Genomic DNA, 66,058 nt, shown 5'->3' on the forward strand with positions numbered 1-66,058 from the left:
TGTGTGTGTGTGTGTGTGTGTGTGTGTGTGTGTGTGTGTGTGTGTGTGCGCGAGTGCGCGTGCGTGTGTGTGTGTGCGTGTGCGTGTGCATGTGCGTGTGCGTGTGCGTGTGCGTGTGCGTGTGCATGTGCGTGTGCATGTGCATACAGGCATTACTATACAGAGGTCCACTATTAATAATACATTAGAGGTCCAAACACGGCGAAGTAGCCTTTTAGCAAAGGTCTTTTTTCTCAAGTGAGGTCCAAAATGCCAGACCCCACAATTAGTCTGTGAGCCAGTAGGGACGGGCCGTACATCTGCTCATAGTGATTTTTTTGCATGGTTTACATACTGTAAATAGAGTTGGAAAATATGTGATAGCATTGGACCTATGTGTGCTGCCATGCATTTTATAACAATAGGCTATACCGCAAATTAGACTGGGTCAATATGACAAATAAAGTATTGCAAATTTGTAATACTATAACTTGAGTATACACACACACACACACACACACACACACACACACACACACGCGTGCGTGTGTGTGTGTGTGTGTGTGTTGTTAAAACAATATTATATTCTAACAATTATATTGAAAGTGCAGGGAGAGCAACAATGCGATGCGATACCATCTGGGGGGAATAATTCTCATAGTGATTTTTTTGGAGGGTATACACCTGTCCCCAGAGCTAGAAAATAAGTCATAGCATTGCAGCGGTGGCAGTTTTCTGTGTGTTATCACTCCATTCATAACCCCATGCCAAAACACACTTTTCCAAATGATACAGAACTGCGTGAAGCATTCCACTCTTATTATTGACCTTCTCTCTTTGAAAAAGGGTGGACATATAGCTCAGACTATATGCTTTTTCAGAAAGAATCTCTTGAAATGTCATCTATTGATGGCAGTGACAACATAGTGACTATACATTACACAAGATGTAATTCTGTTTTCATGAAAGATGTTACACAACGGTTTCCTCTGTAAATAACCTAAATATGTAATGCCATGTTTACATACACAGATTATAAGGAAATGTGTTATAATCTAATATAATATATAATGTATTCAATAAACTAAGGACATGATATTCCCAGAGATAACACATTATATTAAATGGGGGTCAGGTCAGTGGCCTAATGCATATCAAACTGGGGGTCCTTGAAATAAAAAAAGGTAGAGCATCACTGCTTAAAAGACAGCATTTAAAATATAAGTTGTCTTTAGCGTAAAATCTACGAAGACTGTATAGAGTAGGCTACACAGACGAAAATGCAATAAAACCCAAATTCAATGCAAATTCACGCCTGTAAACGCTATGACAGTGCCAATGCAGCAGTCTTTTCATCAGATGAATAGCTTGTCACTTTGGGTTAATTAAATAAAAACAAGCTAATTACTAACCAGCTTGCTTAAACAGAAGTGGCTACCAAAGTGGTCGAGGATTCATCAAGTAAATTAAGTTACTATACAGTATTACTGTATACACGACGGCTGCTAAAAACAACTGTAATCACATCAACAGTGACTAGCTGGGCAAATAACTGCAGGGTTTATGAGGGAGTGGAGAGACCAGGGTTAAGTATAGTAAACTAAAGGTAACAATATAATGGAAACTTGAACAAGTAGGCTCTGCCGCAGCCTACTCCACTGGTTCTCAAACGTTTGAATTCTATGGACCCCCAGTTACATTAGGCCGCTGACCCCCATTACTGGACCTGCAAGGGTCCATTTGATTCCATTTGTACACTTTTGGACCTATAGACCTGTGAGGGTCCATTTGGTTCCTAACTATGAATAATTTAGTTGACCTATGCCATCGCTACTCTGTCGCAGCTGTAAGACAGCGGACAAATTGTTTTGAGCATCAAATCCATCCGTACAATATATAATTACAATAATCCCCCACAACTGTAACTGACTGTCATGTTACGTACTTGTAATGAGTATCTCTGACACCCCCCCATGAATCTTAAAATAAAATAAAATAAACTTTAATATTTTTTATATTTTCACCTATAATAATATAATATAATATAACATGCCCACAATTGTGTTGAGATGAGGTTAATGTTTCATCAGTGACGACAAATACGCACTACGACTTTAAATTTGATTTATTGAATACGTGAATGCCAAGATACGGCACAGAAATGAATTAATCAGAATGTTCACACATTTAAAACTATCAAAACATTCCACCTATAGTGAAGAAAAGCTAGAGTTTCCTACAACACAAAAAAATATGCTTTTCATTAAATACATTGTCAGTATCAACAGAATAAATCAATAGCCAGCTGCTGAGGAAAAACTCTGTTGTCATTACAGCGTCTGGCTATGGTCTGACAGAACTGTGATTCCCACAATTCAGTTTAAAAAACAAAAACAAGAAAACATGGAAGTACCACTCCAAAACGAATGCTTAAAGGAGGAGTTCACCCAAAAAATTACTTATTTTCTAGCAATTACACACCCCATGAAGCCTTGATTTCATGGATTTATTTTTGTTTTTGTGGCATTCCTAAGACAATAATTTGCTGACCGGGTGTATTTCCAGTAGGAGACACAAATAATCTACTTTGTGTCTCCTACCGGATACATTAGCCGGTAGGAGACGGGAATCAAATTATTAGCTTAGGAATGCGACAAAAACAAAAAAGAATCCATGGATTTAAGGCTTCATACGGTGTGCAATTGATAGAAAATAAGTAATTTTTTGGGTGAACTCCTCCTTTAAAGGTCCTAGTGCAGAAGATATTTTTGGAACACAACAACAACGCTGTCAGAAACAGTATGTAGTCACTTTAAAATGAATAAATAAGCACATTCCTGTAAGTTTCTGGTGCCTGCAACATTTTGGTGCGAGTGTTGGGGGCAGACATCCTGCATCAGTTTTGTGTGCGCTTTTTTTGGCAGTAAAAGTAACAATACCACAATGTAGAAATACTCTGTTTCTGTTCCTGAGTAAAAGTACAAAAATATTGGCATCAAAATATATTCAAAGTACCAAAAGAAAACATGCTCTTAATGCAAAAATGTGTAATTTCTCAAGTTTTTTTCAAAAGTTTTCAAAATGTGTCAAACTCTTTCGAATATAGCCGACAAGCGCACAAAGTACCTTGACCTGTTGTGAGCTTGTACATTGGCTATATTCAAACAGACGATGTATACATTAATTGGTTAATGTATGCTTTGTAATAACAATCTAAATCTACAGAGTAACTTGTAATTAAAGTTTTCAAATAATTGTGGAGGATTAAAACGTACAATATTTGCCTCTGAGATGTAGTGGAGTATAGAAGTAAAAATTATTGCAAAATTTAAACACTCAATAAGGTAAAGGTAAAGTAAAAGTACCTAAAACATTTACTTAAGCACAGTACTTGAGTAAATGTACTCCACCACTGCTTCTGTTCACTCAGGGTTCGTATGGAGGCGGGCCCGAGACCACGTCCTCTGCAGTTTCGTCCAATAGGGGCACATCACTTTCAGCCACTGACGAAGAACTAGCCAATGGATTGCTGCCGCTCTTAATCCCCACCAGCTAAGAGGTCAAAGGTCAAATCATTTAATTCTCTGACAGATGACATCCAGGATCTTAGAATTTCCCATAATATTACAGAAATACTCTACAGCAAGTCAGATACGTATACAATGGAATCAATGGATGGTTATAGCTTTAGCTGCTGAACAATACCCTTACTATCAACAGGATGTGTCTGACCATTATTGCAATGCTTATGAATATGTAGCGAGCAGAATGCTTGTTTACAAACTTGTCTCAGCAGCCATTGACATGAGAATTGAGTGACTGGCAATAATGGTCAACAACACTGGTGAACCGCACCAATATATCATCGTCTTTTAGCAATGAAGTCATTGAATTAAATTGAACTGAAATCAATCAAAGTTAAGTTAAAGGACAATTTCACTCATGTTCAACCTATCTTCGTTTAATTGGTTCTCTATTATAAGATGGCACCATTTCTGTCTACTCGGTTTTATTTTATTTATTTATTTATTTATTTACCAGGGACAGTGCACATTAATCAACATGTCAGTTTATCACATCCATGTAAATGAGCCAGAGTTAGCCAGAGTTGGCAAATGTTCATCTGTAGTCCCGCTGTGGACAGTTCAGAAACCTGCCTACCAGTGACATAATTGGTAGGAAGGTTTTGTAAATGTCAACCTTTTTATTTTTGTATTAATACAAGCGCAATGTCTTCTATTTCTGTGATCTTGCATTAATAAAATAGATAAATAAATTAAAACAATGAAATCTTGTTTGAAATGACCAAACCTGCATACCGATGATGTCACTGGTATGCAGGTTTCTAAACTGTGCACAGCCCTCCTCTGAGACACAGACCAAATAGACAGAAATTGTACCATTTATAATGAGCATTAGGGATATAGGTTGAAAATTGAATAAAATTGCATCAAATCAAATTGATGTGTGAATCTTACATGTGGTGAATCTTGTTTGGTGTGGAGTGCTTTCCCAGAGAAGACACACACAGTGATGGAGACACACACCTCCAACACACACAACAGCAGTAACACACCTCTCACCACGGACCAAACCACCTGATGACCACACACACACACACACACACACACACACACACACACACACACACACACACACACACACACACACACACACACACACACACACACACACACACACACACACAGAGAGAGAGAGAGAGAGAGAGAGAGAGAGAGAGAGAGAGAGAGAGTGAGACAGATACATAGACATACATTTTATATTTGACCAACATTACAAACAAGTAATGATTCTACTTTGGTAAATATTTGGTGGGAGTACCACATGATGTTTAAAGTACATCAGCACTCGTGTGGCACAGGTGTTCTTTACTAAATAAATTTCTGTGTGTTTTGAAACTCTTACAGAAACTTGAAATTTGCTCGAGATAGACAATCCAATACAGAGAACATGATTTAGTTCCTTTGTCGAAGAGATTTGATGTAGAGGGAAATAGAGCCCTGCTTGGGGACCCCAGTCAACTAAGTATTTAGGGTTTAAGTGGTTAAATATAGAAGTCAGAATAAAAAAAAGTGAAATCTCAATCAAATATTTCTTCTTTTACTTTAGATTATCTTCTGAACCTTAAATTGAGCCACCACACTATGGCCCCGCATTGACATCTGCCACAGTACTGAGAACCATACTCTCGGGCTCATAGGCGCGGTGCCATATATCGCTTATGCCTAATCGTATTAGGCTTTTCCCCCCCCCCCCCGATCGACAAGCTCACAACGCGTCGATGTAGATTGGCCATTTTCACTATTTAAAAATGTTTTTCAACACAATAAAAAAATGCTAATGAGATTAGGCATAAGTGATACGAAGCCGCGCAAGATAGGCTCCTAGATAATCCCTGCGGGGGAAATTCAGTCGCCAATATTAGCAGTTGAGATACAGCTTACAGGACAAGAAGAAGTACTGACAGGTACAGCAGGCTAAAAATACATCACATTCAACGTAACACTGTCAATAAATATCAGAAATATACAATTTACACACACATATACACCCACGAAGGTGCTTGCCTAGCGCAGGTCAAAGGAAATACAAATGAAACACACAGTAAGATAGTGTCCATACTGTTATAGTACTGAACTGTTGTTTTCCGAGCAATTAGTCTAATGTGTGCCTCAATATACATCTTCATAATCATAGCTAGTGGCAAAACAGACTGTCTAGGCTGTCGGTTGCCCCCTACCGCCCCCTGCTCAACCTTCCCTCGATCTCCAAATGAAGGGGGTTTGAGTGGTTGTCCATGATAGCATCTAGCTTCCTTGCTATACGACGTACCTTCATCCCCTTCTCGACCATGTACATGTCACGAAGATCCGCCACTGTAATGCCAGTAGACAGCAGGTAGCTGAGATAAGCCACCCCAGACACTGCAGCCAGCACACTGACAGCATGCGCAGCCAACACACCTATAACGATAATCTGGAACAATGGCAGAAGAAACATTTAGGGCTCTATTTTCGTTCGAAGATCCTATACCCACTATTTAGTGATTTAGCATCGCGCAAGGGGCGTTCCCGTGCAAAAGTTGCTATCTTCGGACACCAGCCTTATCCCTTAAAGATGGGGTGCCATGATATTTTTCAACCCTAAAACCTGATCATAAGGTATTATTATTATGTAAGGATTTTTTTCAACAAAAAAAAGTGTACAGAAATTGTGTTTTTATGTGGACACGCCTCCAGTTCATTAAGTATACCTGGTTCTCACCTTAGCACCTCCTCCACCACCTTAGCACCACCCACCTGTCCTAGTCCCTCCCCCTCCTCATGCCCACACCTGTTGTGTTATGATAATGAGGGGGAGGGTATGGCTTTGTGATGTCACTAAAGCGCTGTTTCTCTATTGGCACGTTTGACCCTCAAGGTTTCAGCCTCCAGGAAGAAACTCCAAATAGTCAGAGAAGACATAAAACACCATAAAAACACCACCGGGGGGCTTTATGAAGTTCTATCAACCTCATAGACACATGAAAAACATAAAAAGTGCAAAAACATGGCACCAGCTCTTTAAACACCGTACATTATCGGTGTGGTTTGGGCGTTACAATAATAAAACCAATCACCGTGCCAGATGCCATTGCCTTTAAGAGAAGACTGCGCAAGCCATTAATCCCAAATGCAATCTTACACTCTCTCCCTCTCTGCCCATGGAAGAAAGACGTTGCCTTGGAATAAAATCATATTTGATACACAGAATTATCACTCACACATTGCTGGTTATAGAGAACTTTAAATTACAGCAATCTGCTTGTGTTCTGGATTAATTAAACAAAATGGTCTGGTGTGGTTACAGCAAACGCAGATCAAACAACATTGTATTAGTCTTTGATAGGCTTAACTGGCAACTGCTGATAAAAACACAATTTATTGACACACATTATTAACAGTCACACTTTCGTGGATTACTTGAATATTGTAATGAAAATCACATTCACAATCACTTAAGTCCGAAGTGAACTCTGCTGCCGCATTGGGACGCCGACAACGTTGGACACCATACACCCGACGTTTGCGTCATAGGCTCTAGCCTTTCATTGCCTTTGATTGCCTCCCGGGGCAGATAGAGCCCCGGCTGACGAAGTTTTTTTCTGGCTTGTAGATCTTCCATTTCCGGCAGAAAACGGGCAATAGAGAATTTTTTTAATTCTTCAAAGTCAAATCTACATAGTATAAATTCTGCCCAATGATATCTGTTCAAAAAGATCCTGCCCACAATGGGAGGGGTTTACCGCCCACAATCAGCTCCACAATCAGCTCCGCCCCAATCTCTAGTCTGCAGTGAGAGGTACTTGCCTGAGATAGGAAACTCAATATATATATATTTTTTGTTTACAAATGGGGCGCAATTTAAATGGAAAATAAACAGGCTTTCCAACAGTATAAAAGTTATTGACAAGAAGCATTGTTGCAAACACAAATTTACAAACTCTTTCTGCTATGTTATGACAAGAGGTGAAGAGGAGAACTCACCACATCAGGACTGGTTCCATTCTGAGTTGCCACAGCCAAAGAGCCAGACACTACGAACTAGGGAATAGACCACACCAAGACAAAACAACACATCATTCTGGCTACTGAAGATGCCGAACAAAGCAAAAACTAAAATACAATACCTAGTGTATAAGATAAGATATTAACAATCACCTAGGCATCTAGGTAGCATTTATAGTAACTCTACACTATTAAGCATTAGTTAAGTATTAGTTAAGTATTAGTAAATACTTAATTGTCTCCGCCAGGCCGAAAGGCATGGCGAGAGAGTATGTTTTACCCCCTGTCCGTCCGTGTGTGTGTGTCCGTGTGTCCGTGTGTCCTGTCCGTGTGTTAGCAGCTAATCTCCGGCACCGTTGGCCCGGTCGCTGCGAAACTGTGCACACACACTCCCTGGATGCCAATTCAGAACCTTTTCACATGGGCCTGTTATAGCGCCACCTGGAGGCCGATTTGTGCAAAACCCATTTTTTTTATATTACTCCTACATTTTATCCAAACGTCATGCAAATCGGTACACGGTATCTCTATATAGTCATGTGATCAACACAGATCTGTCCGATTTCCCATATTACATCCTCATTGGCTAAGGTTGGCTTCCAAAATGTACAGGATTGGTCCGTTTTGGACAAAATGCCTCAAATCCTGAACGCAGCTTGCGATTTCCGTGAAATTTCACAAACACATTCCCACTAGGCCAAGGAAGAAACGCCACTTGACATTTTTCAAATCAGCCTCATGGTGGCGCTATAAAAGGCTGATTTGTGTTTGTAACTATAACTGCACCGATTTGCGTGAAACTTTGCACGCACAATAGAGGCCAAGGAAAAACATCTGCCCTGCATTTTTCACATTTGCCCTTTATAGCGCCACCAGGAGGCCGACTTATGTAAAAAGATATTTAGCCTTCAGATTTTATCCAAATTTCACACAAACCGGTACACATGATCTCTATAGCCATGTGATCAAGATGGAACTGTTTGATTTTTCATATTTCATCCTGATCGGCTAACATTGACATCTAAAGTTTGCAGAAGTGGCCCGTTTTGAACAAAATGCCACAAATCATGAACGCAGCATCCGATTGAGGTGACACTTTGCACGTACATTCGCACTACGTTGAAGAACAAATGCCACCATTTAATATTGCCCTATTATAGCGCCACCAGGAGGCCGATTATTTCAACACTTTTCTTTTTTGTATTACTCCTACAAATGTTGTCCAATCATCATGCAAATCGGTACCCATTATCTCTATAGTCAAGTGATCAAGATGGTTCTGTCCGATTTTTCATATTCCATCCTGATTGGCAAATTCCGAACATTGTTGGCCCACAATAACCTACCTGACCTGGCGGAGACCTGTGCTCCGAGGAGCACTTTTTCTAGTTCATCATGAATTCATCATTTGTATAGCATTATTCATACATTACTAAGCATTAGTAAACACAGTTAATAAACATTGTATTCCCAATTAGTAACCTAATCTTTAATGTGCTTAATGATTGTATTGACATTTTAAAGGTATCATGACATTCATGTTTACACCACATTCAGAGTCTTTGTCCTGGTCCTTCAAACGTGTACAAAAAGTTTTAACTGAAAATTCCACTCCAGTGATTCACTGTAGGTGTTTTTGTCTCACATTTCTAAAGCCTTTTCAACTGCAATGAAAAAAGAAATCTTTGCCTGCGGGTGTCGCTGGTGAGGGATTTTGCCTGTCAATCATCGCCTCTGCTCCGCCCCCCCCAAAGGAAAGGATAGGGGAGGGGAGGGGCGAGGAGGAGAGTGGGCGGGATTAATCGACTGTGACCTCACTGTCGAAGGGCCAAGCTCAGATTACTTTTCAGCCTAATTATTCAGAAAACCCCAGACCACAGAAAATCCACTGAATGTTCAAAGTTCAGATTTTTTGGGTGTAATTGAGGTCATAAAACCCCCAAAAAAACATAAAAAATAAAAAAAGTGAAAATGAATGTCATCGAACCTTTAAATGCTTCATAAGGCATAGAATAGATAGTCCTGACTTTAGATGAGCTCACACAAAATACTTAACTAACAACTAGTAACAACCTTAATACATTTGAGTTTGAGTATAAATAAGTGTTTATAAAAGGTGAATAAACACACTCTAACCATGTCTAAATCCTAAATGTGCAAATATGTACATGTACGCACTTATCATACTCAAACTCGTGCTACCGGCATCTATAAAGGAGAGAATAAAATATATGGGTCATTGAATGTTCAACAGCCATAAACTTACTATGAGTCCCATAAAAAGAGCAGCGTGGACGTACAGCTCAGGAGACAGGAGGGCAGACATACTGAATGTCATAAACAAACAGCCGATGGAAATCTGTGTAATCTGATACAAAACAACACACACACACACACACACACACACACACACACACACACACACACACACACACACACACACACACACACACACACACACACACACACACACACACACATACACACACACAAACATCTGATGTAATCTTAACATTTATATCGAATTCTTCCTATGGCACCTGCTTTTCAAAAGCAACCACATTGCTCATTATATAGAAAAACTCTGTTACAAGTAAAAGTCCAGATGTGTTCTTTTTACGCAAAAGTACAAAAGTATTGGCATCAAAATGTACTTACAGTACCAAAAGTAAGAGTACCGGTACTAAAATGTTTGAAAATAGCAGATCTACAAGCTCACAACGTGTCGCGATGCGACGCGCTGTGAGCTTGTAGATCGGCTATTTTCAAATAGCCTATGTATAAAATAGGGCTAAAGTGGTTAATGTATGTTTCATAATATCATAATGTATACCTTAAAGGTAACAAGTAACTAAAGTTTTCAAATAATTGTAGTGGAGTAAGTATTATATTTGCCTCTAATGATGTAGTGGAGTAGAAGTAAACGTGCAGAAAATGGGAAATACTCCAGTAAAGTAAAAATTCCTCAAAAGTGTACGTAAGTACAACAGTACTTGAGTAAATGTACTTAGTTACTTTACACCACTGCCTCTTAGTGTTTCATGATCTCACCCCAAGCGACTGTGGGTTTCCTCCCAGCAACATCACTGTCATTTCGGACATTTGGTCTTGGAAAGAAGGTTGAGCAGTCTGGACGATGGGGGTGACATTCTGCACAACTACCGTAGTTTTATCAGTCTGGATGATGGAGGTGACATTCTGTACAGGTAGGGTGATTTTGTCACTCGGGACTTGAGGGAACACCTGGGTGACCACTAGCAGTCCATTAGAGGTGGTGATGGAGGTGGACATCTTGCTGTTGCTCAATGCTCTGTATAGGGGGACACTGTTTACAGCTCATTTAAAAAATATTTAAAAAAAGAATCAATAAAAAAAAACAAGACAAAAACAAAGACAAGATTCATCATGTATTTGGGCTATTATGAAATGTTTGAATTTAATGACAATATGAATGTAACTGCAGACACTTTATTGTATATTCAATACACACGTACATTCAATCTGCAGTGTATCTTTTTGTATAAAGGTTTTCTAACAGGTGGCTTATATTGATTGCAATTTTAGAACTGTTTATATTAATTGAAGAACTGTTTAACACTTTCTCCATTGACCATCGACAATGATCAAGTGGTAGGTGTTTTGCTGTTGTTTAAGGATAACAAACCCATTGAAAACCCATGAAACATTGTTCAATTATTTAATATTTAACCACTTGAACCAGCATGTCATAACAACATTTGGTGAAAATAGCCAATTTACAATCAGATTTGTGAATCTGCTGTTTTTATTTAAGTATTTGGTGTAGAGGGAACAAAGTAGGAGACCAATCATAGACCCCATGGGGTACTCTTTAAGTGGTTAATATGAAGGTGTTAGACAAGCAACAGTTCAACGAAAAATAAATCTGCACACTGGTAGTATAAAGCTCCGCTATTCTTTGTTGCAAAAGATCTTCAACAGAAATATGAAAAGAGGGTCCGCTTGTTTGGTGCATTGTTGATGTCATCAATACGTAAAATTTAAATCTTGTCCATGAAGTAAGTAAAAAAATATGCAATTCATAGTAATATCATATCATACAATGTAACATGTGTAAATGTCATTAAAAGAGCTTACCTCAGTTTCCAACGTGTAGTTTGTCAGTTAATCAGCTTGGTGTTGACAGAACAGTGGTGGCAGTGGTGGGATCCCACACCAGTTTAGGTAAAGGGATACATTCAATGAGTCACAGACACGAGAGGTTTTGTGGCGCAAACATTTACTGAAGGAAGTGACGGTACAATAATCACCGGCACCTGGATCTCCAGGTACCCAAGTAACCATGACAACATTACCATGACAACCACACGCCCACCTGGTGTAGTGTAGCCCTCCTGTCTGTTTACAATATGACTGATAACAACCCTGTCTCATTTACGGGAACACCTCCTCCTTTGTGTATGTTTAGCTCTAGTTATAGACAGACAGACAGATAGACAGACAGACAGACAGACCTTTTGTGACCCTGAGGGAAATTCAAGTGCATGTCCTAGCAGCACTGTAGTAAGGATGAAACAAAGACACAGGTAAGGATAGAGAACAAGTACAGAACTAGAAAAAAGTGCTCCTCAGAGCACAGGCCTCCGCCAGGTCAGGTACGTTATTGTGGCCTCCTGGTGGCGCTATAATAGGCCAATGTGAAAAGGGTGCCATTTATTCTTAGGCCTTTCACGACAATCGGACGCTGCATTCATGATTTGAGGCATTTTGTTCCAAAAATGTGTTTTGCTAATTTAGACCTGCTGGTGGCGCTATAACAGGCCAAAGTGAAAAGGGTGGCATTCCTTCCTCGGCATAGTGGGAATGTGCGTGTGAAATTTCGATCATTTGAGGCATTTTGTTCAAAACGGACCAATCCTGCAAACTTGGAAGCCAACCTTAGCGAATCAGGATGGAATATGGGAAATCGGACAGATCCGTGTTGATCACATGACTATAGAGATACTGTGTACCGATTTGCGTGATGTTTGTATAAAATCTGTAGGAGTAATATAAAAAAAAATGTTTTGCACAAATCAGCCTCCTGGTGACGCTATAACAGGCCAATCTGAAAGATTCGGGCCAGAGGTTCTGAATTGGCATCCAGGGAGTGTGTGTGCACAGTTTCGCAGCGACCGGGCCAACAGTGCCGGAGATTAGCTGGTTGCGGACGGACAGGACACACGGACGGACACACGGACGGACACACGGACGGATGGACAGGGGGTAAAACATACTCTCTCGCCATGTATTTCGGCCTGGCTAAGACAATAAGCGGGACAACTACTAAAAAAAAGTTCTTAAAAAAAACTATAAAATACATTATAAATATGACTTAACATCTGGTCCTGTGTCTGGGTTGGTCAGGTGTGCATAGTGTAATAAGCAACCAGTAGATACAATATTCTCCCTTTGCAACACATTTCCAATACTAGCAGTTCTTAACTATTACGCTCTTTGACACAAATTAAGCAGGAGTTGAAACGCAGCTGTTGAACAATGTTGGGCCATACCAAGTTTGTTAATCAAAATATTAGTGCAAAGTATGGTCAAATGTATGGTCATTACACATTTGCATGTGTAACATAAAAAGGTTTAATTCCGTTGCTGTCGTGCGAAAAACCTCATGTCCAAAACTGTTACTGTAAATGTGAGCCTACAAAAATAGCTGATCTACAAACTCAAAACTTGCGTTTTGAGCTTGTAGATCGGCTATTTTTGCTACTTTTGTGTGACACTGGATCCCTAGTCTGGGAGGCTTCGGCTCAAAGCCTGGACAGCAGGGGCGCGGCCACTGATTTCTGATTCAAATCAACAGCCAATGAAGAAAAGGGGGCGGGATCCACATGCAGTGGGTCTTACATGTAAATAGGAGCGACGGGAAGCAATTTCCCCTTGAGAAATTGCGGCCGCCATTGTTGTGTACTGCTGTTTGCCTCTCGTCGGACTTTTTAGACGAGTAGACCGGTAAGAGGCGTGTCCGCTCAGATTCTGAGCGTAAGTTACATCCCGCCCACAAATACCAGGGCTTTGGCCCAGAAGTTCCTCGCCGCTCCCGTTTGTATGCGAGGCGAAAAACTTCTGGGAACTCAGATTACTGGATCCCTGAATGGGCCAGTCAGGCCCAGGCCCATGCAGGGGCCAAAAGGTAGGGGGGGCTCTACAGTGTTGGGGGTAACGAGTCATTACTGTAATATATTACCAAATTGCTGTAACGGGTAATATAATGCGTTACCGAAATGCCAATCAGTAACACATTAGAATTACTTGTCACGTCCTGGGTCTGTCCCCAGCCCCTCCCTGCTCCTCTTTGGTCTCTGATTGCCTAGAGTGGACTCAGCTGCGGGCAGCAGCCGTGCCTAGTAGGCTAACGACGAGCCTCATACTATTTAACACTGTCTGTGACTTAGCTCTGTGTAAACAGATGCCGAGTCAGTGGTTCTCAAAGTGTGGTCTGGGGACCCCCAGGGATCCTTGAGGGAGTTCCAGGGGGTCCACAGTAACAACAGTTTAACCATGATTGCCTGTTTTGAGCTTGTAGATCGGCTACTTTCGAAACTTTTTGATATATCTTGAAACATTTTGAAAAATGCACAAATCTCCTCTTATGCTGGTCCCTGGCAGAAAATATTTTCAGATGAGGGTGTGCACTCTGCAGCCAAATTGCAAGCATTTGGCTGCAGAGCCTCATCTGAAAATATTTGACATGAAAATGTTTCAGAACCACTGCTTTAGTTGTTAACGGTACTGAAAATCCAACCCAAACTGACCCAGTTGAGTTGAAGCCCAAGGCTTCAAAAATCTAAGAAATTCGATACGTTTCATATACTAAAGAAGTCGTGAAAATAGCTCACAACGTGTTGTGAGCTTGTAGATTGCCTATTTTCACTATATCCCCTGGATCCCGGGCAGAAATCAAAGCTAAAAAGTGTGGGAACCACTGTATTAACACATCATGGGTGGCATGTGAAAGCAGGAGTGGGAGTCAACCGGGCCCCCACGAATCCATCACTACATCGGGGTGGCATCAAAGGTGAAGAGTGAAGACCTACCACGTCAGCAATGGACCTTGCTGAAACACTTACTGTACATAGTACTGGTGTTGGCCACTTCAAATCATCTATGAAGAAGTGGGGCTTGGCGTGCGAGTGCGACGAGTCTGAGCAGAGTGACGGATTTAGGATCACCACCTGCCCCCTTTACAGACCAGTAGCGGCTTGTGGATTTTTCCCCAGGTAGTGCTACACCAAAAATCAAGCCAACAATAAAATAATAATGTACTATATTATCACTATTTTGATAGGCCCTGCCATAGTAGTTGTTATTCATTTGTGAAAGCCAGACATAATTAATGGCATGAATGGCAACAATTTAGATTAAGTACTACACCTTGTTGTACCTTTTTGGTTAATAATAAAAAACTGCTGTGTTTTATATGCATATCCATTCACTGCAATAACAACAGACAAAAAATGTTTTTTACAATCTATATTGTGTTTACAATCTACTTAAGCATTTTGGTATGAAAGCCAGCATTCTTAATCCTGTATCATACAAACCAAACCGTGTGTAAATCATTTGAGAACTCTGCCAGTTGTGGTGCTTTTCATGCCTCATTAAGCTTTGTTACTTCGACGCACGAGAGTATCGCGTGTCGAAAATCGCTGATCTACAAATGCAGACAACAAACAAGTCACCTCCGCGACGCGTTGTGAGCTTGATTAATGAAGAGTGAACTATACGCATGTGCGAACTAACATTGCGAGTCAATGGTAAAGATTTTTGCGCACACAGCATTAAGTTTAGGCAGAGTAGAACGTTTTTTATCTACATTTTATGGTAGATTATACATTTCACTAGTCATCAACTATATACTGTACTATTTACCTTGTTGGTTTGATTTATTTGATTTATAGGACATGTTAGTTATTTCCGAGAGAAACATTATGAGATAGTTGTTGTGCCGGTGAGGTAAGAAACCCTGGGGGGCTTATGTGAGAACCGTTTACATTACATATAATAAGAGTTATTTAATATTAAAAGCAAAGACAAACAGAAAAAACTAAAACTAAAAAAAATATATAAAAAGTATATACATATACCTATGATAAAGGGTATAGGACAACTGATAAAAATAAAAGTACAAGACTGAGCAGAAGAGACAAAACAAAAAATATTGAAACAAAGCAAAACAATTATGCTGTTACATATTCATGTGAATATAAGGATTAAATCATTTGGAAGCTGGTCTAGTTTTCCATTTGGGTATTTAACTTGCTTATTATTAGGCTTCTTTTATAGGTATTTTGATCATTTAAAACATATAGAATCTATTTTAAAGCAATATTTATTCAAGGAAGATCTAGGTTTAGGAGAGGTGGTGTGGTGCACTAGCGCCCTTTATTGTGGGGCCGCCACTGATACAGACCACCTTCAGAAGCTGGCCTTTTGAAGCAGCTACACTGGACGAGGGCATGGCTACACAATGTTGAGCTGGCCATCTGACGATACACGAAAGAAGAAAAAGCTCATACAGCAGTATCTCATATTGAATATGTGAATTGCAAGATAACGCACAGAATTTGTGTAAGGAGCAGTAAGTGATATTGCTTTGTTAAAATTTTGATTGGCAGCCCACCTGAAAATTTTGTTTCTGTTAAAGAGCTGGAGAGGTCAGGAGTCTCCTGTAATGAGGACATTCCTTTAATCTCATTTTCACTATAACTTTAATCAGTGTTTTTCGACATTTAAACTATTAAAACCTTCCACCTATACTGAAGAAAAGCTAGTTTTCTGCAACCCAAACATTATGCTTTTCATGAAAAACATCATCAGTAACAGAACAGAACAAAATAATAATTTATATTCCCCCGAAAGCTATCTCTTGATGACTGCTGACTGTAGGACATTGTATACAGAGTAGTTTAAGTTCACATAGTGTTATGAATCTTAGAAGAGTTTTGGGACATAAAGTAGATGTTTTATTTAAGTAATAGTAGCAATACCAACATGTATAATTGCTCTGTTACAAGTAAAAGGCCTTTATTAAAAATGTTACTTGAGTACAAAAGTATTGTGATCAAAATATACTCAAAGTACCAAAATTAAAAGTACTCATAAAACAGAATACAGTCTCATTTCAAAAGATTTTATTTTTTCTTATTTTTCAAAAGTTTTTTTCAAAATGTATCAACATCTTTTGTAAATAGCTGCTGTACAGGGTCACAACGCATCGCATAGCCATGCATGAGCTTGTAGATTCAAATAGACAAAGTATAAAATAGGGTTTAATTGGTTAATGTATGTCTTGTAATAACAATATAAATATACAAAGTAACTTGTAACCAAAGTTTTCAAATAATTGTAGCGCAGTAGAAAGTACAATATTTGCCTATGAGATGTAGCAGAGTAGAAGTACAAAGTGTTGAAAAATGCAAATGCTAGTAAAGTAGACGTAAGGAAATACTCATATAAAATTGTACTTATTTACTTTCCACCACTACTTCAGGAGAGCTCAGATGATAAAGTATACAGGGGTTTAAGTGGTTACAGTTGCAAACAGCTAAAAAATTGTCAGGTTTCCAAATGTCAAGATCTGATGGTTTTTTCCTTCCGATCTCAAAAGGTTGTCTTCTTTTGTCTTCGCCAAAAATAGCAGGTCTACAAGCTCACAATGCGTCGCGGTGCGGCGCATTGTGAGCGTGTAGATCGGCTATTTTTGGCGAAGACATTTTTCTGTAATGAGAGAAAAAAGCGGTCCAAGTACAGTTGTTGCTCAGATCCGCTTCAACTAAGAATAATAGAGGGTTTACGTGGTTAAATGAAATGTAACAGCCATACACTTACAGTGATTCCTGTGAACAGAGGAGCCTGGACATACAGGCCTGGAGACAGGAGGGCAGTCATACTGGATATCATAAACAACAGGCCAATAAAAAGCTGCACAATCCGATTAAAAACGCACACGCACACGCACACGCACACACACACACACACACACACACACACACACACACACACACACACACACACACACACACACACACACACACACACACACGATACAAATCATTAACATTTAGAACAGGGCATCATCAAAACTAACTATAAAATTAAACTCCAAAATGCATTTTTGTCTCAAATGCTATTTCAAGCGACGCCGCCATACAACGTCGTTTAAATCTTAAATGGTTACGTTTACGCTCAGACTCAAGAGGACTTTAGCCCTGATTTGACTGGTCATCAGAGACAACCTTTTGAGATCGGAAGGAAAAAAAACATCAGATCTTGACATTTGGAAACGTGACAATTTTTGAGCTGTTTGCAACTGTAACCACTGAAACCCCTGTATACTTTATTATCTGAGCTCCCCCTGGGATCTATACTTGCTCCACTACTTTTTCCCTCTACCCAAAATCTAATTGAAAATTGCAGATCTACAAGGCTGGCTGGTTGCGAAAAGGTCAACAGTGCCCTGGCTGGTGGCTCACCTGGTAGAGCGCTTGATGTTTGATGAAGTTTGATGACCGGCAGAGTTTCTGGTAGGAGACACAAAGAGTCTCCTTTGTCTCTCCTACCGGAACCGCTGCCTACCGGTTCGCTGGTCACCAAATTATTGGCTTAGGAATACGACAAAAACAAAAAAATATCCATGAATTCAAGTCTCCATGGGGTGACTAATCGATAGAACAAAAGTTATTTTTTGGGTGCACTATCCCTTTAAAGCCTCTATTGTTACAGTTTTTCACGATTGTTAACACGTTTCTCAAAACAATGACGGCTTTCTCAAAACTGCACACACAAAACTGAAAACCTCACACACAACATATGCTAAACCCTACACTCCCTTTGCAAGATGACTCTTTGCCATCAAATCTCTTAACTGTTCACAAAATGGAACTTGTGTTTTAATTTGGTACACACAGCCATATTTTCAAATGACACACACATACCATTCATTAAAGTACACACAACTAAGCATGTGCTGCACACTACCAAGCATTTACAGCACACTGCAGGGCAAAATTGAAAACACAATCATATAAATGGAACACACTATATGAATGACAATGACTCTGGAGAATGAGCCATTTCTCCTTTTGTAAAATGACTCAGTGTAGCAGGCCTACTTTTTTCATAGTCAAACATAAAACAAAACACAAATATGCAGCCAAAAAAGTTTTATTTCTCTACATGATTTAGGCATCATGCCTCCGGTTCATGTCTGGCCAGAGGGCCTCATCCACATCACAGGCAATGTTCTCCCTGTCCAAGCAGCGTTGGAAGAAACGCCTCGAGTGGCGCATGAAGCCCTGACAGGCCTCAACAGGCCTCAACAGTCACAAGGGCTGCAGGGAAAAACTCGTGTCGAAAACAAATCGTGATTCTCATGTCGGACGATTCAGAATCGATTCTCATTTTCAAAAAAGGATTTTCCCAGGATTTTTGTATAATGACATTTTTGAGAAGTGGGATGAATCGATTATGAATCAGAAAAAAAAATTTAATCGAGAATCGTTTGTTTTGAAAAAATCGGAAAAAATCTGAATCGTGACCCCAAGAATTGGAATCGAATCGTGAGATAGCAGAAGATTCACAGCCCTAACAGTGACGTCGCCACAAGCCTCCTCCATGGCCTGGAGCAGTGGGACCCGGCTCTGTGGGTTCCGTTCACCTTCCACCTCCAAGCTGAAAAGAACTCCTCAATGGGGATTCAGGAAAGGAGAATAAGGTGGAAGGTACGGAACGGAAAAATGGGGGAAAGTGGGTGGTCCTGAAACCACTCACGCACTGGAGCAACCCGGTGGTGCAAATTGCTCACCAGACCTGAATGTTTAGAGATTTGAATATTTGTGTGTTGTAGGTTGATGCTTTGAGATTTTACGTGTGTGCAACAACTGAACATTGTGTGTAGTGTTTGGACAACAAGGTGATAATGTAATTGACATCAGAGTGTAAAGAAGGAAAGTCAGAGTCTAATGCAGATAAGGGAGTGTGAAGTAGTGCCAAATTGGGTCGAGCGATTACCGTAGGACATGAAGTGAAGGGTGTGCAAATTGTGCCGAATTTTGTGCTTTTTGTGTGTTAACAATTGTGGAAAAACTGTAACAGTTCTCCAGTGGAATATGTTTTGTTGTTGTTGTTTAAGGATGTAATACAATATTTTATATTAATATAATACAATGTCATTATTAAAACAGCTTACCTCAGTTTCCAACGTCTAGAGTTGGTCAGTTAAACAGGTGTGTGTTGACCTTGTTGACAGAACAGTGTAATAACCAGTATAAGCTGATAACAACCCTGTCTCGTTTACGGGAACACTTCCTCCTCTGTGTATGTTTAACTCTGTAGTTGCTGCATGGAGGTGGTGGTGGTGCAAAGGATCAAATCAAATCAAACAAAATCACCTTGTTAAAGAACAACTTTGTTTTTTCACAACCAAGGTTTATGTTTTAGCTTGTAATTAAAGTAAAGACAAATTTAGCCACCTACCCGAATGCCCCCCGCCCACTGTAAAAAGAAAAGATCGCGAAAATTTCAAAAACTATAGAAAGCAGTAAATGAAAAAAAAAACACTCATCTTTTATTTACTTTAATTACAAGCTAAAACATGAACCATTTTTTTTTCTTACATTTTTATCCCGCGATTTTTGTAACCCATTTTTTTCACCCGGTGCTAATTTCCTAAGTGATCCTGGGCGCTACACCAGCCCTACACCAGCACTACACCAGTCCCCCACAGTAGGGAGGCCAGGGCCGAGCTCATGCTTCCTTAAAACATGAACCTTGGTTGTAAAAAAAACAAAGTTGTCCTTTAAGACAGTCAAACACCTAGTCAGACTGTACTAAGTGGTCAGGGAAGAGAGAGGGGTGTGACTGGATCTTTTTTTTCTTAGTTTGGCTTTTTGATTTGAATGTTTTAGTTCTTTATGCATTTATTTTAACCTGTATTAGGTAAATAGTCATTTGTATTGTGTCTGTAAATATTAATGTTGTTAGATGGTGTTTACATATCGTCTAAAGTTATTGTAGGAGTGTCATGGTGCCCTTCACTGTGGAGGAGCTGCTAGACAAGGGCCCTCATTTATCAATGCAACGTAGAAACCATGCTTGAATTCGAGGCCAGGAATCAGTGTACGACCACGTCCGTCCATGTGTGATTTGTCAAGCAATCGTATACAGCCAATCCCAGCGTACAAATCTTCTGAGGCTGCATAAATGTGACGGCTAAAACCGACCGTCATTTGAATAACACGTCCTTAAATATTCTCCAAACGCCCCGATTTTACGACATGAAGAACCGGAATACGATAGCCAATAAGAAAGAGTTTCCAACGCCCGCCTTGCTACCTGTCATGTCTGCGTTCGACTACACACACACACACACACACACACACACACACACACACACACACACACACACACACACACACACACACACACACACACACACACACACACACACACACACACACACACACACACACACACACACACACACACACACACACACACTATGTGTCTGTGCATTTTGGCACAATGTGGAAACTGCAGACTTTGCCAGTGGGATAACCATGTATTCCGTAATGGCATAATCTTTGTCAAATAGTAGCCTACATGAATGATACCGATCACATCACATCGTAATAATTAATTAATTAATTTAACCCATTACCGAGCAGTGTGCGTTGTAGTTAAACTAAACTAAAGCAATTGTGTATTCCCTGTGAGTCACAGGCTACCATGACACCACATTTATGAGAGATAGCTTGGCAGTCATAACCTGAACGTTTATGGAGTGATTGAGGAATGAATGCATAAACATTAATGATTGAAGGCTGGTGTGTCCTGAGGTCCCGTCTTGAGGTCGTGAAGATCACCTGCTCCGGACACAGGTTTTTATCCTTAGGTTGCAAATAACTCCAGAGGACGTAGCAACTCTATATAAGTTTGGAGAACTCACAGTTCATGAAAAGATTTAACAGCGGCACTGGTCCCGACTCCCGAAAATGCTCTCGCATAAGCGCTCGTATAGGTCTGAGCCAGATCTGCAATCTTGTCTGAATGATAAGATCTTATCTGAAAAGCAATTGTTTAAATGGGTGAATGATTAAGCACCTAACTTAGAACATTGCAAATAGGCTATGCTAGATTGTTTCCATCGCTTGATTTTAATTGCTTGTCATTGTCACTTGGAAATAAAATTGACGTGCATGTCCATGATGTATGCATTTATAAAATGTTATATTTTCACAGGGATTATTTATTAGTATGTTAGATATTCAGCGTTCACATCTCTCAATAAAATGAGAAACCACACCTGAGCCACTGTCTTGCAATCTTTATTTTGGAGTGCCGCTTTTTCCACTTAGGTGGTTTTCTTATGTTAGATATACATTTTGAAGTATACAAGTGTCCAGATGCCTGTCAATCTGTTAGTCAGACATGTCTATAGCCATACACGACCTGAAACCAGACGTGAGATTTGAACGGGCCTTACGCTCATGTCAAAGTCACGATAGATTGATAAATCCCGAAAGTGACGGTGATCTCGGCGTACAAAAGTTTTTTATTTTTTATCTGTGCTACCTTGATAAATTAATGAATTAAAATGATTAAAATTAAGGGTTTGAAGTTGCCCTTTAACCCATCCTAAGGAGCAGTGATCAGCCACAGCAGCGCTCGGGGACCAGTTGCAGTTGTAATGTCAGTACCTTGCTCATGGGCAGTATGTAGCCTACCTACAGTCAGTGGTGGAAAAAGTACTATTTTTTTTTATTGGTATCAAAATGTACTTAAAGTACCAAAAGTAGAATGTCCCATTTCAAAAGTTTTCAAATGTATAAAATCTTTTGAAAATAGCCGATCTACAAGCTCACAATGCGTTGCGATGCGACGCATTGTGATTTTTCAAATGGCCAAAATGTATAGGGCTGAAGTGGTTCATTTATGTTTTGTAATAATAATCCAAAGTAACTAGTAACTGAAGTTTTCAAATAATTGTAGTGGAGTAAAAGTACAATATTTGCCTCGAAATGTAAAGTAAAAGTACAGAAAATTGGAAATACTCCAGTAAAGTAAAAGTACCTCAAAATTGTACTCAAGAACAGTACTTGAGTAAATGTACTTAGTTACTTTACACCACTGCCTACAGTACACGTAGCATGCGTGCCTTTTGGTGTGGGATGAGACCAGAATTCCCAGGGGAAACCTTGGCTCAAACATGGATATATTGCATTCAACGATGCTGCTACCAAAATGTGGACCTACCAAAAGACATAAAGGTTCTCGACTGCCTACCCAAACTCTAAACTAACCTTGAAGGATTCCTGTCCTTAAAATACAATACTTGATACGAAGGGAAATGCAGGAGAACATGACCCTTTCAATGTGGGCCTGGACTGCGGGAGAACTGGGCCCTTTACTTTTGCCAAGTGTTGTGTTGATCCATTAGAATTGTGACTGTGACTATTTCTTATTAAAGTAGTAAAACACGCACGCAGTTGTCAAAAAAACACATTTATGTGGAATGGCTACAGCGAAACATCTACCAGATGAAAGATGGTTGTCAAAAATAACTTTTAATTGAAATAGTTACATTGTATGCCATGAATTCAGGAAAACTGCTGACTAGGACAATTCACAATTTAGGCATTTAGCTAGCCCCTTTCGGGACCCTGTTTAACTTTTTTGTTTTTGGGAAGGCGGTATCCAGGGTCCCTTGACAGTCAATCCACTCTTCCATGTACCCGCTGGTACCACTGTCTGGTCCTGGGCAAATATAACGTTGCTTAAGTGTTGCAGAGAATTTTTTTTAAAGATACCATCAAATGCAGTAGGCTCCCGCGGAAACATGCATTAATCGGCACTGATCGGCGTTGCCGTTAAACATTTGTAATCATTTTTTAAAACTTAGCTTCTCTCTTCCCCACTTCCCATGTCAAGCCTCCCCGCGTTGTGATTGGCTAGCTGCGCGTCTTACGTTACTGCCTTGGCCGAGCTTGTACATGCTTTAATGTATGTTTTTAATAGCCAATCACAACACGGGGAGGCGGGACATGGGAAGTGGGAAAGAGAGAAGCTAAAGTAAAAAAAATATATATTAAAAATGTTTAAAGGCAACGCCCATCGGTGCCGATTAATGCATGTTTCCGCGGGAGCCTACTGCATTTGATGGTATCTTTGAAAAATCTCTGCAACACTTAAGCAACGTTATATTTGGCCAGAACCAGACAGTGGTACCAACCAGCGGGTACATGGGAGAGTGGATTGACTGTCAAGGGACCCTGGATACCGCCTTCCCAAATACAAAAAAGGTGAACAGGGTCCCGAAAGGGGCTAGCATTTAGCAGACGCTCTTAATCCAGAGCCATCTACAGTACGCAAGGACAACACAAGGTAATACATCGAATGCATATAGTAATCTAGGATCATAGGTAAACCAAGTACCTAACAACAGTCTAACAGTAGAATATCCCAAAAACAAAATCAATACTCTGTACATTGAAACTATACACACTAGGACGTCTATATAACATGCTATCTAAATTCCACAATTACAAAATTACATTTTAGCCTTTGCATGAGCCTAGGTCGTCAAGGCTAGGGCAAGTGCTACGGGCTAAGGTGGAGTCTGAAGAGGTGAGTCTTCAGATTACGGTGGGAGATTGGGAGTGAGTCTGCAGTTCAAATGAAGTGTTGCAACTCTCTATCACCACCACCTACGAGGTCAAAGGTCAATTGATGTTATACTCTGACAGATGACGCCCACGATCTTTCAACTTCCAGGACATAGAAATAATAATAATAATAATAATAATAATAATAATAATAATAATAATAATAATAATAATAAGGGTAATAATAATAATAATAATGATAACAATAATAAAAAATGATAATGATAATGATGATGTTAATAATATTACTGAATTGAATCACATTGTATAGATGTGTGAATCTTACATGTGGTGAATCTTGTTTGGTGCGGAGCGCTCTCCCAGAGAAGACACACACAGTGATGGAGACACACACCTCCAACACACACAGCAGCAGTAACACACCTCTCACCACGGCCCAAACCAACTGGTGACACACAGAGAGTGAGACAGAGAAACAGACACGCATCTTATATTTGACCAACATTAGAAACAAGTAATGATTGCACTTAGTTCAAGATTTTGTAGTAATAGCAAAATCATGCTTTACTCAAAAGGGGAATTTCACTTTAAAACACTTCTGGAGTCATTTTCAGGTCTACTCTGCGTTCTGTGTGCACGGCAGACATTTTTTGTACGTTTTTTGATTCAATAATTAGATATGGTGTATATTCATTTAATAAAGTGCCCCACCCAGTCAAGCTCATTCAACTTCAAACTCCACGTTAGGCATTAGAAATAATAATATACATATTCTAAACACGTCCATGCATCTCTTCACAGATAATCCTTCTAATGAGTGGGTAGACCTTCATTTTTCAATTATTCATTTCATTATGTTACTATTGTGCAATAGTCGACATTGCACATTGCAACATAATATAAGAATCACATTTCTGTTTGGCTTTCAGGTTTCTTAACAAACATTCCACATGGCAGATATGACAAGTTACTTAAATAGAAATGACTGACATATTTTATAACTTTATACTACAGTGTGACTTGTGAGCTTGTAGATCTGCCATTTCTGCTATATTAAAACAAATATTGATCATTTTTCAACGTGACGATCATGCAAAATAATTGCAATTATCTCCAATAATTGCAATCATCAGGCAATTATGTAATAATTGCTACAGGCCTACTTACACCGAGCTCCCGTCCCATGGCACACCATTCACTTCTGAGACTGTACGTAGGGCTGTACTTTGACTCATTATTCTTTCCTAAATCACAGGGATCCGGTCGATGAGCAAACATCATATAGATGAGTTGAGCCAGCCCAATGCTCCACCACACAGCAAACAGCACACTGACGACGTGCACAGCCAACACACCCTTAATCTGGAACAATGGCAGAATAGACATTTAGTATGGTGCCGTCCAGTGGTGGAAAGTAACTAAGTACATTTACTTAAGTACTGTACTTAAGTACAAATTTGAGGTATTTGTACTTTACTTGAGTATTTCTAATTTCCAATACTTTTACTTCTACTCCACTACATCTCAGAGACAAATATTGTACTTTTACTCCACTACAATTATTTGAAAACTTTAGTTACAAGTTACTTTTCAGATATAAATTATGATATTATGAAACATACATTAACCACTTTAGCCCTATTTTATACATAGGCTATTTCAAAATAGCCGATCTACAAGCTCACAACACATCGCATCGCATCGCGACGCATTGTGAGCTTGTAGATCTGCTATTTTAGTATTTTTGCTTATGGTACTTTTGCTTTAAGTACATTTTGATGCCAATACTTTTGCACTTTTACTTGCACTTTTACTAAGTAAAGTAAGTACATTTTGAATTCTGGACTTTTACTTGTAACAGAGTATTTCTATATTGCAGTATTGGTACTTTTACTTACTCAAATTCAAACTCATTTCAAGCACCTTCAAAGTCTACTCTACTGGACTGTTATTATAGAATACGCATACTATACAAAACACTTTAGATGTTGAAGTATCTGCCACTCTATTGCTATAGACTAAGCATAGTGCATATTATGTACAATATTACTTTAGCTATTACTGATATCTGGCATCACTAATCGAAATGAAATAAATTAGACAAAGCAGTTCATTGGGACAATTTGTGAACTCGCTGAAAACAGCTGTATAGAATATGTAGAAATAGCATTTGAGCTGAATGCACCTTCATTAGTAGGCTACGAAAGGTAGAAGAAGAATTAGCTTTTGAGTGAAAGTAAAAAGTTCAAAACAATTCAATACATTTCCAAAAGCAGATGATTTAAAGAAGTTTCTAGATGGAAGTATGAAAGAGAAGATAGAGTGCAACATAGGTGCACACAATAAAGATTCCCTTTTTTTTTTAACGTTTTTGTTGAATAAATCCACCATAGACCTTTACAGCTGAATATTTTGACGTTTGAACAGAGTTTCTAGCTCAAAGTATACAGTATCATTCAATTCTACAAAGCTCTGTTTGTTTGTCCCCAAAATCTCTTCTGCCCGGTTCTCCTCAGTGGCTGGAGCAATTGATCTGCATTTGCACACATGCCATTGACCATTACCATGTGCACTGAACAGCGAAGCCCGTTTTTCACTTTCCCCGAATGTCAGCTGTTTATTAGCGTTTTTTTGTGTTCGCTGGCTCCCGGGTTGCCAAATCATGTGCATGCAACAAGCGCCGGTGTTGCCACATCCGTGAAACAAGCGGACCATGAGGCACTTTGGGTGCTCATATCCCCCGACGACGGGTATGGTCTAGGATGGAGTAATTAGAGACATTATCATGAAGATGCCATGAGTGAAACAAGGTGAAACAACTATATGACAAGAGGTGAGGAGGAGAACTCACCAGACCACGCCTGGTTCCATTCCGAGCCGCCACAGCCAAAGAGCCAGACACTAAAAACTACAGAACACAACAGACCACTAAGTTAACACAACACATCATTCAGGCTCCTGAACCTGCTGAACAAAGCAAAAACTAAAACTAAAATGAATAAATCAATGGATAATTGAATACATAAATGTGGGTATAGTGCATTATGTATATAGTGTGTGTGTGTGTGTGTGTGTGTGTGTGTGTGTGTGCGTGCGTGCGTGCGTGCGTGCGTGCGTGCGTGCGTGCGTGCGTGCGTGCGTGAGTGCGTGCGTGCGTGCGTGCACACATTATATACATGTGTTACAATGTTTAATAGCCATAAACTTACTATGACTCCAATGAAGTATGGAGCATTGGCAGCACCCCAATTGATAGACAGGAAGGCAGACGCACCAAATAGCATCAACAATAGGCCAATGACAATCTGCACAGTCTGATGAAAACACACATAAAAAACACACACATCATATGCATTTGGAACAGGACATCGTCACAGCTAACGCTAATTGTTATTTTATTTTTTTGTATTCATTTATTTTAGTCTCAAACAGTGGTGTAAAGTAACTAAGTACATTTACTCAAGTACTGTACTTAAGTACAATTTTGAGTTATTTTACTTTACTTTTACTCCACTGCAATTATTAGACAACTTTTGTTACTAGTTACTTTGTAGATTTCGATTATAATAAATAAAAAACATACATTAACCACTTCAAACCTATATATACTTTGGCTATTTTCAAAGGATTTTATACACATGATAACTTGTGAAATGGGACATTGTGCATAATAAGTACTTTTACTTTTAGATGCCAATACTTTTGTACTTTTACTCAAGTACATTTTAAATACTGATACTTTTACTTGTAACAGAGTATTTCTACATTTGGTATTGCTACTTTTACTTAAGTACAAAATGTGAGTAGCCTACTTCTTCCACCACTGCTCTCAAACACTATAGACCAAATCATCATGACTACCCCGGCCACAACCAAATATGTAGTTCCGGGTTGATAATGCCGGCAGCATATTGGAGCAGTATCATTCATTAATCATACTGTATATCTGGAAGAACAGGACACTTATGATATTGACTATCAGAAATATATGAATTTGTTCTAAGGTTCAAGGTTAGAGGTTGTTCTTACATCTTGTACACAAGAGGTACATAAGAGTAAAATGTATCTTTGTTCGGCTTCCTTCAGACAATTTAGCAGCATAGTAAGTAAGTAATAAGAATAACTTTGTAAGTCTCGCGTTTCATGATCTCACCCCAAGTGTCTGTGGCTCTCCTCGTAGGAACATCACTGTCATTCGGGACACTTTGGCTATTGGAAAGACAGTTGAGCAGTCTGGTACGTTGGAGGAGACGTGCTGTGTAGGTAGAGTGGTTTTATCACTGGGGTCTTGAGGGAACTGGTTGACCACTAGCAGTCCATTAGAGGTGGTGATGGAGGTGGACACCTTGCTGTTGCTCATTGCTCTGGATTTGTATTAACGTTTAACACCTGGAAAAGACAGGGAAACAGTGTAAACAGTGTACAGTTCTGCAACCAGGATTATTATTTTTAAATTATTAATCAATTAGTATTTGGGCTATGGAATGCATTTTAATGACCATCTGAATGTAATTACACATACTTGCCTGTATAGCTAGATTTTTTTTTAGTTAAATCCACCCCATTGAACAACACATAGTAGCCTACATGGTAGTCCCTTATACAAACCAGAGTGATGTGCTAATTGATTAACATAAATATGAAATCAATTATTTACGTATTTTTCCTCCATTTGTCAATGGTCAAGTCCTGGTAGATGCATATTTTTGTTTTAGAATAACAAACCCATTACACATATTTAAACCATTTAATATTTAACCACTTTAACCCTATAGCATGCCATTTCTGGTCCATTTATGTCATAATAGGCAAATAAGAAAGCTTGTAGATTTGCTTTTTCCAGCACATATATTTGGTGGGAAAAGCAGGGGACCAAGTACAGATCCCAGGGGACTCTGGTCAACAAAGCATATTGTGTTTAAAGGAATAGTTCACCAAAAACATACTTATTTTCTATCAATTATACACCCCATGAAGCATATAATCCATGCAGATTTGTATGTTTTTGACGCCTTCCTGAGCCAATCATTTGATGACCGGGTGTATTTCCAGTAGGAGACTCAAAGAGTCTCCTTTGAGTCTCCTACCGGATACATTAGCATTTTTCCGCCGGTAATCAAATTATGGCTTATGAATGCGATAAAAAAAAACTAAAAATCTCCGTGAATTCAATGCTTCATGGGGTGTGTAATTGATAGAAAATAAGCCATTTTTGGGTGAACTACTCCTTTAAGTGGTTAATATGAAAATAAGGTAGTCATCCCATACGGAAAAGTGGAAGCTTGTCCATGAAGTAAGTAGTAAAGCACAATAAAACATAAATAAAACAACAATAATGATACATTCTATAAATATAATACATAGGCCTAACACCTGTGTTCTTAAAAGAGCTTACCTCAGTTGCCACCGTGGTCAGTTATAACAGATGTGTGTTGACAGAACAGTGTAACAGCCAGTATAAGCTATAGTACAGTGCCTGTCTGTTTACGATATGACTGATAACTCTCCTGTGTCATTTACTGGAACTCTTCCTCCTCTGTGTATGTTTAACTCTATATAGTTGCTGCATGGAGGGTGTGGTGGGGCAAAGGATCATCAGACACTCTGTTACAATTAAAAGTCCGGAATTCAACGTTTACTTGAGTAAAAGTACAAAAGTATTGGCATCAAAATATACTTAAAGTACCAAAAGTAAAAGTACTAAATGTTTGAAAAATAGCAGATCTACAAGTGCTTGTAGATCGTCTATTTTCAAATAGCCTATGTATAAAATAGGGCTGAAGTGGTTAATGTATATGTTTTATAATGTAATAATTGATATCTGCAAAGTAACTAGTAACTAAAGTTTTCAAATAATTGTAGTGGAGTAAAAGTACAATATTTGCCTCTGAGATGTAGTGGAGTAGAAGTAAAAGTATAGACAATTAAAGTCTTAAGTACAGTACTTAAGTACAGTACTTGAGTAAATGTACTTAGTTACTTTACACCACTGGATTATAATATGAATATATATATATTTTTGCCCTGCCTCTACAGTGGCTACGCCTCTGCTAAACAAGTTACATAAAACAGCTTTAAGTAGTAACACTAATAAAAAATAAGGTAAGAATTATTATATAAAAGACAATATAACGATGACTTAACGTCCATCCTGGTCCTCTTTGCCTGGGTTGGTCAGGAGTGCATAGCATAGACCACCAGTAGGTGAAAATAGAGGCATATAGGTATTGTGTGCATCAACAATAGAAAAAAAGAAACATCATATAAATAGACTTAAAGACTGACCTGGCCTGCACTTGGACTGACTGAATGTAAATAAATATGATCTGCAATCTATCACAGTAAAATGGGCATACAGTATAGGCTAGTAGTTACCAGGTATCTGCCATTATACAGTAATGGTTAGTTATGATACCATGTACTCTTTGTATTTATTTCAAGATCATGGTCTGTGAGTGTTAAAACATTAAAGTGCATATATTTACTCATTTTGACTCAGTGTGATTAGGATTTTTTTTTATTGATTTATCATTAATTTCTCCCTGACAAAAATCAAATCTGTATACAAAATAAAATTATGAAAATAATAAATATACTTGTTCCCCTTTACAGTATCGTGTCACAACTACTGCATCTACATTCAAGGGAGGCAAATTGATGATATTTGAGATACAAATCTATAACACTGCCAAGTGTATAAGTATAGCTGCATAGAAAGTTGTCTTTGTGAAAATGATTCAGACAGAATACTTGGAGAGTTGCACAGTACAGTACAGTACAGTACAGTACAGTACAGTACAGTACAGTACAGTACAGTACAGTACAGTACAGTACAGTACAGTACAGTACAGTACAGTACAGTACAGTACAGTACAGGCCACAATCCACAGTGTTCATTGAAAAGTAGCTTAAGTATATTCTCTCTCTACATTCTGATAGAGAGTTTTTGTTCAGTAACAGGGGTCTCCCGGTCACTCCCAACTCTTTACTGAACAGAAAATCAAATTTCAGATCAGGATACCAATTTTATCCCATCAGGAGAGAGAACTCATACAGGATACTGGATGAATAAGTGAAACTGGAAGTGAAGACACAAATAAATGAGCAGACAAAATTGGAACTGGAACACTATAAAACTGAAATTGACGAATGATGTTCAAAGGCTAAGTGTCGGAAGATAGAGCTTTTACTATTTAGAGGCATAGTATGTCATTTTTCCCTGTGTTTACATTACAAAACTATAAATGACCCACCATTTCCTCTATAACAGCAGACATCAGCCACTGGAGTAGTGTGGTGGTGTTTACCTGCAGAAACTGCACATTGAGTTTTCCCAGTTTGTTTTGGTAGATGGGACAGGCTACCAAAACAAACAGGGAACACACACAAAATAGGCTACAGTGAGAGGGCAGTGTGTTTCTGTGGGTAAACACCACCACACTACTCCATGTGGCTGATAACTGCTGGTATAGAGCAGCTCAACCTTTTTAGGCCACGACCCCCCAAAATAATCATATTTGAACTGGCTTGACAAACACTTAGATTTGTAGGAGTTGAGACATTACATTCAGTTTGACTCAGTTCCCACAGATAAATATTGTATTATTTGACCATTTGGCCAATGTACCAGTTTTTATAGTATAGTTTGTTTGTTACTTTTTTTCCCAGTAATGGTATTTTTTTTTCTTTAATTTTTTGGGGTATTAAAAAGGTCTTTTAAGTCCTTAAATTGTCACTTCACTGTCATCTGGGGACCCCCCCCCAAATTCATGTGGGGACTCCCCCTGGGGGTCTCGACCCACAGGCTGAGAACCACTGGTATAGAGGGTTAAAAAAAAAGTCATATATTGTTTTGTTACATAAACACAGGGCAACGTTACATACTGTACTATGCTTTTAACAATAAAATATAATTTCCACCACCTTTAAAGGGACATTTTGCCCCACGGTTTTCTTACCTTTTCTATGATGTTATGATATCCTAGGATGAGTGGTACAGTAAAAAAGGATATCATAACATCATAGAAAAGGGTAAGGAAACCGTGGGGCAAAATTCCCCTTAAAGCCAGAGAGTGTGCAGATGTAACAACATTTGCACACTCTCTGAGTTAAAATAACACTGAGGATTTGACTATATATGCAGATGACATGATACACAGACTAACAGGACCCCTGCACACAAGTGCAAAGCAACAGTGCAAATCACACAATAGACAGTACAATATATAAACCACTGTATATTAACCCATTGAGGTTCTGATTCTGCAAAATGTCTTCTAAATCCTAACGGTTTTCTGAAATGTTTCAATATCAGTGGTTTTCAAACTTTTTCATGTCAAGGACCCCCAAAACGATATGAATTTGGCCGCGAACCCCCATCTCAAAATATTTTGTTCCAGGGACCCCCCCAGAAGCAAAGATTTGAGTTAATGTTTGCTTCAAAAGAATACATATATTCAAAGATTTGCACACATTTTCACGATTTTTCAAAAATAGCAGATCTACAAGCTCGTAGCGCGGCACTCGGTGCCGCGCTATGAGTTTGTAGATCTGCTATTTTTGAATAACCAAAGTGTAAAATAATGCTTTTTAGCTCAAATGAAAAAGTGACATAGATGCGTTCCAGGTCTCAATGGGTTAATATTGAACTAATACACCTCACTGAACATGTGTCACTCTACAAATAGACACTAGTTTACACATCTCTCTCTCTCTCCACATACTGTAACTGTATATACACTAGACCAGTGTTTCTCAACCTTTTCAGGACCAAAATAATCATATTGGAACTGGGGACCCCCCACCCTGGCAAGCACTTGGAATGTAGGAGTTGAGGCATTACATTTAGTAAATATTGTGAAAATAGGCGATTTCTACGAGCTTGTAGATCAGCTATTTTCACAATGTTTGCCTCTTTCTTATATTATTTGACAATTTAGCCGGTGTTATGTTTTTATACTATAGTTAGTTGATTACTTTTGATCCAGTAATGTATTTTTTCATTTAATTTATTATGTTTTTATTATTATTTAGATTAAAAAGGTCTTAAAAGTCCCCCCACATCCCCCCCCCCCCCCCAAAAAAGCAACAACAACAAAAAATCATGTTGGGACAGGTTGAGAATCACTGCATTAGAATAACTCTACAAACAAATAGCCTAGAGTCTAGGCCCTAGACATAGACTACAGATACTGTATCACTCTATACACAGTAATCTGTATCAAGCTTTGAATAATAATAATAATAATAATAATAATACACTTTATAGAGTACTTATTTAAACTAAGTTTGCTTTATATGAAAAGAAACATTGAATAAAAGAGCAGACCACAAATATGACCATGTTTGCAAAGGTTCTCTGTCAAACAAAAAACATTCAAATAATCGACAAATTAAAAGTGCAGTATGAAATAAAAACATTAAACGAATCAACAATAAAAGTGCAGCATAAAATAAAAAACATTTAACAGTACAACAATTACACTTCACCATTTAAATTATGGAAAGGTGCTTTGACAAAAAGATCTTCCAACTAACAACGTGTCACAGCACTTGTAGGCTACAGTAGATTGCTATTTTTGAAGAGAGAGTTGGTGTAGAGGGAAAAATTAGGCGGCCAAGAATAGACCCCTGAAGGACCCCGGTCAACAAAGTCTATACTTCAAAATCTATAACTTCTAATTCCAATCTACAACGCATCGCAACGCAATGTGTTTTAAGGTTGTAGATCTTGTAGAAAAGAAAAAGCAAGATAAATAGAATCAGTCTGAACTCCGGTTCATCCCATCCTTCAAGTTAACTGGTTCTTCAAGATAAGTTGACACTGTTTGTTGCTGGCTTGATCTCAGAGAAGAGAGCCCTGAGACAGCCCAATGGACTGAGTGGAACATTTCTAAATTATGGAAAGGTGCTTTGACAACAGCAAGCGATAACACGAGAGGACAACGGAGAGCAAACGACACCCACTGTTCTTAAGGGTGATTTATAGTTTGTAGATATTTTTGGTGTGTGCAACAGGCGCACAACCAAGTATAATTCAGACATTAGACCCTCAATTGGCCAAGAAAAAACTCCAAAGAAAAAGTAAAAAAAAGAATCAATCTGAACTAGGTTTTGTTGCAGCCTTCAGATTAACAGGTTTCTTTGAAAAATTGTATCCCCACAGTTTGTTGTGCATTAGATAAACTAGAAAAAGGTGACCTTCGGGTGTTTGGCCCCTTCCAACCTGAAAGCCAGCCGCCCCCCATACCAGCCAATACCCCCCCCCCCCCACGGCCCCCCACACACCCCCATCTCTCAAGCAGTTCCTGCATGAAAGCCCCCCCCCCCCCAATAAGTTGGTGCAAAGGTTTGCATGAGATCCGTCAATCTAATCAACTTGAGGATTTTGGGAGAAATTGCCCATGAATCTTCCAGCAAAGCAAACAGCTTGTGAAAGTTGAAGACCAGGTAAGTTTGGGCAGCAGATCCGGTGCATCACAGGAGCAGGACAACAGTCAACAGAGGTGCAACTCGGATACATTTACTGCCGTTGTATTAATATGGTGCAAAGTACACAATGAATGAAGGTTTCAATGTGATTAGCCTACATCTGTGTCAGGCCCTGACAAAAATGTAATCTATATCGAACCGTTGTCCCTTCATGTGTACTTTGCACCTTAATAAAATGGCTGTAAATGTGTCCGAGTTGCTCCAGTGCCTCCTCTTTACCTGGCTTGTGAAAGTTATTCAACTGCTCCATTTGATTGCAAAACCTTCACCTCTGACGGAGAGTCTTCCTCGCTAAGCGAGGGGACGCTCTCCTGGAAGTCGGGAGCCTTCTCTGGACTGGCCACAGGAATGGGCCACAGGTGGCTGTGGCTCCACCTGTGGACCAGTCCGAGTAACATCACGCAGACACAGATGGCCAGGAGGAAGGACACAACAACCAGCTCACTGTAATAGCTCTTCTTGGGGTCGTCACGCATCGAAATCCTGCCGCCCTGAGTGCCGTGGCGGGTCGTTTCGGTCACAGTAAGGTCCATGTCAGGGGTTGACATGAACAATGGGCTGTCGGTGTAGTTAATATTGCCATCAATCTCATCGCTTGAGGAGACAGGAACTGTGGACCAGCCTTGCTCGGGTGATCTTTCAGCCTCATCTGTAGGGACGAAGGCGACTTTGTCACTACTCGTCGTTTGTACACTACTGCTCGTCGTCGTTGTCGTTTTTGTCGTGGCCTGCGCTGTGGTTTTGGCGGTGGTCTTCCTTTGAGCGGTGACGGCCATGGCGTTGTTTTTTGGTGGTGATGTGGGGGCCAAGCCACGTGGAGGGGCTCTCAGTTTAACAGAGTAAGAAGCGATGTCTTCCTCGAACCCTCCTTCCTCTGACACACAGGTGTAGGTGCCCAGGGTGTCTGCCGTGACCAGGAAGGATAGACTGCCGTCTGGACGCTGGAGGTAGAGGTTCTGGGGCAGAGTGGTGGGAGTGCTCCATCTCAGGGTTGCCAGATTGGAAAGTTTGGGACATGGAAGCCTCATTGCGTCATTCAAACGGGCGTAATCTACCACTGTTGTGACAGAGAGATTCAGCAATCAGTACAGTTTGAAGAGAGTAACAGGCTATAGATGTGTGATTTATTGAGTTCCAGTTCTGATGGAAAGAAAGAACTAGTCCAGTGTTTCCCAAGCAATGGGTCGGAGACCATTTTTGGGTTGCGGACCCATTTATATGAGTTGTTCTAATTCATGTATATTAAACTCCTGACATTGAAAATCAACATTCATTAACAGTGATAGTTTGGGCATGCATATGCTTTTATTGGACTGCACAGGGTTAAAATTGTTCACGTCTAAATGTCTGTTAAGCTATTTACTACAGTACATGCATTCATGGTTTGTTATTATCTTTGAATTTCTGTAAAATGCTGTAACTACATAAAAGATACAGTGGATGACATGTTTGCTGACAGAAGGTGCAGGGTACTAATATGGACAGTGGATGGCAGTAGATGGCAGTAGTGTAGCACCTTTTAAAGCAGACTTTTAATCACAGTACAGTGGATATTGGGCTGTGTAACTTATAAATAGGCCTACAATGTATTATATTGTAACATACTGTTAAAACAAATGTTATAACCATAGTAAGTAGACTTGACATGAAGTGATGTAAAACCAGTATAAATGGGGAAATGCCACCACAGTGTATTTCAGATCAACAGCTGATCTTTTTAAAGGCCATTTGTTTCATAGGACAACACAATAAACTAATCTCATTCAAACCAACAAGGCTGCAAGTCTTACAGTGTTTACCACACAGTACATAATATGACAATAAAGACAATGGCTGATCAGGTTCTGGTCGAGCCTCCAGGTTTGTAAATTCTCTTGTTATTGCTTGCTTTAGTCAAATAGTCATAATTGCATTGTTGATCATTTAAATGTATTACACCATACTTGTTGCACACGTTTGTTTTTGTTATTTTGTTATTATTATTATTATTATTATTATTATTATTATTTTTATTATCATCAACATTATTATCATTACCCTTATTATTATTATCATTATTTGAATATTATTATTATTATTACCTGGGTGAGGAGCAGCTTTGGCAGATACACACTCTTTTGTAACATCACCGCTCTCTACATCCTGGCCTCTGTGGTACGAAAAGGAAAGACATATAAACAACTGCTGACATGAAGGAACTGTTTCCTGTCTGTGGTAATAGAGTGGTGCATTGACAATATGTCTGTTTAGAAAAACAACATGTCAGATGTGTCTTAACATGCTCACGTGCACACAAAAAAACACTCACCCCGTCAAAGAAATATTCTGGTACAAAGATACAGTCAGACCATATCGTAAAAAAATGTAATTACAACTTAAAGGTGCAAGTGAGGAAAGAAGATATTTGACATAAGGGAAGACATGTCAAGGTGTCATTCTTCAATGCTTTAAAGTGCATGTTCTTTCTCCTGACTAATGTATTTGGACTGTAACATTAATTATATCAGCCTATTTGGTCTATTTATATAACAACCACAGTATTTTACTGTTGTACTGGGAGCTGACCAGTACAACCACAGTCTTTTACTGTTGTACTTTGAGCTGACCAGTACAACCACAGTCTTCTACTGTTATACTTTGAGCTGACCAGTACAACAATAGTCTTCTACTGTTGTACTGGGAGCGACCAGTAAAACCACAGTCTTCTACTGGCTACTGGGAGCTGACCAGTACAACAGTAGAAGACTATTATTGTACTGGGAACTGACCAGTATAACCACAGTCTTCTGTTGACTATGGGAGCTGCCTACTAGTACTAACATAACTTTTTGCCTGCTTAGCATATACCTTTCCCTCCATACTATTAGTCATCACTTGTACTATTATTATCACTACAACTACTACAGCAGCTTACCGCTGCTATACAGTACGTACTGTATATGTCACAGTACGTTTGGAGAACCAGTACGATTGAAGACAGAGCGCTCGTTTTTAGGCACGGGGCTCCTTCGGGGCGAGGCGGGGCTTTTCGAGACAGGGTTTATTAGCGAGGCTCGCGAGGAGGAGAAGGAGGACGCGGCGCTGCGAGGCGGGGGTTTATTACGCGAGGCTCGCGAGGAAGAGGAGCCTCCTCCTCCTCCTCCTCCTCCTCCTCGCGTAATAAACCGTCCCGTCCTCTCCTTCTCTCCTTCTCCTCCTCCTCCGAGGAGGAGAAGGAGAACGCGGAGAGGCGGGGCTTTGATGCGCCGACGCGGACCTGTCTTTTGTTGTTCCCCCCCACATAGCAACCAGGAAGCTACGCTAGGGGAACCATAATATCTATGAGGGGAACGCTGAACACGCGTTCACACGCACACGCTTGTCCATGACGGAGGCGCGCCGACTTAGTGGAGCTTGAGGCCGAGGAAGCGCGCCCTCGCGCCTCCAGGCGCGAGTGCCCGCGCTGACCGGCCGATGCTCTACTAGTCGACTCAGCGCCGTTTGAGTTGTAAACCGATAGGGACAGAATAGTTCTTTTCATGGATCACTGTGTGTGTGTGTGTGTGTGTGTGTGTGTGTGTGTGTGTGTGTGTGTGTGTGTGTGTGTGTGTGTGTGTGTGTGTGTGTGTGTGTGTGTGTGTGTGTGTGTGTGTGTGTGTGTGTGTGTGTGTGTGTGTGTGTGTCAGGGAGAAAGTAAAACAAAAGCCAGAACACAATAAAAGTATCTAAACAGTCCTGCTTTCAATAAACCAAAAAAAGCATGAGCGCGTGCGCGTGTGTGTGCGCGTGTGTGTGTGTGTGTGTGTGTGTGTGTGTGTGTGTGTGTGTGTGACTGTGTGTGTGTGTGTGTGTGTGGCCATATATGTTTGTGCACAAGCCTGGCTTGTGGCTCCCTCTAGTGCTGGGTGGGTGGTAAAAACGAGCGCGCTTTCTTCAATCGTACTGGTTCTCCAATCATACTGTAACATATATACTACTAGTTTACAATTAATAATAATATAGCAATGTCCCTTACATGTTGGAGGCCCCAGCAGTGACCTTGGTGCAGAGGTTCATGCCACGATCCCATCCACAGAATGGATCCCTGGCCAGAACACACTGTGTACAGCTCTTATACGCGGGACAGTGGGTCAGCGGCACCTGGGTCACCCCTTCAGATGTCCCCACATAAACCATGCCCTACAGAACCATGACAAACAGTTCTTTACATTACATTCATATAAACTACTCCCTACAAAACCATGACAAAGTTATTTTTGCGTTACATTCACTTGTTGAGCATTAGCTGATGCAGATTTTCAAACAAAAAACATAATTTTTCTTTCTTGTTTTTTTGGTTAATTTGGCTTTTAAGTGATGCACGGGTTGGAACCTAGAATTAAAAGTAGACCTTTTTTTAGACCTTAGAAATTTGCAAGCAGATTCAGCTTCCCCATGTTAACAGTTTAATGTCTTGCACTTAAACGCATATTTATTGCACTTTGTAGCCTTGTTTTAGCATGTGTAACAAACTATAGGCCTTATTTATTCCTGATGGGAATGTAATGAGTCAATAAAGATTATTATTATCATCATAAGTTTTACCTTGGAGGAGGAGAGGATGAGGTTTTTCATCAGCTGAGGATGTTGGAATACCTGGACCTCCTCTATGACCCGGGGACCCTGTTTCAATAGAGCCACTTTGTGGAGAAAACCGTTCTCTGGAAGAGAAAGAGTGAACTGGATGGTTGAGTTTCTGAGACACACACTCAAGCACACACACAAGAAGTAATCTCGATCTATGATGACACACAAACGACAAATCCTATTTGGTTACATTTGTTCACTCTCGTGTGTGAATTTTCCCTGGGACTGGGGGATATTTTTTGAGGCAAGGATTTCCAAGTGGCCAACTCTAGTATTGCACGTTTGGGGGCCAATGGGTTCGACTCATGGGCCACCACCGATACGATGTTACAGTCATAGAGCTATTTATTACACGGCTTGGTTGAATGCTTGATTCTGATTGGTCAATCGCTGAATTCAGCGGTCTGTTATTTTTGTTGCCAGACCCAAGGGGTAGGGCTTACATGAGGCTTTGTATCTGTTTCGTCCATACATGGGCAGGGGTCATTTGTCCTCCGGCCCCAGCCAAAAAAAAGTTTGTGACGAACTATTCATGACATCATGAACTTCATTTTGGGTCTGGCAGAACCAGGTCTCCTGGTCTTGTTGAATAATGACCGCTGAACTCAATAACGGAACGCTGTCTAATCAAAGACTCAGAGCATCTGGCTCATATCAATCTGCATCACTTGATTTTATGCCGTTTCCAACATGGAAGCCATGTTAATAAAGACACAATGTCATTTACAACTAAACATTGCTTACATGAATGCTTTTGAAAACATTTGAAGCGAGAAATAGACAAAGCAGTAATCGAATATTGATTATATTTTAGTCACACTTCCGGTTGTTTTCCGTGGCGACCGCACTGGGCGCACCTGGCATAAATTAATGGAATACTTTTATTAACCGTAAGTTATTAAATCCTTTTGTGTTTTTTTTTATCACGCAGGGTTTATTTCTCAATTTCTGATTTCTGGGGGGGGGGGGCGGGCAATGATCTACGATTGACGTAACTCTAACGGCGATGAGTCGGCTGAAGTGGACTTTGCAACGTTCGACACAGCGACTCCCTCGCCTGAGTAAGCTCGGCGATGCCTCTCGTGGCTAAAGGCCGCTTCAGACGGAGCGCCTCTGTTGGTGCTGTCAAAAAACAAGCGCTCCCACGCCCCGCTCATCCTGGGGAAACGGCATTGGCGTACCAGTGAGCAGGAACAGGATGGTGTATGTTTTGCCGTTGGCAGCCTGAGTCCTCTCAACCACCAGGCGACTGTATTGCTGGCTGGCAGAAATGAGCAGCGGGCCGTTCTCTGCTTGCTTCACGCTGTCACTGGTCAGAAAACTCTTCTTCACCTCTTCTAAAACAGTACCGGTGGCGTTTCCCAGTCCGCACTGAAAGCAAAACAGCAACAGATAGGGACTGTCACGATCATGAAATAATTACGATTAACGATTGAATTGTGTTTTTGGCAACCACCAAAACCACCCCAATTGTATAAGTTATATTGTATTAACATTCTCTACCATACATATTGGCAGAGGTGGACGAAGTAGCTACTCGACCCCAGTACTTGAGTAAGAGTACAGAGACTCCTTGGTCAAATTTACTCCACTATAAGTAAAAGTAGCTCAGTCAAAATGTTACTCAAGTAAGAGTAAAAAAGTGATTGCTTTTAAATATACTTAAAGTTGTACAATGCAGAAATCACAAATAACGATTTTTAGCAACCTCTGCTGGTCACTACCGTCACTGCATACAATTTCCCTAGTCCTCGATTACCCAGAATTCCATTCGTTTTCACCGGAAGCCGGAAGCGTTTCAAAAAGCGATCTTTTAATTGTTTTATACTATCTACGGATCGTTTCTCTTAGCCAGTGGAGCATTAGTTACCATGAGCTGTGCTTTCTTTTTCTGTTCTTTTTCGATCTTCCAATCCTACATTATCTTAACATCAGCGTGAGGTTCCTTTTTGCTATTACCGCGGTAGTTCCTGGCCAAACAGGAAACCGTTGCGGTAGTTCCTGAGGACGTCGGCCACGACGTCATGACGTTGGCCAGGAACGTCATTTTCCCGGGAAAGTCCCCCCCGTACACGTTCAATAGAAAATATATAAATAAAAGTCTTCCGGGGGTGAAATTCACGGAGTGGGTGTTGTGAAACTTTTGCCACTCGCAAAAGATATACAATTTAACTTTAGTTTTGTTGAAAACGTTACCTAGTATTACTTTAAGTATTCCAAAGTGCATGCTTTGAAAAATACTTAAAGTACAAGTGATTTTTATATCAATTAATTGCTGTAATGTTTTCACAATGAATTTATAGGACCTTGTAACTCTTGTTCCAGAGAAGTAATGTAACTCTCTGAAACCACCTGCACTGCATGCACTGATGTGCTTGCTTGTAGAACCATTACGTTATACAAAGCCTGCAGAAAGACCTATAAAAACATAGAGATGACTGAGGAACCAGAACTAAATACTTTTACTCCTAAACACCCATACAAGATGTAACAAAGAGGCGAGCGGAGGGGGAAGCCAGAAACACGGCCAGAGATTTTAGGGAAGAAAAAAAACAGCCAACCTAAAGGCCAAACCGCACCAATGCAACTAGTCGCAACTCCTTGCAACAAAACCGTTTTAAGGCCAACCGCACCAATGCAACAGCTTGCAACAGCCATTGGGGGTAATGGTTGCAAGTAGTTGCAAGTAGTTCCATGTTGCAAGGAGTTGCATGGCGAATCATTGGTGTGGATGTGGAGTGGCTTAAAAGTACTCAGTACTTCCTAGAAATTTACTTGAGTAAAAGTACAATATTTGTCTTGGAAATGTACTCAAGTAAGAGTAATAAGTATCAAAACAATCTAATACTCAAGTAAAGTACATTTACTCCGTTACTGTTCACCACTGCATATTGGACAAAACAGGAAACATTTTATTGTCAAGTCAAGTCACAAGTCACACATCTTAGGCATCAAATCCTGAACTCCTCACATGGCCAGTCCACTAATCTCGCTCCACTCTGAATGGAGTTAGGCTGTCTTGTTGAACTGGGGTTAAATACAAGTCCATGGTGAGAATATATTACGTTAAAATAGTCACTTATCACAATACTGTTTGATTACAACTTAAATGTTGGTTTCCAACCTTTCCCAGGTCATGTTTTCTGCCTGAAGGCTTCCATCGGTTAGTAGTCACGTCAAGTTTCTTGTAGCTGCCATCAAACACAGCCCTGATGTCACTCATCTTAAAGACACACACAGCAGATGACCCTGGATCCATGGACCTACGACACAGATTGAACAACACATTAGTAACACTACTACTACTACTACTATTACTATTACTATTACTATTACTATTACTACTACTACTACTACTACTACTACTACTACTACTACTACTACTACTACTACTACTACTACTAATAATAATAATAATAATAATAATAATGAAAACTATGTAAAAAAAAAAGTACTAGTATTGAAAGAAAAAAGGAAAAATAGCTTATCTACAAACTCACAACACGTCACGGTGTGACACATTGTGAGCTTATAGATCTGTTATTTTCACAATATTTGTGCAACACTGTCGTATGATGAAGTTGGGTATTCCGTTTCACACACACACACACACACACACACACACACACACACACACACATACACATACACATACACATACACATAAACATTGAAATATGGAGATACAAGGTTTCTGTCTGACAGTAACGTATACAGTCTTTTCATGATTTATTTATTTTGTTGCCTTAATTTTGCCGTCTTGACTCTTGATTCTTGTTTTGTGTAAAAGCAATGAATGGTAACAGTAAAGGTCCTTACACACCGGGGCGATTTTTTCGTGCGAATAATAAGCTTTTTTTTAAAACCTTATAAAGTCAATGCAAGCGTACATGGCGCGAAAAAGCGGAAAAGCGAAGCGAAAAAGCGTCTTTTAATTATTCGGAACGAGTCCGAATTTTGCGTATATTCGCCACATTCGCCGGTGTGTAAGGACCTTAAGAGTGGGCACTAAAGAAGAGCGGGCACCTCGATGTAAAATTGGCATTTATCTCCAAAAATGTTTTAAAAATAAATATTTGGAAAATGTTCTCAAGTGATGTAAAGTATACATGATTAGAACATGCTTGACATTCGACCATTAAGGTCTCATATTTCTACAATTGCTACAACTTGCTTCAACAGTATATCCAATCATTTTGGGCATAAACAAGAAGTTCAAGTATACATTTTGGGCTGATAATGATGTACTGTGCATGTTCAAATCATGTATACTTTACATTACTTAAGACCATTTTTCAAATATTTAATTGTTTTTAACATTTTGGGAAAAATAGGCAATTTTACACCGTGGTGCTTCCTTAGTGCCCACTCTTCTTGTATGTATCCATTTGAATTGCCTTGTGTTGAAATGTGCCATGTAAATGTGTCTAATTAAATATTTTTGCCACTGCACATATTTCATTATATACCACTGGGAGGTGAAGACACCGTAGAACAGCGTGTCTGTGGTGTTGTCGCCCTCTACTGGGTGGAGGGTGAACATGTCCTGGAGGACATTGAAGGGCAGCTCTTTGGCCAGCTGGCAGAGGAGAGAAGCCTTGGCGAAGGATGTCCACTGTCTCTGTAGAGTACTACCCCCTCCTACGTCACTCTGAGAACAGAAATGAGCGGAACATTATCTGTCTGTCTGTCTGTCTGTCTGTCTGTCTGTCTGTCTGTCTGTCTGTCTATATAATACATAAATACTGTACATACACTGATTGATTGATTGATTGATTGATTGATTGATTGATTGATTGATTGATTGATTGATTGATTGATTGGATAGGGATTAGGAGGTGTCAACTTTGGTCTTTTAGGTGTACTGTTTGAAGTTTAGTTTTATTCTAAATTCAGCATATGAGTAGGCGTGCTGTGGATGTTGCAGTACTAGCGAAGGGCAAAGACGAAAGATGAGGGACTTTTAGGGTGTTTGAATAGGTGCTCCACCATGCTGTTTTCTGGTGGTGCATGGTCTTTATGTGTGCGTTCAGTTACCAAGAATATATGACTCATCTATATCACTCAATGAGGTCCATTATGTACTCATGTTCTTCAATAGGAAACCACCCTTGTATGTCCTTTTAATTTGACTCACAGGGGAAATGTGGTTTGCAGCGTGGCATGCAATGAAACACCACTCACAAGACAAACTCAGGAGGAAAAAGAATGTCCATTGCAGTCGTTCTTCAACTTATTTTTTTATTTCAAGGACCCCCATAACTCTTACAGTGTACAAATGAAACCAAATGAAGCTCTAAGGGTCCATTTGGTTCCATTTGTACACTGTCAGAGTTACAGACCTGTACAAGTCTACTTGGTCTATTTTACAGCTGAACAACTTCACTTAACCTGTGAGGCATTTTGTCATGTGACTCACACAGACATCCCACATCTCCCCAAAGTTACGGGAGTCTCCCAAGAATTAGCGTCCGCTCCCGGACACCCGCGAGCGGACGCAAATCCTGAACGCACAATTAAAACTAAAATGTTTGAAAATAGCAGATCTACAAGCTTCATAATAATTGGGGCCCACCTGCAATACCCTTGCAGCCCACCAGTGGGCCCCGGCGCATATGTTGAGAATAGCTGCTGTAAATAAAACAAGGGGAGCTCATCACCAGTGGTGTTCTATTTTATACCTAGGCTATTTGAAAATAGCCGATCTACAAGCTCACAACGCGTCGCGATGAAGCTTGTAGATCTGCTATTTTCAAACATTTTAGTACTTTTACTTTTGGTACTTGAAGTACATTTTAATACCAATACTTTTGCACTTTTACTGAAGTCTATTTTGAATTCCGGACTTTTACGTAACAGAGTACTTCTACATTGCAGTATTGATACTTTTACTTAAACCAAAAATTTGAGTACTGTTTCCACCACTGCTCATCACCTTGCAGATCTTGTGCAGTACAGTAGCCTACCTTGCAGACTTGCGCCACGCGGGGCGTTGTGAGATCATTCACGTAGTCGTATTCTTTGGCCACCTCACTGAAGAAGAAGAGCACCTTCCCCTCAGCTTCATCAAATGACGAGCTGACAAATGTGGGGTCTGAAATACAGGAAGTGATGAAACCGCAGGAAGTAGCGTTAGAGCAGAATAAGAGCATAGGTCATGCTTCTCGATTCTGATGCAAGAAAAAAAGATGGTGTTGAAACTTGAAAGAGGAACTGGTACTAGCTGGTTGACATCTTACTGCGTGACTCAATCTGCTTACTAACATGAGGAAATGACTTCCTCCCTCCATGTGCACGTGTGACATGTTATTTTACTTAATGCTGCGATCCTGAACTTATTTGAATGAATTTCAACCAATCTGTATGGTAGAGTATGTTAATACAACTTTACAGTCTGTCTTGCCACTAAAGGCTTAAGATCAAAAGGGAGAGATACCTGCACACTGCCACTTGCACGTTTAAGAGAATATTTATTGATGCTACAATAACAACGTTTCGGTCAGACCTTCCTTAGGTTTGAGGGAGGTCTACACGAGGGAGGTCTACACGACTGAACCCCTTTTGATCATTTACTGTTTGATGCTTACGCACCTGCTATGAGACTGACTGTGTGTTTAGTTTGTTTTTACTAAATTAAAGGCTTAAAAAAACTACTTAAAGAAAAGTACCCCCAAAAAACTACTTAAAGAAAAGTTGGTCAGTGTGATTAGTTTTTGGGCCGAGCAGAGAACCTCAAGAGTTGAGAATAGTTCAACTTTTTTGAGAAATGCACATATGACGTGGCCTACTTTTTTCAGCCTCCTTAACATGTCTTCAAATTGCCCCTCGCTTACTCTGAAGGGAAGGGGGGGCGGGTGTTGGTGGTGGGGGATGTTGCATCTTTCATTTTTAACAGAAAAAGTGCTCAAGGCAGCACTTTTTCTTCACAGCAGGCAGAGACAGTGTCAAAGTTAAGCAACAAGTCCATATCGGGCATGTCCTGTTTGGTGTATTATGTGGTTGACCAATGTCAGGGGCTGAAAGGGCTTCGTATCTGCAATTTTCTGTCTCATAATTACTAAAGTAATAACCATAACAATACATTTCTGAAAGACACCACCAGATAAATAATGGAAGCTCAAATACAAACATACAAATCATCCCTGTCTGTGACAATGCCATTCCATCCTAAGCTATAGGGATGCATGTAGTTCTGCAGGCTGATGCCTTCTCAACCACTTATCTCTTGACAAGCCAACTACTGCTGTTGAATATTGAAACCTTGTATGTTTTTTATTATAAAAAAGCTGATTGGCATTAATTTACAAAAAAAATAACATAAAACGTTTCTGCCGGACTGTGTACTGGTCAGCACTGCTGTCACCAGAGAGAGAAAGAGGGGGGGGGGTTGTGAGAGGCAGAGAGAAACAGACAGACTGTATATATATGCACACCAGACACAACACAATTATTTTGATTACATCCGGTGTGAATGCAGCGTTGACACAAATAACTTGCAGCACTGTAGAAGTAGTTATCAGATGCCACAGAATTAAGCCAATTAAGGATCACGCTTTACTGCTATAGTTTCATTTTCTTATGCCCTCACTATTCTGCAATGTATCTGTCTGTCTGTCGCGTCATCCGCGTCATCAAGCGGCCGGATGGGCAGAGCCGGAAAGACCTCACCCTGACTCATCCCAAAATAGGTCCGTCCTAATAAAATCCTTGATGCGGCATGGTTTAGCTTATTTTTTGAAAATAAATGTGCGTGCACTATCCGGAGACTATTTAGCGTCTGTATTATCCCACAGGGAAATTCTATTCCATTTAAATAGGGATTGGGGAACCAAAACGAAGTGGCACCGCAAAAGCGGATGGCAATCTGGAAAGAGGATTTTTTTTTCAGTAGGCGTGGCCTAGACCGGATCTTTAGTAACGCATACCAGGCTTTCCTCCGAGGTGGAAAGACTGGTGACGCGAGGTTACGTTCTAAGTAAACAGAAGTATGCTAGCAGCTCCTAAGTCAACCATAGAATCACTTCTCTAAGTATGTAAGTATGTAAGTATGGCAGCACTCACCATTCAGTAGGATATAGGACGTGTCCTGGGTTACATCTGGGCGGCCATCTTGGCTGAAGTGGCGAAAGATGGCCGGTTTGCCCCTGAAGTGTGTGTTGGTGCCAGAGAATAGCTCGCCATCTACACACACACACACACACACACACACACACACACATACACACACACACACACACACACACACACACACACACACACACACACACACACACACACACACACACACACACACACACACACACACACACACACACACACACACACACACACACACACACACACAGAAGAAGCATTCTGTAAGGTCTTTATGAGGGGTAGGGGTTATAGGGTAGTTGGAATTTAAATTGAGTAACCTAAACCAAAGCAAAGTGTACCCTTTCAAGACGTCAGTTAGTGGTGAAATAGTGCACTAATGTAACTCATTGACCTGACTTAACCACTTAAGCCCTAATTATGTTGTTATACGACCAATCGACCAATCTACCCCAAAATAGGGATGGTTAACACCGCCAATAGGGAGAATTCTCCCTTTTTTATTATTATTTTTTATTTTGTTTTTGAATTTCTAAAATGTTTCTCACATTTTTGAGTATTAATTTGTTTTCGTTATTCACAACGAATTAGGAGATATATAAAAGAATAGAAATAAAAATCCATTCACTTCAATGTTAAAAAATAAACGGACAAATAATTCAATTTTTTTCTATAAAAACTCAAAAAAAATAAAATGGCTGGCAGTGGGTGAGTACATTATGAATAAACTCTGGCAGTCAGTGTGTTAAGTGACATTTTGGGTCTGTCAAAAGAAATGCAGACAATAAACATGATCACTATGATTATCTGTCTTGCAAAGCCAAATGGCAGGTCAATACTCTCCATGTATCAAGGTTAGCGTTTGGATTGCATAATGTGTCAATGTAAATTATAATCTTATGTTATGTTTTAACAATATCCATTCATTCTTTCCAAGTGTTTTTTTAAATACTGTTGTGTTTTGAACTTACTTATAGTGACAGCTGTGTTCCTCTGGAAGGGGTTGTAGGGACAGCGTACACCTTGTTTTACTGTTCTCGCCATCGAGAGAGTGTTTGTATCCTGAAGGAAAACAAGCAGTGGTTTATAAAATACTTTTCCATCCAAATTTGGTTGATTTTAGGTGTGTTATTAGCCTTGAAATTAAAGTTTCTAAAACCTTCAAAAATATTTGAAAATAGCCCATGTTTAAGCTCACAACGCTTCACATTGCGACACATTGTGAGATTGTAGATCTGCTTTTTTCAAATAGCTCAAGTATAAATAAGTGGTTAGGGTAACAATCTACAGAAGCAGACCTAAAGGTTAGCTACAGTATGGACACATCATTCACTATCCTGAGACCTATAGTGTAAAAGATGTTGCGGTCAAACATTACAGTAGGTCTTGACTTCATGTAAAAGGTCAAACGTAGAATCAGAACTAGACTTACAATGAGTGTGTCTTGTGGGTTGTAGGCAAAGCTTCCACAGACATACAGGTGGGTGGAGTTGATAGCCAGTAGCACTTTAATGAAGTTACCGCAGTCAGCCTGGGGAGAAACAGACAGAGTCTAAGCAACTATTGATGCTGTGGATGGTTCTAAGTATGTCTCTTTTTATTATTATTTTCATTATCTTAGAGTAGACAATTATTTCCCCCCCTTTTCTCCTAATATTGTTATGCCAATTCCCGGATTTCCCAGACACTTATGCGAATATGCGTATTGTTACTACTCTTTATCCCTCCTGGCTCACTTGCCAGTGAGGAGGCCCCATGGGAGCCTCCTACTCCTACCGTTCAACGCTCCCCACTGAAGGCGCCACCCGCCCAGCCCGTAGGAGTCACTAGCGCAGCCACAAAGATCACCCCGAACATGGTCCAGCTGTGTTCATATAGACCAGTGGTTCCAAGATGTTTTAGCTCGAGACCCAAAAGAGAAATTTGATGTACCCCCAAGACCCAAACTAGTGAAAACAGCCGGTCTACAAGCTTACAACGTGTGTTGAGCCTGTATATCAGCTATTTACATTACTTTTTTAAAGGTTTTATTATTCTTTTTTTATGGAATTTCTTTGATTTTTTTATTTTCAGAAATGATTGTCTCCGCCGGAGGTGGAGAGTATGTTTTCGCTTCGTCCCGCCTTGTGTTAGCATGGCCCCTAGCCAAGCTAACATTGGTCAAGCTCCACGTGACACGTGTCAATATGTTGACACCAATGCCTTTGATTGGCTAGAGGGACGCATGACGAAATAAAATCCTATAAATAGGTGTGTCACTTCAAAAGGCCATTTATGACTTTTGAAGTGAGGTAAGACAGGATCAATCAGTCTTCATTGGAACAGTACCGTCCGTGCGTGTGTGTCCCTCTGAGAACACCTAACATTGGTCAAGCAAAGGCGCAGAAGGCCAAAGCTAAGAAAGCATACTCATCTACAACAGTAACACAGAAGAGGACTATAGAGTTGAATTGATCCCACAACAAGGCCGAAGTCTTAATACTGTAACAATTGGCCACCTTGATCAAATACATTATGTAGCACTAGAGAAAACTGACATAGATCAAACACACCAATCAACTGTTGAAACTGTTCAAGACAATGAAGATGAAGAAGACAGACAAGCATTTGAACAAACCAGTCAATTACGACGACTCCCATATGACACATTGCTTCAAGAAGAACATTCTTTAGATGCAGACACTACATATTCAGTCGCCCCTGCAGAACACCAAAAACCACGCGCATTCTACCAAGACGACCCGTTCTACCAAGACGACCCGTGCTATTAAAATAGCACGGGTCTGCTGGCGGAGACTTGTGCTCCGAGGAGCACATTTTCTAGTTTTGAATATATTTTTAATTCATGAAAAATAAAAAAAATTAAGGGATATTTACTCGCGACCCATGAAAATGAGTCTGCGATCCACATTCGGCCAAACTGGACGCACCACGGTGGATTCAAAGCCGTAGTCTCTGAGATGGTGGACAGGTACTTTACCCCTGCACCACCCGAGCACCCTTCGTCGCCTTATCTTTGTGTGAGTTGGTCTACAGTAGGCCTATAGGTTTAAGGAATGACTACACACCTTTATATCTTTCCCTTTAGAAGAACAGTCTTTCATTTCCTGGTCAGACGGTTTCCACTCCACCTAAAGAAGAGAACATAAAAAGGAAAATGAATGCATCGTACATTTTTTAATTTTTGACCAATCATTTTATTACATAATACAAGTGTCTGTAGCGTTTTGTTTTGTCAATAGGATGGTATGCAGCAAGAAAAAATAAGGCTAGTTCTGTGTATAATGTTCAGTGCTATTAAGATTAAGAATGCATTTTTCATGGGACATTGGCCAAAGTAAACAAACTATTTGGTCAGCAGCACAAATAAAAACAGTAAAATATTGACATCCTAATGATTTTGCCAACATTGAATGTGAATAAAGTTTATAGTGTTGTTTAAACTGACATATAACAACAATAAAAAGCATGTCAGATAACGTTCACATATGTTTTGTCTTCACCACTGGAACACAGGTACATTTCTATTTATTTTCAACTGAAAACGATTAGACAAATAAGGTGTAATTAAAAGCCGATTTTTATGGTTATAAATGATACATGCTCCCATGTAGGCTATGCCGAGTGGGAAGTGACAATACAAATGGATTCTGATTCTGATTCTGAGAGTAAGCTAACTATGAGGTAACACCAATGTTGGATGATTACTGTTGTTTTATACAGTACCATGGCCATGGAGAATACTCAATTCTGAAATGGACAGAGGGTATGAAATATTTTCCAATAACAGGACTGCTTTGACATAGTGGCCTCACCTCATTGTAAATAAATATGCATAATTGTGCTGTATTTACAGTTCTCATTTGATCAACGTTTGCCTGTAATCCCTATAGGTGCCAACATCAATACAGCATGGAATTGTGGATAGAATCGTATCCAACGATAACAAAATATTCTAAATAAGTCATTATTTATTCGGCATTCGAATGCCGAATATATAATAGACCCTTGATATGAAAAGGGTTGAAAACCCCTACTTTAAACCCTTTATAGTTTATACTTTGTCAACTGGCGTTCCCCGAGGGTCTATACTGCTGAAAACAGCTACAGTAGGTGTGCTGAGGTGACCACCTCACCGCTTATCACCGCTGCTCAGTGACGTCATTTTGTAGTAATCCACCCACTCAGTTCTGTGGGTGGGTGGATTCATTTGGAGCATGTTGCCGCCTTTATGGGGGTCTTTGAAAATAGCCTGAGAACCACTGATCTAGATTAACCCGCAAAGAGGATATTTAGGATATGAGTGAGATTGAAACATTTACAATGACTGTGTCCAACCTTGTTCTTCATGGTGATGACACCTGGTTGGCTGACGTCCAATGAGAGGACAGCATCCCGTGCGCCTACGTACAGAGTGGAGCTGTCGTCGCTTAGCAACAAGGTGGTCGTGTTTTGGGCGTCGGTGAAATGGGCCAGTGGTCTCCCTGTGGAATCTGAACAAACACAGCAAGAAGGAACATGAAAACATTCTCTCTTTTAAAACCCTATAACAACAATGGAGGAACAACCAGGGGTCTACAACGTTTTTCAGGCCAAGGACCCCTTAGCTGATAGAGAGATGAAACAGGGACCCCCTCATACATCGTGTATACAATTGTGTTGCAGATTAAACTTTTTCATTGATTTTGCAGATAGCTTATAGACTTGATTGATAGCACTATATCATCAGTGTTTTTGGGTCATGTGTATTTTCAGATATTTAACCACTCAAACCCTCAATACTTAGTCAAATGGACCTATGGCTCTGTCTGTACTTCGTCTGTTCAAACCAAAACACCAAACCTCTTTGCTGAAAATAGCCGATGTCCTTTATTGATCGCGTGAGGGAAATTCAGTCAAAGATACTGTAGATACAGCATGACGGAAAGACATCACAGTGAAAGCAACACCATCCGTAAGGTGGCAAAAAAAATCTGATATGCAACATACAATATACAATATAGAACACTACACCCTCAGGACAAAGGAGAAAAAAAGATCAAAAGAATAGAAAAGGTTACTTTTCACACTGTAGCTCGATCCCTGCAATGTCCTTATTTAGGCATCCACCCTTTCTGATAAAGTGACCACTTGCGGTTAAGGGCGTTTGTTTCTCAGAACAGCACTGCTGTATAATGCACAGTCATAGGGGTTAACGTGTTTGGCATTTTTTTTGTAGTGCTGTATCTCTCACATCTTTTTAGTTTAAAACCAGCCCACACCGATACTGGTGTTAGTGGTTATCCAAGTTAACCCACATTGACCCTCTGTCACACACAAAATCAGCACACCATTACACATTATGTGTTCATACAGTACAACATTCACACACCGACTGCAGAGGCAACCATCAACCATGTGATGCGCCAGTTTTTCAGTTTCTACTTCAGTGTTTCAGTTCAGGGTTTGCAGCCAGGAGACCTCCTGAGCCCCTGCCGGAGTGGAACGAATGAATGAATTTTTATTTTCGTGTCTTGTAAAAAATAAAAAAACATCGCTTACGGGATTATAAGACACCAGAAACATAAATTAACAATATCACATATATCAGCTCATATCATCAGTGGTGGAAAGTAACTACTGTACTGTACGTACGTGTACTCAAGTACTGTACACATTGAGTGCCAAAAACGGTCCGGGCCGTTTTTCATAATCCAAACGAGGTGTGCCAAAAACGGTTATAACCAGGAGATATCATTTTTCGAAGATTTAGACTTTAATCCACTTCCTGGTTAACTTATGACTTCAAACGCCTGTATCTCGGCTCCTGTGTACTTTTTTTTTTACTATGTATTTTTGACTATTTTCGACTATTTTCAACTGGTTGCAACTATGGAACGGATTACCTAATGTTTTAAATGTTTTTCCCCCGATTGTACGAGACCCCTGTGTGTGTAATATTTTGTGACTACTTGAAAAAGGTTAAAAAATGGTAAAACATCCAGGCACTGACTGTACCCTGTTTTAAAAAAACCCTGGCACTCAATGTGTTAAGTATAATTTTGAGGTACTTTTCACTGGAATATTTCCAAGTTTCTTTACTTTTACTTCTGCTCCACTACTATCTCAGAGACAAATATTGTACTTTTACTCCACTACAATTATTTGAAAACTTTAGTTACTAGTTACTTTGTAAATTTTGATTATTATTATTACATAACATACATTAACCACTTCAGCCCTATTTAAACGTTGGCTATTTGAAAACAAGCGTCGCATTGTGACGCGCTGTGAGCTTGTAGATCTGCTATTTTCAAAAGATTTTTATGAATTTTAGACATATGATAACTTGTGGACATTGTGCATAATGAGTACTTTAACTTTTGGTACTTTAGGTATATTTTGATGCCAATACGTCTGTACTTTTACTCAAGTGAACTTTGATTACCGGACTTTACATTGCAGTATTGATACATTTACTTAAGTCAAAATAATGTAGTACTTTTTCCACCACTGCATATCGTACTGTATGTTGTTGATGTAGTAACAAGCTCTGTGCATGTGTGAACAATGAACATGTGACCCTCAAGACGCTATGACTGCAACACTCTTCCAAAATCAACCACACACCTACACACTGGCACGGCATTTACTGCCTTACCATGCTTGTGTGTGTGTGTGTGTGTGTGTGTGTGTGTGTGTGTGTGTGTGTGTGTGTGTGTGTGTGTGTGTGTGTGTGTGTGTGTGTGTGTGTGTGTGTGTGTGTGTGTGTGTGTGTGTGTGTGTGTGTGTGTGTGTGTGTGTGTGTGTCTGTCTCTCAGTTCCACTAGAGAGAGGATGTGGTCGAGGATGTTAGGTAGCCTATATGCATAAGTATGGTCTCTTAAAAATGGAACAGAAAGCTGTATTCTCAAAAACTTGCATCTTTATTTATATTCTTAACTTGTTTTGGTTCTTGACAGTATCTTATCTTGCATGCAAGGGGCAGTTAGGCTACAGTGTGATATTTTTTACTTTTGTAATGTTCTCATTTACAAACAAAAACTTGGTTGATACCAAATAATTAGTTTGGTCATTCTTAAATGAACACTTTACTTATTTACAACCTTATCTTCATATAATTGGCATAGAATAGGGCTTGAGTGGTTAATGCATGTTTTGTATGATATGGTATGAGAGAGAGAGAGAGAGAGAGAGAGAGAGAGAGAGAGAGAGAGGGGGGGAGAGAGAGGGAGAGAGAGAGAGGGGGGGGGGGGGTGTGCGACCACAGTAGAGTGATCTGCCATTTCTCAACATCAGATCTGGGGACCACCAGTGGTCCAAATGGGTCTGTGACACAGATAATGACCCTACGTACAGATGGACCTTTCCAAATGGACCTGTACGGGTCCATTTGGCACTCTCAGAGTTAAAGCAGCACTACGTGACTTTCTTTTAACGAGTACAATTTAATTTAGTCCAATCTGTGTATGGTAGAGTATGTTAATACAATATAACTGGTATTTTGTCTCCGTGCTCTTCTATTAGATGGTGTCAAAGGTCATGTCTCACCTAGACACTGAGGGTCAACATTTTTACCCGGAAACAGGGTTAAAATCCGGGGTAGAAGAGGACATTTGCATAGTGCACAGTGTAGATTAAGGTTTGAGATTAAAATCAATGTTTTGTATCAAATGGGTGTCTGTGGCCAAATGCATATGTGTCTTGGAGGAAAGGCCCGCATGTCGGCTATTGTGAAAAGGCAGAAACAAGCTAAATAAGTTTGATTTTGTGTTTTTCTTTTTCCATATGAACAGAGTTTGATGGTTGTTCAATCTTCACATTACAACAGGTAAATGTTGTGGGATCTGTAAATACATTTAACTAAAAAAGGAGAGTGTTTGTTGGGAGTTGGCTGTTTTACATGTATTTTAAATGTGAAAGGGGATATTAACTTAACTCCCATTGGTTCACATTGTGTTCCAGTGTCGATCCTTGAAATTTAAATGGTTGAGAATCACTGAATTACTACTGGAATCTGGAATCCCAAACTACACTGTAAAATCTTCAGTGCTTATTTAAAGGACCACGTCTGCCATTTTCAACCTATATTCGTATAATTGGTCCTCACTAATGCTCATTATAAGATTTGTGTCTCGGAGGAGGGTTGTGGACAGTTGAAAAACCTGCCTACTAGTCAAAAATATGTGTTATTTCTTTATTAATGCATGGACAATGGCTTCTATCTTAGCATGTTAACTTTCCAGGAAGAGAATGGCTGGTTTATTGAATCCACATTGATGATGTCATTGGTAGGCAGTTTTCTAAGCTGTCCTTTGCCCACTAATGAGACACAGAGTAGCCGGAAATTGTGCCATCTTATAAAGAGCATAAGTCAGGAACTTATATGAAGATAATAAGGTTGAAAATGGGTGAAGTGCACCTTTAACTCTGAGAGTGTACAAATGGAACCAAAATGGACCCTTACAGGTCCATTTTGGTTCCATTTGTACATTCTCAGAGTTACAGACCCCTAAAGGTCCATTTCGACTGCATTTCCAACCTTATCTTCATATAATTGTTCCTCCTTAATGATCATTGCAAGATGCCGGCATTTCTGTACTCGCTCTGCCTCTGTGTCTCAGAGCCAGAGGTTGGCTGTGGACACTTCAGAAACCTGCCTACCAAGGTTTGGTCATTTCAAACAAGATTACAATATTATTATGTTTTGCATTTGTGCAAGTACAACAGCTTCTATGTCAGCAGGCTGTGGTTTTCTATTAGCTTGGAATCCCCAACAACTATGTTGGTAGGCAGGAACTGGTATTCTTGTTGGAATGGACAGCATTCTCTTTTAGTATAGGTTATAGAGGAGTTTCCTACAGGTTTTTTTATGATTTCAAAATATTCCCCCCTTCAAAAAAAACAATATATGTTTTTTTCTGAAATAAAAAATAGGAATGGAATGGAAAGGAATTCCATGTATTTTTTTTGAAAATAGAAGATCTACAAGCTCACAGCGCATTGCAACGTGTTGTGAGCTTGTAGATTGGCTATTTTCACTCTAGTTTGGGTAGCGGGGAGACATCAAATTTCTCTTTTTGGTCTCGAGCTAAAAGGTTTGGGAACCACTGGCCTGATGCATACCAAACTGCAGGAGTCCTTGATTTTTTTTGCATTACTAAATTATTACATTATTATATTAGGCTATTAATTATTAAATTCAATCCTGTACATTACAGTACATGATATGGACTTGCTGATACTTGAATACTGACTGGACTGTGTGGAATCATGATTAGATCACGATATGTGCTTTAACTTTGGAAGTCACACAGAGACATTTCCCCATATGCCACATTTTGCCATGGTGGAAAAATGAAAAAGGGTCGTGCAATGCAAACATGTGACAATGTAGAGTCTCTCCATGTACGTCCAAGTTAATGACATTCTGTGAAAAAGCTACCATGTGACACTGACACTCTGCAGAGAAATCAATACTAATGGAATCATTCTTTTACGCTGAACCAACCAGACCATTAAACTGTATGGAACACACTCTTTCTCTTTTCTGCTAGAATTTACAAGAAATGATCCAATAATTAGTTTTGAGAACCCTAGCCTCCCTGTTCTGGGCATGTCATCCTGTAACAGGCAAACATTTGCCTCCCCGTGGACGCTTACAGATCTGTAACTCAGAGAGTGTGCAAATGGAACCAAATGGACCCTTAAGGGTCCATTTATACACTATCACAGTCATGGGGGTCCTTGAAATTAATACTTTGGAGAACCACTGTAATAGAATAATAGGAAGTCTAAGTTTGTTCAGTTATACAAGAAGCAAACTGGGCAACCATTCGGTTAAAAATAAACTTCTTTAGCATTTAAATTCTGTCTTGAGAGATTACACAAGAAGAGGTACGTTGTAATATGTGATGTATTCTCCTTTTAACTATGAACAATCTGCGATGATAGCAGATCGGCTATTTTCGGCAAAGAGATGTGGTGTAGAGGGACAAAAGGAGGGGCCTAGTATAGAGCCCTTAGAGACTCCGGTCAGGGTTTAAGAGGTCAAACAGCAGCTGGATGGTGTGTTTGATTCTGGATAGTAAAATAATGAGTGTTAATTTACATATTTGTTACTCCGACAGTTAAATAAACTGTCAGGATTCTGCAGTGTGACCATTCCACTGATACTGAAGGTCTGTGTTGATAAAACCTGTGCATCAGTATTGATCAGCATCTGTAATCAGGGTGTCATTGGAAAAGAAAGCTTACTCTCAATCGGCCTTCCCTGAATAAATAAAGTTGAAATAAAAAAATGACAGTCACATAATAGACTGTATATATGTTTTTTTTTTTACATGCACCACTTGAACCCTAGCATCACTATTCAGAGGGAATCATTTGCCGGAAATAGCCGATCTACAAGCTCACAACGTGGCATGCTGCGACATGTTGTGAGCTTGTAGATCGGCTATTTTCGGCGAAGAGATTTGGTGTAGAGGGAAAGAAAGAGCAGACCAAGTACAGAGTCAAAGGTCAAGTATTCGAGGGTTTAAATGGTGAAATGTGTGAAAATACACATTAACATGAAACCAATAAAAAAAACATAATGTGCATATTATGTCGTATATTAGCCCGACATAAACAAGCAAACAAAAACATGACGATAGCTGACGAAAGTCTATGAAGCGATCTATGAAATCTATGGGAACTTTGGGAAGAGTTTAATTTAGAATGTAGTGGGGGTCCCTGCTTAATCTCTCTCTAAGCTAAGGGGTCCTTGGCCTGAAAAACACTGAAGAAATCGGCTTTTAGCCGACTATTCACGTTCACGTGCATGAATGTGCACGTGCACGAATATACGTGCATGAAGTGTGTGTTCATTAAACTAGCCCTATTTTTTAAAATATATATATAATAATAATTAAATAAACAGTCTACAAGCTCACAACGCGTGGAGATCTGATCTGATTAAAAAATATATATATAATAATACGTTTTACTAAGATTTCTTTTTTTATTCACCTATAATGACATGCCCATAATAGGGACACAGGGGTTAAAGTGGTCAAGGGTTTGGGTGTCTGGAAATATGGTCACCCTACTGTAGCCTATACGTACAACGTAAAAACTCATCAGCGGACGTTGATCTGGTAAGGTAAGGCCAGACAAGACAAGAGTATTTATTTTGTATAGCACTGCTTTTCAACAAGGCAATGCAGGTGCTTTAGAATGATAATCCATTGACCCATTAAGACCTGAGGCAGTTTTTGAAAGAAATGTATAAAAAAATTAAAAAATATCCCAAAATAATTTGTTCCAGGGACCCCCAGAAGCAAAGATTTGAGTTACAAATGTTCGCTTTAAAAAATATATTATTTGAAGATTTGCAGAAATGTACAAGATTTAAAAAAAAATAGCAGATATACAAGCTCATAGCACGGCACCGAGTGCTGTGCTATGAGCTTGTATATCTGCTATTTTTCAATAGCCCAAGAAATCAAAAATCACACAGATGCGTTCCCGGTCTTAATGGGTTAAACAAGCATCAAACGATCAAGCCACGGAGCGAAACAAACACGTTATTAAAGGACATTTGAATACAATAAAAATGAAAAGAAGTAAAAAAAAAAAAAAAATGTGATGGACTTACTGAGAGGGTAGGAGGTCCGTGGGGGGTCCAGAACAACCGAGGACCCCAACACGCCTGGCAGAATGAGGAAGAGGAGTCCCACGCCACGCATGATGAAGGAGGAGAGCACTGGGCGGATAGATGGACCAGTATGGATGTGTGGAAGCGAAGATAATATCTTATCTGTTGTCTGACTTCCTGCAGCGATCTGACACATTAACATACACCAGCCATGTCTGTGTGTCGTCTGAGAGACTGTGTGTGTGTGTGTGTGTGTGTGTGTGTGTGTGTGTGTGTGTGTGTGTGTGTGTGTGTGTGTGTGTGTGTGTGTGTGTGTGTGTGTGTGTGTGTGTGTGTGTGTGTGTGTGTGTGTGAGAAGGTTTCAGGAAGCTATATACCACCAACTTCCTCTCTATGCTGTGGTGAGTTATGAGTTGCATAGAATCAGAGAGCTCTGTGTGTGTGTGTGTGTGCGTGCGTGCGTGCGTGCGTGCGTGCGTGCGTGCGTGCGTGCGTGCGTGCGTGCGTGCGTGCATGTGTGTGCGTGCATGTGTGTGCGTGTGTGTGTGTGTGCGCACGTGTGTGCGCGTGCGTGTGCAAACTGAACAAGTGTCCCTGCCAATATTTCAAGAGCATTTCTTCATCTATCTATGAAATAATTTTTACTTTTTGTTTGACCTGACCTGACCTGTGTGCGTGTGCGTGTGCGTGTGCGTGTGCGTGTGCGTGTGCGTGTGCGTGTGCGTGTGCGTGTGCGTGTGCGTGTGTGTGCGTGTGCGTAAGCGTAAGCGTGAGTGCGTGCGTGTGTGCGTGTGTGCGTGCGAGCGTTCGTGCGTGCGTGTGTATACAGGCATTACTATACGTCCACTATTAATAATACATCAGAGCTCCAAACATGACGAAATAGCCTTTTAGCGAGGTCTTTTTCCTCAAGGTCCAAAATGCCAGACCCCACAATTAGTCTGTGAGCCAGTGGGGACGGGCCGTACCATCTGAGGGGAATAATACTCATAGTGATTTTTTGGGATGGTATATACAGTAGAGTTAGAAAATATGTGATAGCATTGCACCTGAGGTAGCTCTATGTGTGCTGTCAGCATTTTATAACACTATAGCACAAATTAGACTATATGACGAATAAAGTATTGAAAAATTAAAAATTGCTAGTCAAGTTAAAAAACAAACTAAAAAGAACTTGAGTAAATGTACTTAGTTACTTGTCACCACTGTTCATTAATTGATGCTAGGATGCTGCCAAAAAAAGTGTAATTTGATTTTCATAATGCATTTTTTTTAGAAATCTGTGTGTATTTAGAGAGGAAACCTTTGTGTTACATCTTTCTTGAGAACGGAGTAACAAAGTACATCTTGTGTATAGTCACTGCCAGTAATAGATGACATTTCTAGAGATGCAGTGTGGGGGGCGGGGGGGCTAATGGTCCAGTCAAGTCATTCATTTTTCAAAGGCCACAGGCTTTTTACCAGTGAACTGCTCTCTCCTGGAACTGCCTGGCCTGGTCAGAAGATGTCCGTCTGTCAATATCGTAAGTGGTACAGCATGTAGCTGAGCTTACAGCTGCAACTATCGATGATCTTCTTAGCGATCATTCTATATTGAAAAATGTATATCTCAATGAATCAACATGATTTATTTTTCAAATCTACAAGCTCACAGCGCGTCTCACCGCAACACATTGTGAGGACAGAAAAGTCAGTAGTAATAGTGGTTCTAAACCTTTTCAGGCCGTGACCCCCCAAAATAATCATATGTGTCCCGCTGTATCTGGGGACCCCCCACCCTGACAAGCATTTGGAATTGTAAGCATTATATTTTGGCTCCGATCCACAGATAAATATTGTGAGCTTGTAGATCAGCTATTTTAACAATGTTTGCCTCTGTCTTATACAGTATTTGACAATTTGGTCAATTTGTTATTAAAAAGGTCTTAAAAGTCCTAAAATGTTATCTTTAGAAATGTACAGATAACCTGTATGTTTGTTTACTGTTGTGAGTGAGAAGACAATGAGAACCCCTTTAGCCCAGCCCACAGGACCCATGGAAAGAGACTAAATACGAAGGGGAGTACACAGACACACAGACAAACACAGAGCGTGATATGACAGACCAAAGGGGCTGTGACAAAGGGGACATCCCTATTTTGCACCTAGTGTATATTCTAGTCATATTTTTGGTGAACCAAATATGGTGACTGAGTGCCCCTGGTGGCCACAAGAGGAACAAGGATAGTAGTGTGCTGCTCTTAGAAGGAGGATGCTGCCTATAAAGCACATCATGGCGTGGCAAGGTACTTTGTGGGGACTGTGGGGAGATCATCTCCACTGGAGAGGATGTATTTGGAACTATCACAAACCCTGACATGAGAAGTACAGGGCTATTATGAATGATTACATGCCGAGCAAGCATGCAACCAGGACTTTGGCTAGTTAGCCAAAGCAGTGATTGCCCACCTTTTCTGGATCGGGGCCCACTTGAAAAATGAGTTAGTGTCGAAGTGTCCTTGAGCAAGGCGCTGAACCCCTAATTGCTCCCGATGAGCAGGTTGGTGCCTTGCATGGTTTCCTCTACCATCGGTGTATGTAATGCACATTGTAAAGCGCCTTGGATAATGGCGCTATATTAAACAAATAAGAAAACGGTATCAAATGGTCGTCCATGGCCTGATGGCTTTCCCCACAATACGGATGCTGGGATTTAAGTGGTTAACTCTGGTGTGTTCACTCTCAAAGTTACAGACCCTGTGGTGGTCCCCGAACGACAGGGTTGCCTACTGATTCCTCTGCTACTCTCCCTGAACACCCACGGCTGTGTGGACCGAAACAGTTACAACGCCATCATTAAGTTTGCTAATGGTGGTAGTCCCAATTTCCGTGCCAGTATCTTGCAACTAAAATAGCCGACCTACAAGTTGTAGATCGGCTATTTTCAGTGCGAGACACGATATCGATATGCAACTAAGTATAGACCGAATCATCATGACATCATCACAACCAAACATGTTATTTTCCAAGTAAATAACACCGCCAGCGTCACATTGGAGCAGTATTATGCATTAACCTTATTTCTAGAAGAACAGGACACTTGGGGTAGTGTTATTGACTATTAGAAATATATTATTTTGTTATAAATATCCACTGGTTGAGAAACTAGATATAGCTAATGTTCTGGAGACTTTATTTTATATTGTGAAAACGTCCATAGACATTCTACCCGGATATACCTGCTTGTTTACAAACATACAAACATTGTGTGTTCTGGCCTATAAATGAGGCTTTACTGGTAAAGGGACAGGCGGACTTTGCCCAAATATGGAGATGCATGACGTCATAGTACTGCCATCATAGCGCTGACATCATAGGCTGTCCTTCAAGTGCTTTGTGCCTATTTTGCCTGCATCAAAGGCCGGTCAAATGCCGAGAAACTCATGACATCACAATGTGCATTATAAAAAAGGTAGCACGTCGAATAACACTCCATTCTTCAAACTGGTCTGGTAGCAGGAGAAAGATAGAATATAAGGTGTGAAAGACACTTTAATTTGAGTGCGGTTGTCTCCCATAACATTCAGGAAAGTATCTGGCAAGATCTTTTTACAGAGACGAGAGTCAACTGATCCACTTTGAACCACAGTGGTGGTGCTGAATGTTTCACTGGGTGGTGCGTCTGAGAGGAACGCCAAAGCGATACTTCCATGCGTCCGTGTCGGTGGGGCACAGGCTGTTCTCCTTTGGAGGGTTCTGTGAGAAGACCTACAAGTACAACTGGGATCAGATAGATGTGTATGTCTTCAACACAGTGTCTCTGCTCTGGGTGAAGTTGCCCCCGTCAGCGACAACCGGAGGGGACCGTCCCCTCGAGGTTCCCTCCACACGCTGTTGCCACACGGCCGTGCTGATAGACGATATCGTCTACATCTGGGGGGGGATAGTGAACATCGAGATGGAGGAGGATGCCGGCAACAGGAGCACCATCAAGGGGGAGTACTGCAGCGTGCTTTATGCGTTCGACGTCAACTCACACAGATGGTTCAAGCCCAAGATCTCCGGGGCCGTTCCGAAGGAGAGGTTGGGCCACTCGGCCTGCGTCTTGGGGAAGGTCATGTATATCTACAGAGGATTCAACCATCTGACTGGATACACTAATGACATCTACAAGTTGGACACCACCACAATGGTCTGGTCTTTAATGACCACCAGAGGCTCTCCACCACCTGCTTCTTTATATCACTCTGCCACCATCATCGGGACAAAGATCTTTGTATTTGGGGGCCTGGTAGGGGATGACCAGAGGAACCACTACAACAGCATCGGCGTGTTGGACACAGACACCAACTGCTGGTTGAGCACGCCTCCTGCACAGCTTCTTCCAGAAGGACGCAGGTGTCATTCAGCCTTTACCTACAATGGAGAGCTGTACATATGTGGTGGCATCACCTTTGACCGGAGCTTCAATGACTGTTGGAAGATCAATCCAGAGACGTTCTCCTGGAAGAAGATCGAGACCACGGGTTCGGGGATGTTCACTATGTGCTGTTGCATGGTGGAAGATCACATTGTCCTCTTTGAAGAAGACACTTCTGATGACCTGTACATTTTAGACTTAAATCCTAGTCTGAAGACGTTATGCAAGCTAGCGGTTATTCAGTACTGTCTGGGACAGTCTGGGCTCCCACACGACATCAGGTGGGAACTGGCAGCCATGACGACCACCATCAGCAATGGATGACAATGACAGAGAAGTTAAAGTCAATGGAACGGATGGAAGAGAGGAACATTACAGCAATTGTTCTTTTTTTAAATGTTTTCTTTGTGTTTTTTTGATTGATTGAATACTTTATTAACCGTTTAATAAAGTGGTACGATTATACAACAATGCTAAAAGGATGACACAAGAAGTGTTTTTATGTTCTCCTTTAAAGCGTTTGAGACTGTGGTAGAGGGTAAGGACTACGTGATGTCTGGACATTTATCTTGATCAATCTAATGTAAATGACAAGCCCTTAGATATTTTCGTTTCAGAGGCCTCGCCCATTGAGTTTACGTCATGAGAAAGAAGAATACGGCAAAGAAGAGGAACTCCTCCGTAGTGGATATACATGTATAGGGCTCTCTCTTTTCAGGGTATTTCGCCTCGGATGGCCATGGTTTTGAGGTCAAGTTTTTGTGAGGTTAAGGTTAGGGTTAAGGTTAGGTTTAGGCATAGTTTTTGTGAGGAGAAAAATTCTGCGAGATCCCATTGGTTCACCGATCTGTCCGTCAGCCCCCACCCTGCCCCGCCCCTTGCCCCTCCTCCTCACCCATTAATGTGCAGCATTGAGAGCCCACAACATTTGGAGCGATGCCCACTGCACTCTGGTTGGTTGGTGAAATTAAACACTTCCTATGCCAGGAACGTCATCAGGCTGGTCCAGGCTCTTATTTTTGAGCAAAACGCGAAGGAAAATAAAAGCCTGGAGATCGAGGCTAGTTTGTGTAAGACATAAACGGACAACACAAACAAAAGTTCAATGTCATTGTATGAATGTTGAAAGAAAGAAAGAAAGAAAGAAAGAAAGAAAGAAAGAAAGAAAGAAAGAAAGAAAGAAAGAGTCTGTTTACACCTGCAATGCAGCCTATGTGATCCTATGTTGATTAGATAAGATTGGGTGTGTTCACTTCAGTTTGATGAAGCGCATTTAGCTCCAAACAGTAGTGCAGTAAAGCATCTGTTATTGGAGCCCTACAGTGTGTGAGCGTTTATTTCTCTTTTATCTGGCACTGGTCTTCGCTCAGCACCTGTCCAATGTATAACTTGATGAATCAAAGCATTTATTGGTGAGCCACACAGCTGCAGTGATTTTGATTATACTGTTTAACACACACACACACACATGCTCTCAGTAAGTTATTACAGTTCATTCTTGCCAAGTTGCCAAAATAAATAAACTGCTGTCTAACATTTTAGATTGTGTCTTGTTTTGTCTCAGTTTGGAGATCTTCCATGAAGTGTTGAATTGAGTTGAGACATTATTGAAAGTCTGTCACATGTTTTACTCAAATTTATCCTCAAAACATTGACATGCAGATCACTGTGAAAGAGTAAAAACACCTGATCTGATCCACTATATCTTTTACACAGTTACAGCCTTGTAATTTAAACTATGAATGCATATAATAAATAGCTTAACAGACATTTAGTCACGCTATTATATTATTTTCCCAATTTTCTGCTCATTTTGTACAGTTTTTGTTCCTAAATAGGGTCAATATATGCTTACATCAGAATAATAACCATTGTATTGAATTCCTTGGGTCAGAATTGTATGTAAATGTGTTCATTTGTCTATGATGTTTAGTTCAAAGGTTATGCTATACTTTCTATCTTTTCCTTTTTGGGGTTCGGGTAGGGGATAGGCGTAAGAAAGGGTTAAAAATGAAGCCCATGGGACATTAGTTAACCTCGGCAACAAGAAGAAATCTTAACTAGACACCAATAGGATCCTCAAAACACAGGTTACAAAACAATGCCATTCGGGGGCAGGGGGACTTATCTCCCCTACTAGACTAAGATTGTTGCGCAAACGATTCTAAGTTTGACTGGTCCAATGTTACAGTATTGTGATTGATTTGCGCCGTAAAACTTGTGAAGTACTATGATATTTATGTTAGACGAAATATAGATTTTTAACTGTGTGTGTGTGTGTGTGTGTGTGTGTGTGTGTGTGTGTGTGTGTGTGTGTGTGTGTGTGTGTGTTCAATGACTCATGGGTTGACGCAAGATTGCAAAAAAAAAAGTTTTGATTTATTGTCGCTGCCAAAGATATCCTGATTTAGACCACATGTCAGTTTGATACAAGATGACAAAAAAGTATTATGAACATGGCCAGTTAATAGAATAGATGAACACAGTAGATGTTGATATCTGTCTTATATAATAAGATCCACACAATAAATCCACACAAACCACCAACCTAGTGTCTACAGTATCCTGGAAGTGCAAAACACAATACTTCAACCAATCAGGAAACACAATCGTTCAGAAAACAGAGGGTAGAAGAAACTCTTAATGT

At 40.1% G+C, this 66,058-nt stretch overlaps 1 protein-coding gene across 1 annotated transcript; it reads right to left on the bottom strand.

Moving 5' to 3' along the window:
- Positions 1 to 34,543: 34,543 nt before the first annotated feature.
- On the bottom strand, positions 34,544 to 59,224 carry LOC308084088 (semaphorin-4A-like). The gene is made up of 14 exons (XM_080426568.1): positions 59,013 to 59,224; positions 51,734 to 51,888; positions 50,464 to 50,526; positions 48,828 to 48,926; positions 48,367 to 48,457; positions 47,363 to 47,482; positions 45,268 to 45,395; positions 43,771 to 43,952; positions 42,426 to 42,564; positions 40,483 to 40,672; positions 39,260 to 39,375; positions 38,691 to 38,854; positions 36,778 to 36,845; positions 34,544 to 35,753 (listed from the first exon to the last, which is right to left on the bottom strand). The coding sequence occupies exons 1-14, from the start codon at positions 59,212 to 59,214 to the stop codon at positions 34,930 to 34,932; spliced, it is 2,541 nt and encodes an 846-aa protein (XP_080282694.1). The 5' UTR covers positions 59,215 to 59,224; the 3' UTR covers positions 34,544 to 34,929.
- Between the last annotated feature and the right edge of the window lie 6,834 nt (positions 59,225 to 66,058).

The sequence above is a fragment of the Gymnoscopelus braueri genome, assembly GCF_963280865.1.
Source record: "Gymnoscopelus braueri genome assembly, chromosome: 4".
In the NCBI taxonomy this organism is placed as follows: Eukaryota; Metazoa; Chordata; class Actinopteri; order Myctophiformes; family Myctophidae; genus Gymnoscopelus; species Gymnoscopelus braueri.

Excerpts from the sequence above, each read along its gene's own strand:
- LOC308084088 (XM_080426568.1), bottom strand. The coding sequence starts at position 59,214 with ATGTTAATGTGTCAGATCGCTGCAGGAAGTCAGACAACAGATAAGATA. Across the intron at positions 47,483-48,366 it reads GAACACAGCTGTCACTATAA|ATGGCGAGCTATTCTCTGGC; the intron begins GTAAGTTCAAAA and ends GTGTGTGTGTAG. Across the intron at positions 45,396-47,362 it reads GTCCTATATCCTACTGAATG|ACCCCACATTTGTCAGCTCG; the intron begins GTGAGTGCTGCC and ends CCTGTATTTCAG.